Source organism: Aquarana catesbeiana, linkage group LG05, assembly GCF_042186555.1.
Source record: "Aquarana catesbeiana isolate 2022-GZ linkage group LG05, ASM4218655v1, whole genome shotgun sequence".
Classification (NCBI taxonomy): Eukaryota; Metazoa; Chordata; class Amphibia; order Anura; family Ranidae; genus Aquarana; species Aquarana catesbeiana.
The window spans coordinates 646411645-646483733 of record NC_133328.1 but is presented as its reverse complement, the minus strand read 5'-3'; the positions used below and the strand labels follow the sequence as shown (position 1 = coordinate 646483733).

Here is a 72089-nt window from a genome sequence, read left to right as displayed (position 1 = left end):
CCACTGGCGGCTGATGTTTTTTTTTTTTGGGGTGGGTGACAAACCACCACCCAACCCCCAGGGAGGCCAGTGGCACAGCACTAAACCCCCCTGTCTGCCAGTTGGTCCGGCACTTACCCCATCTAGGTGGCGGGTAGCAGCTCCGGTGTCCTCTGCGTGGTGGCGGGCTGGGAGCAGCGGCACCAGTGTCCTTTCCCCCAAAGCTTCTGCCATGCGTGTCCTCTCTCCTCCTCCTTGGCGTCCAATAGGATCACCTGATGTTTTGGCCAATAGGGTAACAGGTCTCAGATCCGTTTCCTGATTGGTGGGGAGGAGATTTAGTGTGAAAATAGCGAATATTCATTCGCTACCGTTACACAACTGGCTCTGCACCCTGAGCCCACCCTTTTTTGAAGCCTATTAGAGACACTGGCTCTAATCACGTGCATCAAAAAAACACCCACCCCCCCACTGGAATCCATGCATCCGGCGTCCTGTATGTAGATCAGGGTGCCAGACGCATGTATAGGGGGGCCGGCACCCCTAATGGACAGGCCGCCAGTGTGGTTAGCTATCTGCTTATAGCAGTCAAATTGCAGGTTTCTACTGAAAGCTATGAAGATTTCTATTTGTTTTGTATGGGCTGATGCCTGATACACAAGTGGATATCAGATGTAGCACTCTCTTCCATAGGTAGGTGCTAAAGGTGTAGTGTTTGAGGTTCTGTCAGCGCAGGTAAATTTAAGCAGGCCTAATGCTGTGAGTTAGGCCTGTTTGTTTTTGATCTGGGGGCAGGGAGTGGTTAGTGTAGCAGTGAGTGTGACTGACATGTGCTTCAGCTCTTGGGCACCTCCCCTGCTTTCAGTGAGAATGTTCTGGAAGAGAGGCAGGGCTGAGAGTTGGAGTGGCATGGAGTGCATGTGAGGAGACCTGACCAATCCCCAACTAGGATTGGCAGGGGGCAGGCCTCCTACTTCTACTCACAGTCAGCCTGCTGGGGAGGAGCTGTCGGCTGGGTGAAGTGAAGAATGGAGTGTTATGCCCTGTACACACGGTCAGATTTTCCGATGGTATATGTTCGATGGGAGCTTGTTGTCGGAAATTCCGACCGTGTGTAGGTTCCATCGGACATTTTCCATCAGAATTTCCGTCACACGAAATTTGAGATCTGGATCTTAAATTTTCCGACAACAAAATCTGATCTCGTAAATTCCAATTGTGTGCACACAATTCCGATGCACAAAGTTCGACGCATGCTCTCAATCAAGTATGAGACGAAAACGCTCGCTCTGGTACAACTAGCGTTTGTAATGGAGATAGCACATTTGTCACGCTGCAAATTTTGAAATCTTTTAATGCAGCGCATTCTCTTCTTCTTTATAATGCTAGAATAATAAAGTTGTTTTGCTGCTGATATTCACACAGAGTTCTGACAAACTGATTTCTTTATTATTTTTCGTGATCTCATGAATTATTTTTTTTATTTATTTTTTTATCCAGATCTCCTATTTTTTTTTTTTATAGTGATCTCCATAATTTTTTCTTTCGTTTTGGGTCAAGTTACCACAACACCATTATTATCTTGTATTTTTTTAACCTCAAGGAGGTTGGTGTTGGTGTCCCTTGTTAATTTGACATTGTATTTTTGAAATGTAAAACACATAGGCAAGTATTTGTGAAAAATAAATAGCAATTTATTATGGGTCATAACAAAATAAAGAAGAAGGCAACGCTGGAGAAACTGGTGAAATTTGCGAAGCCTTTGTACCCCAGGGCACACATGAATAATTTTACAGTCAAAATTGGTGGCCTGAGGAGTCCTTATAATAGTGAGCACAATCCGGTCCAGGACTATAAGAGATCAGGAACAGCAGCAGATGACATATCTGTCCCCAGGCTGTGGTCATACAACAGCCTGCATCTTTTGTCAGACCAGACTGAACCCAGGCCATCACTTTCTTGTCTTCCTTCCACGCTTTCTTCCACGCATGCTTCCAGGCTGTGGCTCTGGTGTTGTAGTTGTGGCAAGAGGAGAAGGAGGACCATGGTTGAACTCACAAACGTGGGTTTGACTTGTGAGTTCACCCCTCAACCCCTTATTTAGGGCTTGTAACATAACTTCCTCACATAAGAGGCGTTGGCCCTCCTCCATTTCCTTCATTTTTCAGGCTGCCATGTAGGCAAAGTCCTCTTGAATATTGGGGGGGTTCTACGTAAGACGCATGCCCCTGACATTCTTTCTAGTCTATTCCCCGCCCCTTGTCTTTCGGCGCAGTGGGAGAGCACATGGCGGAGAAAGAGCAAGTGCATGCAGAGGAGATGTCAGGGTTCTTACCGTGGCAGGCGGGGCGCCCGCGGTGGTGTGCGTCAGGGTGCGTCGGCGCGCGCGCGCTTCTGCGGACCTCGCCGTGCGGGCTCCTCGCGGCGCCGGTGTGTGTGTCCGGGATCGTTCCACTGTGCACGCCGGCGTGCGGGGGCGCGCGCGCGGGCGTTGGCGGGCGCGCGTGCCTGTGTGGGTCGGGGCGCGCGCGTGCACGTCGTTTGGCGCCAAAAGCCCTATTTAAGCCAGTGAGTTCTGGTGACCAGTGCTGCCTAATCAACAGCTAGTCGTCCCAGTGCCTTACCTTGTTCCTTGTCTGTTCCTGTGATACCTTCTGACCCGGCTTTGATCCCGACCTCTCTCTGAACTCTGCCTGAACCTGACCTCTGCCTGTTTGACCATCCGCTTGCCTGCTCCACTGTACCTTTGCCGCCCGCCTGTTACCAAACCCGGCCTGTCTCCTGACCATCCGTCTGCCTGCTCCTTTGGGTCTGTCTGCCTGTCTGCAGCCGTCCAGCCTGCTGACAATACAAGCCTGCTCTACCTTGTGTCTGTGCTCCAGCCAGTTCCAGCCTTCTCTCCGGTTAACCCTGCAATATCTGGACTACTATACCTGGACTGCAATACAGGCCCTCATACCACTCCGTACTCTCGTGCCTCCTGTCTACTCTACCAGGGGCCGACAGTCGGAGGGTAAGGGAGCCTACCCTCTGCCCAACTGGACTCGCCGGTCTGGTAAGTAGGAGCCTGATAGTATTAGGCAGCCATGACCGAGTCCGGGCAGGGGGCTTCCCCCATGGACGAACTTTGCCGACATCTGGCGGGTCTAACCCAGGCGGTGAAGAGCCTGCAAGAGGGATACTCCAGTCTGGAGGAGCGAGTACAGGCCTTGTCCGCACCTTCCGGTCCGCAAGGGTCCACATCAGCCACCTCAGCACCCTCCGTGGTCATGTTACCCCCAGAGCCAAAAGTACCAGTACCTGAAAGATTTCTTGGAGACCGAAGTAGGTATCGTGCTTTCCGGAATGCCTGTAATCTCTACTTCGCCCTGCAGCCACGCACGTTCTCCCTTGAGGCCACGAAGGTGGGTTTTGTTATCTCCTTACTTTCCGGTCAGCCACAAACATGGGCCCACCGACTTTTGGAGCAGAAATCAGTTGCCTTGGATAGTCTGGATGCCTTCTTTGATGCTATGTCCCAACTATACGAAGACCCCCAGCTTACCGCCACTGCAGAAGCCACCTTACAGGCCCTACGCCAGGGTCGTCAAGCAGCAGAAGATTATGCCGTCGAGTTCAGACGCTGGAGCTCTGACACGGCATGGAATGACGCCGCGTTGTGCCATCAGTTCAGGATGGGGTTGTCAGATCCCCTCAAGGATGAGTTGGCACGGGTAGGGGTACCACAAACCCTGGAAGAGCTTATCAACTTGTCCATCCAAATAGACCGCAGGTTGCGAGAGCGACGCACTGAAAGGACCACCAGTACCTTTCGTCCCACCTGGATGATGCCACAAGTACCCAGTCCTCCCAGCAGATCTCCCACTCCTACACCTGCCTCGGCCTATGATGCGCCAGAACCCATGCAACTCGGTCTATTCCGCCCTTCCTTGACCCCAGAGGAAAAAGCACGCAGACGTACACACAACCTCTGCCTCTACTGTGGAGAACCCGGGCACTACGCCAGTGGTTGCCCCAACAAGATGCGTAAGTGTCGTTCTGCTGATCGTACCTGTGCTATTATTGTACCTACTATTGGCACACACCTAACCATCTCTATCACTTTACAGCTTCCCGGAAAGGCCATCCAAGTCCCAGCTATCATTGATTCCGGAGCCTGCAGCTGCTTTATCGACCGGACCTTCGCCTCCAAACATGACATCCCTCTCCAATCCAAAACTCAAAGCCTAGCTGTACATCTTGCAGACGGTTCTGCTCTCCGCTCCGGTCCGGTCACTCAAGAAACCGTCCCCTTAAAAGCCATCATGGGCCAGTGTCACCGTGAACATCTTTGTTTGGACGCCATCTCTTCCCCTCTTTTTCCAGTCATTCTTGGAATACCTTGGCTGCAGGCGCACAACCCTCGAATCGACTGGGCTTCAGGTAGTGTCGAGTTCCTCTCTGGATACTGCCTTCAACACTGTCTGCAAGGGACAGGCCATGAGGCTACCCAACTCCTCTGTCTACATCCAGATGTAGATCTGCTCCAAGCTATTCCTGAGCCTTACCAAGATTTTGCGGATGTGTTTAACAAAAAGGGGGCAGAATTACTACCACCACACAGGCCCTACGACTGCCCAATTGAACTGCTTCCTGGAACCGAGGTACCTTTTGGCCGGATCTTCCCACTAACCGAGCAGGAGCTGGGCACCCTGAAACAGTATTTAGACGAAAATCTGAAGAAGAAATTTATCCGCCCGTCCACCTCCCCAGCTGGTGCGGGCTTATTCTTTGTTGAAAAGAAAGACCATTCTTTGCGGCCATGTATTGACTACCGTGAATTAAACAAAATAACTATTAAAAACCGTTACCCACTTCCTCTGGTACCTGAGCTATTCCAAAGACTGGGCACCGCCCGAATCTTTACTAAATTGGATCTTCGGGGTGCTTACAATTTAGTCCGCATCCGAGAGGGGGACGAGTGGAAGACTGCGTTCCGCACTCGTTTCGGGCATTTCGAGTACCAGGTCATGCCCTTCGGCCTCTGTAATGCTCCAGCTACGTTCCAGCACTTTGTGAACGACATCTTTAGAGAAGTCCTGGACCTCTACGTCATTGTCTACCTGGACGACATACTCATCTTCTCCTCTTCTTTGGCTGATCACCGCAGGCACGTCAGGAATGTTCTTGCCCGGCTCAGGCAACATGGCTTATACGCTAAACTTGACAAGTGTGAGTTCGAACGTCAGAGTATCCAGTTTTTGGGACTCATCATTTCTGTAGAAGGAATTAAGATGGATCCACAAAAAGTGTCGGCCATCCTGGACTGGCCTGCCCCTACTGACAAGAAAGGGGTCCAACGTTTTGTAGGATTCTCTAACTTCTACAGGAAATTCATTAAAGACTTCTCTAAAATCATTTCGCCTATAACGGAACTTACTAAACAGGGGACACGATTCTGTTGGTCACCCCGAGCACAGGCAGCTTTTGAGAAATTAAAGGGACTATTTACTTCTGCTTCTATCCTCAAACACCCGGACCCTGCGCTACCATTTGTATTGGAGGTGGATGCTTCGGAGATCGCAGTGGGGGCGGTACTTTCTCAACGCCAGGGCCCCAAGGCCCTCCTGTTTCCTGTAGCCTTCTTTTCCCGTAAGCTCTCATCCTCGGAGAGAAATTATGACGTGGAAGACCGGGAACTGTTGGCCATCAAAGCGGCTTTGGAAGAATGGCGCTATCTACTAGAGGGTGCGGTACATCCGGTTCTTATCTTTACCGACCACAAGAACTTAGAATACTTAAGAGCAGCCAAGCGACTCAGACCACGACAGGCTAGATGGGCATTTTTTTTTTCCCGCTTCTCCTTTCACATCACGTACAGGCCCGGATCCAAGAATGGAAAACCTGATGCCCTATCACGGATGTTCCATGACTCCAAGGAAAGAACTTCTCCTGATACTATTCTGCCTGCAGGTAGTTTCTTACTTCTCCAGGGAGATTTAATCTCCAGGATTAAACAGGCCTCCTCTGAAATTCCTCTACCTACTGGAACCAGTTTAAACGATGGGTTGCTCTGGCATGAAGGCAAGATTTTCGTTCCTGAAAGATGTAGGGTACTGGTACTGGAACTATGTCATGACCACAAGCTGGCGGGTCACTTCGGAGCCCGGAAAACCTCAGAATTGGTGCTACGCACCTTTTGGTGGCCATGTCTTCTGGAGGACTGTAAGAGGTACGTGGGTTCTTGCCGCACCTGTGCCCGGAATAAATATAACCACTCAAAGGCCTGGGGTTTATTGAGACCCTTACCGATTCCTGAAAGGCCTTGGAGAATGCTATCGATGGATTTCATTGTGGAGTTACCCCCCTCTGAAGGTTTCTCAACCATCTTTGTGGTGATTGATAGGCTATCCAAGATGGCACACTTCATCCCTATGAAGGGTACTCCCACAGCCACGGAAACGGCGAAGATATTCGTCAAGGAAGTAGTAAGGTTACATGGGGTGCCCGCGAATATCGTATCCGACCGAGGTGTTCAATTTACCTCCCGGTTTTGGAGAGCACTGTGTGCCGCTTTGGAAATTGAATTGGCGTTCTCCTAGGCCTACCACCCTCAGACGAACGGCCAGACGGAAAGAACTAACCAGACGCTGGAGCAATACCTCCGTTGTTTTTCTGTGTTTACTCAAGACGACTGGGTGTCCTTGCTACCACTCGCCGAATTCTCATATAACAACTCCTTACACTCTGCCATCAACCAGACTCCTTTCTTTGCGAATTATGGATTCAATCCTTCTTTCCTCCCCAGTTCTATCCCGGAATGTTCTCTACCCGCAGTAACGGAAGCAATGGAGTTCTTCTCTAGTAACTGTAAGATCCTGCAGGAAACCATGGCCCAATCCCAGGCTTCCTTCAAGAGGATGTTCGATAAGAAAAGGCGAGGAGAACTCGTCCTTGAACCTGGTAACCAAGTATGGCTCTCTACAACTAATCTAAAGTTGGCTTGTCCCTCCAAGAAGTTGGGACCTAAGTTTCTGGGCCCGTTTCGTGTGAAGAGAAAGGTGAATGATGTTGCCTTTGAGCTTAGTCTGCCAGAGTCCCTTAGAATCCACCCGGTCTTCCACGTTTCTTTACTGAAACCAGTTATCCACGATCCTTTTCCTGACCGTAAGGCCAAGCCACCGGAGGCTGTTTTGGTCAACAATGAGGAGGAGTTCGAGGTCGAGGCAATCTTGGATTGCAGGAAAAGGCAGAATCAGCTCCAGTACCTCATTAAATGGAAGGGGTATGGCCCCGAGGATAATTCTTGGGAACCCGAAGGTAACCTGCATGCCAACGAATTGCTACAAACTTTCAAGAACTCCCATGCTCCCAGGCTGGCCCAGCTGGGCATCCGGAGGCTGCCCTTGAGGAGGGGGCACTGTCAGGGTTCTTACCGTGGCAGGCGGGGCGCCCGCGGTGGTATGCGTCAGGGTGCGTCGGCGCGCGTTGGCGCGCGCGCTTCTGCGGACCTCGCCGTGCGGGCTCCTCGCGGCGCCGGTGTGTGTGTCCGGGATCGTTCCACTGTGCACGCCGGCGTGCGGGGGCGCGCGCGCGGGCGTTGGCGGGCGCGCATGCCTGTGTGGGCCGGGGCGCGCGCGTGCACGTCGTTTGGCGCCAAAAGCCCTATTTAAGCCAGTGAGTTCTGGTGACCAGTGCTGCCTAATCAACAGCTAGTCGTCCCAGTGCCTTACCTTGTTCCTTGTCTGTTCCTGTGATACCTTCTGACCCGGCTTTGATCCCGACCTCTCTCTGAACTCTGCCTGAACCTGACCTCTGCCTGTTTGACCATCCGCTTGCCTGCTCCACTGTACCTTTGCCGCCCGCCTGTTACCAAACCCGGCCTGTCTCCTGACCATCCGTCTGCCTGCTCCTTTGGGTCTGTCTGCCTGTCTGCAGCCGTCCAGCCTGCTGACAATACAAGCCTGCTCTACCTTGTGTCTGTGCTCCAGCCAGTTCCAGCCTTCTCTCCGGTTAACCCTGCAATATCTGGACTACTATACCTGGACTGCAATACAGGCCCTCATACCACTCCGTACTCTCGTGCCTCCTGTCTACTCTACCAGGGGCCGACAGTCGGAGGGTAAGGGAGCCTACCCTCTGCCCAACTGGACTCGCCGGTCTGGTAAGTAGGAGCCTGATAGGAGAGCAGCAAAGACGAAAGCCTGGAGCCACGAATGTAGCGATCCCGGAGGAGATTTAAGGCCTCAAATATGTCCTTTATAGAGATGGTGGAGATGGTGGACATCTTGGAAGAGGGCCGACTATGATGGGAAGCATGGACCTTACCCAAACCCAAATGTGAGAAAGGCCAAGATCATGACTAAAGTTATGAAAAGTCTGCACAGGAATTTTGGGGTATGACGATCCAAGGATCAATTGAGACGATAGTCAGACCTGAAATTGAGGGAGAAGGATCAGTACAGAAAGATCAAGAGAGTTCTTCAAAAAAGTAAGTAGTTGTTGTGTGTTCCTATTATTATTATTACTTGCATGCTGCTCCATGTGCTTTTCTTTAATGTTTGTACAGTTTAAAATGGCAACTTTCAGGTTTGTGGGCACAGTAATCGTTTGTAGTAAACATCGTTTGTTCACCCACTAATATGATGTTTTTGGCAGATACAGGTTAACTACATTTGTTCAGGCCTATTTGTATTAAAAGAAGTTTATGACATTGTTGTCTAGATGGGTTGGTAACTAGAATGAAATGCAAACTTGATTCAGTGTAAGGAGAGGACACTCAGCAGCTGTTTACACAACTGGACGCAGGAGCACTAGTGTGGGACACCAGAAGAAACTTTTTAGGGTGTCCCACACAGGTGCTCCAGTGGATACTAGGGGTGACTCCATGTGTGAAAATTGTACAAAAAAAGGTAAGTATTCCAGCTTTAGAAAGGGAAAAAAAATGTCTTCAGCTTGGAACTCTGCCAAAAAAGACAATTGTACGACACTTCCAAGCAGTGATTCATATTACTATTTCTGGCCTCAAATATCTGTGTGCTAGGTATACCTTTTTTTATTCACATAGGGGAGCAAAGACTCGGGACATCTGAGGACACCAGGGACCCCCCACCTCCGAAAGAAAAGCAAATCCCCACACCACAACCAGAAGATGTGGAGGAAGGAGAGGTTTATGAAGTGGGCGAAAGAGTGACCCCAACAGGTGAGTGTCTGAGACCACAGCTTCAGGTAATACATAGATGCCTGCATATTTATAATACATGGTGTGTTTTTTTTATTTTAGGTGATGTGGATGTTATGGAAGAAGATTTGCATTGCACAAGTGCAAGTGCACACGTCCTCATCGGGGAGATCATGGTGTGCAATCGTGATTTACAAAAGGAAGACATCAATGATATTGAAAAAAGACTCAAAAACATCATTGATGTTTTAGGCCGAATCTAAAAAACACCTAAAGTCTTCATTTTTTTGATATTTTTCACCAATTTTTTTAAGTATCTTGAAAGCCAAATTTTGAAGATGCACACAGTGTGTCAACATGTGCTATCTGCCATCATGGGATATCAATGTACGTGTTTGGTGGGTGCAACCCCTTCCTCGCAACTAAAGTAGCTGAGAGGAAGGGTTTTCACCCCCAAAACACGTCCATTGATCCCCCATGATGGAAGATAGCACATGTTGACATTAGGCATGGGATCAGGAGGGAAATCCCCATTTTGACTCTCAATTGGTGTGCATCTTCAAAATTTGGCTTTTACAGGGGTGACATCACCCCATCTGATGAAGGCAAGATCAACACAGTTTGGACATACTAATGTCTGATATTGCTTTCACTTTGTCAAAGTTGAACTTTGTAATTTCCTGAGTTGTGTATTGTTTTATGGTTTTAAACATGCCTGCTTTAACACAAAAAAGGCCATTTGTACTGTCAAAAACAAAAATGTTATTACTAAAATATGTTGGTTTGTTCAAAAACCCTTTTCTAACGTACATGTGAATGTGCACAGAGTAAAAAGTTTTCTACTCAACAATGTGTGGCTTTTTATTTCAATGCTCAATATCATTTTTTGGACTAAGTTTGTGTTTACACTGAAATGGGGGTTATTTGCTGAAGGCAAATCCAATTTGCACTACAAGTGCACTTTCAGTGCAGTTTCAACTGCAGTGCACTTGTAGTGCAAAGTGGATTTTTCTTTAGTAAATAACTCCCACAGTGCTTTATAATTTGCCACAATCACGCCATTTTCATGACTCTGCAAAATTAATTCATGGTGGTGAAAATGATGTATATTTTTAACAGTAATGCATTACATACAATAACAAGGTGTGTGTGTAGCAGACCCACAACATAATAATAGTTTGCTGAAGAAGAGATTGTCACCTCATGTATCAAATAAATTACGTTTGTACTATTGAAGAAAATGTCAAAAAAAAAAAAAGCCCATTGGAGAACCTAGGAGACAGCTAAAAGAAACACAAGCAGTAAATCAAAGGAAATATTATTTCTGTTTAAATAAAAAAATTTATTTTGAAAATGTTTATTAAACATTTTATGGCATATCAATGGCCCCCCTACCCGCAAAGTACTCCATATATTTTATACTGACCTCGCGTGCACTTTATGGGGGCAAGCACTGAAAACCAGATACGAACCCACAAGCACAAACTGAAGAGCAGTAACGATCGGAAAAGCACGAGGCTGAAAAGCGCGAATCGTCTCTCACCAAACTTCTACTAACACGAGATTAGCAGAAGGAGCCCAAAGGGTGGCGCACTTGGTATTGAACTTCCCTTTTCTAGTGCTGTCGTACGTGTTGTACGTCACCGCGTTCCTGACGTTTGGAATTTCTGACAAGATTTGTGTTACCGTCTGTATGCAAGACAAGTTTGAGCCATGGATTTTGTTGTCGGAATGTCCGATCGTGTGTACGCGGCATAATTCTTCTTCAAGACTCTCGATGTAATTACGAAAAAACTCACAATTTGGATAACTAAGAGAACCTTGGGACACATTTTCATGTATTCCTGTGTACATTGTTAGTCTCTGTCTGATTTAGTATACACACATTTTTGCAGGTAAAATATTATTAAGCATCTTATTAAATATTCTTACTAATTTTAATACATTATTTATCTTTTTCTGTAATTTGTGTACAGTAAACCTGGATTTGTCGATCTGTGTATTGGCTTGTAAACATTCATTGTACATATATAGGGATGAGCTTTATGTTCACGTCGAACATGAGTTCGACTCGAACTTTGGCTGTTCACCTGTTCGCAGAATAGCTAACAATTTGGGGTGTTCACGGCAAATTCGAAAGCCGTGGAACTTCCTTTAAAAGTCTTTAAAAGTTTCCCTGTGGTGTCAGAGGGGGGCGGGGTCAACCGTTATGTAAGCCAATTCACACGAGGGTCCGGGATCTGGGGGTCCCCTTGTTAAAGGGGGCTTCCAGATTCCGCCGATAATCCCCCCGCCCGCAGACCCCCACAACCACCTGGCAAGGGTTGTGTGGATAAGGCCCTTGTCCCCATCAACATGGGGACAACCTCCCCATGTTGATGGGGACAAGGGCCTTATCCCTCCGTCCCCCCCTCTTTTCCTGCGGCCTGCCAGGTTGCGTGCTCAGATAAGAGTCTGGTATGGATTTTGAGGGGGAAACATTTAAAAAAAAAAATTTGGTGTGGGGTTCACCTTGATATCAATACCAGACCTGAAGGGCCTTGTATCGAATTTGGGGGACCCCCACGCATTTTTTTTATTTTGGTTCAGGGTTCCCCTTAATATTCATACCAGACCCAAAGGGCCTGGTAATGGACTGTGTGGGAATCCCATGCCGTTTTTTTCGAAGACTTTTATGTGTATTGCAGACACCCAACAATTCATTAATAGTCGCGGGTAGTTTTAAATGACTTTTTTTCCTTTAGAAATGTCATTTTGCTCTCGGACTGTTCTAAACAGGGGAAACATGCGTCCCTTTACAGGCATACTATAGACAACCCCCAGGTACGAAATTTAAAGGAATATTTCACTTTTATTGTTTCACTTTAAGCATTAATAAAATCACTGCTCCCGAAAAAATGGCCATTTTTAAAACTTTTTTTTGCATTGATCCATGTCCCCTGGGGCAGGACCCGGGTCCCCAAACACTTTTTATGACAATAACTTGCATATAAGCCTTTAAAATGAGCACTTTTGATTATTCATGTTCGTGTCCCATAGACTTTAATGGTGTTCGCGTGTTTGAACAAATTTTTTGCCTGATCGCATGTTCTGCTGCGAATCGAACAGGGGGGTGTTCGGCTCATCCCTACACATATATACCCATAGGTGACTGTCATTTGGAAAAAAAGACGCATCTTTAAACTCTAGCTTGCTTTCTCTAGCTATTTCATCAATAAATTCCATAACTTTTACTCACCGTATTTAGAAGAATTTCTTGTCTTTAACCATCTGTTACTGGACTGTCAGGGGCGTAGATCATTTTTTTCCTGGGGGGGGTGTTCAGGTCTTTGAAACTTAAATTTACACTTTTATGTTGGGGGAGGTATGGTAAAAACATGTGACAGCAGAGTGGGGCCATGAGGCTTTGCAATGCAGTGCAGCAAAAATGATCCCCTTTCAACTGAAGAGAACGCAATGCAGGCAGTTGTGGGGCGGTAGTGTACTCATTAGTACAGCGAGCTCCTCCTAAGCGCCCTAGTTTTTTTCTTCCTTCAGTCCGCTGGGTTGAACTAAAAAATAAACTCACCGTGTGAACCAGGCTTTAGCTCTCATTCACCGGGTTCTAAATGGCCATGAAATGGCAAATATACCATAAATACCTACAGCCAGGATCCCAGATGTTCCAATTTTTGTCAGCTGCTCAGCCTGTTCACCTGAGAGATGGGCTGAAAAGAGCCACTGCTGTTATCATGTATCTGTACATCCAGGGGTCCCCCATGTTTAAGCTCCAGGGGACAAAGCAAAACACATTGGGGTGTGGCCTGGCGTTAACCCGGGCTGAGGTCTCTCCCAACACTACTACATTACTATAGAACTCCGTGTGGCAACAGGGATTTTCTTTCTCTCTTCCCTTCAGTGACTACAGGAGGTGGGATGAGCTCCATCCCTCGCCGGCACTCCTGTAGCACATTCGGTATCATATACATTACTCCCCACATCGATTGTGCCTGAGCGACACACTAACAAACCCTGGGTCACAGTGGTCACCGGCTGTTAGAGACAAATTTCTGACCCTGGATGCAGAGAGATTTTATCCAAAGGCAAAATTGTATCCCTACCTGCAGGTCACCACTGGATGTGAAGATACAGGTGGATACATATTTACAGCCGCAGACAGCCTTGGCTTTTTTCAGCCCATCACTCAGGTGTACAGGCTGTGCAGAGATTGGAACATCTGAGATCCCGGGTGCAGGTACTTGCAGTATACTTGCTGCACCATGGTCTTGTAGGATATATGAATGAGACCCAGGACTGGATTTTAGCTAACCTTACTGTGCAAGTTGAGCAGGTGCAAAGGGGCAACATATTGTGTCCTAAGAAATTTTATGAAATGTTTTAAGAGATGAAAAAATAAAAAATATTGTGCACTGCCTACCACAGCATGGTGCCCTTTGCATCTGGTCAATATGGTTGGCTTTTATTAAAGTGGTTGTAAAACCTTTTAAGTGACTTTTACCTATAGGTAAGCCTAGAATAAGGCTTACCTATAGGTAGTGGAAATATCTCCTAAACGCGCGCCGTCTAGGAGATATTTCACTTGTAGTGCGCCGATGTCGTCATCGGCGCATGAGCTGTGAAGAAATGACCACCGCGCCGTTTCTTCCCCCAGCGTGTGCCGTGGCTGACGGCTCCCGCGTGCATGCGCAGGAGTGATGTCACTTGACTCCGGCCAGCCACAGAGCCGGAGTCTGTGGCCCCGGAAGGAAGGGGGGCGAAAATGGATGCAGCCTGCACAGGGGACAGCGCGGGCTTCGTTTGCAGGTAAGTGTCACATAATGGGCTAGTATGTGATGCATACTAGCCCTTTATGCTTTTAATTTGCAGGCCTTGCAGGGAGCAAAAGAAGAAGTAAAACCCATCGGGGGTTTACTTCCTCATTAAACTGTAGCAAACTCAGCTTCTGAACTTGTACCTACAAGTAAGCCCAGGCCCGGACTGGGACAAAAAATAGGCCCGGGCATTTTGGATTGAGCAGCCCATGACATGTTAACCGGCCCCTTCCCCACTCTCCACCCTGACAGATCCCCTGAGAGGGGAGGGGGGAACCCAGCAGAGGTGTGGAGGGGGGGGGTGCGACCAGGAAAGAGCATGGGGGTTGGAGAGCACAGGGAAGAACCTTGAGAACATGGGGTGGGGCGAGAGCACAGGGGAGAGGCAGAGAACACAGGGGGGCAGCGGAGAGCATGGGGGGAGGTGGAGAGCCCAGGGAGGACAACGGAGAGCATGGGGGATGTGGACAGCACAGGAGGGCTGGCGGAGAGCATGGGGTGATGGGAAGACCGGAAGAGCACAGGGGGGAGTGGCGGAGAGCATAGGGGGAGGTGGAGAGCATGGGGGGAGCAACGGAGAGCATGGGGAATGTGAAGAGCACAGGGGGAAGCGGAGAGCGTGGGGGTAATGTGGAGAGCACGGGGGGGGGTGGCAGAGAGCACGGGGGGTGGCAGAGAGCATTGGGGAGGTGGAGAGCATGGGGGGAGGTGGAGAGCATGGGGGGGGGAGGTGGAGAGTATGGGGGGAGGTGGAGAGTTTGAGGGGGTGGCAGAGAGCATGGGGGGAGGTGGAGCGTATGGGGGGAAGGTGGAGAGTATGGGGGGGTGGCAGAGAGCATGGAGGGAGGTGGAGAGCATTGGGGGGAGGTGGAGAGTATGGGGGGGTGGCAGAGAGCATGGGGGGAGGTGGAGACTATGAGGGGGTGGCAGAGAGCATGGGGGGGAGGTGGAGCGTATTGGGGGAGGTGGAGAGTATGGGGGGAGGTGGAGAGTATGGGGGGAGGTGGAGAGTATGGGGGAAGGTGGAGAGCATGGGGGGTGGCAGAGAGCATGGGGGGTGGCAGAGAGCATAGGGGGGAGGTGGAGAGCATGTGGGGTGGCAAAGAGCATGGGGGGAGGTGGAGAGTATGAGAGGGGGGGAGGTGGAGAGTATGAGAGGGTGGCAGAGAGCATGGGGGGAGGTGGAGAGTATGAGGAGGTGGCAGAGAGCATGGGGGAGGCGGAGAGTATGGGGGTGGCAGAGAGTATGGGGGTGGCAGAGATTATGGGGGTGGCAGAGAGTATGGGGGTAGCAGAGAGTATGGGGGTGGCAGAGAGTATGGGGGTGGCAGAGAGCATAGGGGGTGGCAGAGAGCATGGAGGGTGGCAGAGAGCATGCGGGGTGGCAGAGAGCATGGGGGGGTGGCAGAGAGCATGGGGGGAGGTGGAGACTATGAGGGGTTGGCAGAGAGCATGGGGGGGAGGTGGAGCGTATGGGGGGAGGTGGAGAGTATGGGGGGAGGCGGAGAGTATGGGGGGTGGCAGAGAGCATGGGGGAAGGTGGAGAGCATGGGGGAAGGTGGAGACTATGAGGGGGTGGCAGAGAGCATGGGGGGGAGGTGGAGCGTATGGGGGGAGGTGGAGCGTATGGGGGGTGGCAGAGAGCATGGGGGGAAGGTGGAGAGCATGGGGGGGTGGCGGAGAGCATGGGGGGGTAGCGGAGAGCATGGGGGGTGGCAGAGAGCATGGGGGGTGGCAGAGAGCATGGGGGGTGGCAGAGAGCATGGGGGGTGGTAGAGAGCATGGGGGGAGGTGGAGAGCATGTGGGGTGGCAGAGAGTATGAGGGGGTGGCAGAGAGCATGGGGGGTGGAGGAGAGCATGGGGGGTGGCGGAGAGCATGGGGGGAGGCGGAGAGTATGGGTGGCAGAGAGCATGGGGGAGGTGGAGAGTATGGGGGGGGTGGAGAGTATGGGGGGTGGCAGAGAGCATGGGGCGAGGCGGAGAGCATGGGGGAGGCGGAGAGCATGGGGGGTGGCAGACAGCATGGGGGGTGGCAGACAGCATGGGGGGTGGCAGACAGCATGGGGGGTGGCAGAGTGCATGGGGGGTGGCAGAGTGCATGGGGGTGACAGAGAGCATGGGGGGTGGCAGACAGCATGGGGGGTGGCAGAGTGCATGGGGGGTGGCAGAGAGCATGGGGGGTGGCAGAGAGCATGGGGGGTGGCAGAGAGCATGGGGGGAGGTGGAGCGTATGGGGGGAAGGTGGAGAGTATGGGGGGGTGGCAGAGAGCATGGAGGGAGGTGGAGAGCATCGGGGGGAGGTGGAGAGTATGGGGGGGTGGCAGAGAGCATGGGGGGAGGTGGAGACTATGAGGGGGTGGCAGAGAGCATGGGGGGGAGGTGGAGTGTATGGGGGGAGGTGGAGAGTATGGGGGGAGGTGGAGAGTATGGGGGGAGGTGGAGAGTATGGGGGAAGGTGGAGAGCATGGGGGGTGGCAGAGAGCATGGGGGGTGGCAGAGAGCATGGGGGGGAGGTGGAGAGCATGTGGGGTGGCAAAGAGCATGGGGGGAGGTGGAGAGTATGAGAGGGGGGGAGGTGGAGAGTATGAGAGGGTGGCAGAGAGCATGGGGGGAGGTGGAGAGTATGAGGGGGTGGCAGAGAGCATGGGGGGAGGCGAAGAGTATGGGGGTGGCAGAGAGTATGGGGGTGGCAGAGAGTATGGGGGTGGCAGAGAGCATAGGGGGTGGCAGAGAGCATAGGGGGTGGCAGAGAGCATGGGGGGTGGCAGAGAGCATGCGGGGTGGCAGAGAGCATGGGGGGTGGCAGAGAGCATGGGGGGAGGTGGAGACTATGAGGGGTTGGCAGAGAGCATGGGGGGAGGTGGAGCGTATGGGGGGAGGTGGAGAGTATGGGGGGAGGCGGAGAGTATGGGGGGTGGCAGAGAGCATGGGGGAAGGTGGAGAGCATGGGGGAAGGTGGAGACTATGAGGGGGTGGCAGAGAGCATGGGGGGGAGGTGGAGCGTATGGGGGGAGGTGGAGCGTATGGGGGGTGGCAGAGAGCATGGGGGGAAGGTGGAGAGCATGGGGGGGTGGCGGAGAGCATGGGGGGGTAGCGGAGAGCATGGGGGGTGGCGGAGAGCATGGGGGGTGGCAGAGAGCATGGGGGGTGGCAGAGAGCATGGGGGGTGGCAGAGAGCATGGGGGGTGGTAGAGAGCATGGGGGGGAGGTGGAGAGCATGTGGGGTGGCAGAGAGTATGAGGGGGTGGCAGAGAGCATGGGGGGTGGAGGAGAGCATGGGGGGTGGCGGAGAGCATGGGGGGAGGCGGAGAGTATGGGTGGCAGAGAGCATGGGGGAGGTGGAGAGTATGGGGGGGGTGGAGAGTATGGGGGGTGGCAGAGAGCATGGGGGGAGGCGGAGAGCATGGGGGAGGCGGAGAGTATGGGGGAGGCGGAGAGTATGGGGGTGGCGGAGAGCATGGGGGGTGGCGGAGAGCATGGGGGGTGGCAGACAGCATGGGGGGTGGCAGACACCATGGGGGGTGGCAGACAGCATGGGGGGTGGCAGAGTGCATGGGGGGTGGCAGAGTGCATGGGGGGTGGCAGAGTGCATGGGGGGTGACAGAGAGCATGGGGGGTGGCAGACAGCATGGGGGGTGGCAGAGTGCATGGGGGGTGGCAGAGAGCATGGGGGGTGGCAGAGAGCATGGGGGGTGGCAGAGAGCATGGGGGGAGGCAGAGAGCATGGGGGGAGGCAGACAGCATGGGGGGTGGCAGAGAGTATGGGGGGGAGGTGGAGAGTATGGGGGGGGTGGAGAGTATGGGGGGTGGCAGAGAGCATGGGGGTGATGTGGAGAGCACGGGGTTGGCAGAGAGTATGGGTGCGGTGGAGAGCCCTGCGGGAGCAGCAGAAAGAAGCTGGATAGGAGGATCGGTGGGGGGCGGCTGCATATAGAAGAATCATTTTCTCCATCTTCCTCCTGCAGTCTCGGAATGCCTGCTTCTCCTCTACCTCTCACAGGCATTCCGATACTGCAGGAGGAAGATGGAGAAAATAATTGTTCTATATGCAGCCACCCCCACCGATCCTCCTATCTAGTTCACAGGGGAGGCTGAACTTACGTTTCCTGTTCCGGCACCTCTCGACATAACACCGGCTCCAAGGTGTCTGCTCTGGCTCCTCCCCCCGGCACTGACGGCTGACCTATAGGTGCGGCCGTGCAGCCGTGGTGAGGCCGAAGGCGTCTCATTTAGCTCCTCCCCCCGGCGCCGATGGCTGAGCTCCGGGCGGCCGCGGAGAGGCTGGATGAGCGGCACAAGCTCAAGCCTTGGGCCATGCAAGGACTTGCAGCCTGGCGGCCCCAGCGGCCGCGGCCCACCGGGCAAATGCCCGGTTTACCCTATGGCCAATCCGGGCCTGACCCCCACCGATCCTCCTATCTAGTTCACAGGGGAGGCTGAACTTACGTTTCCTGTTCCGGCACCTCTCGACATAACACCGGCTCCAAGGTGTCTGCTCTGGCTCCTCCCCCCGGCACTGACGGCTGACCTATAGGTGCGGCCGTGCAGCCGTGGTGAGGCCGAAGGCGTCTCATTTAGCTCCTCCCCCCGGCGCCGATGGCTGAGCTCCAGGCGGCCGCGGAGAGGCTGGATGAGCGGCACAAGCTCAAGCCTTGGGCCATGCAAGGACTTGCAGCCTGGCGGCCCCAGCGGCCGCGGCCCACCGGGCAAATGTCCGGTTTGCCCTATGGCCAATCCGGGCCTGAGTAAGCCTATAATAACGCTTATCTGTGGGTATAGTGAATATCTCCTAAACTTGTGGTGTTTAGGAGATATTCACATGGAAAGCAGCTGGTGATGTCACCGGTGCATGCGCTCTGAAGGAACGGCATACCGCTTGGTTGTACTTCTCCTGGGGAGGAGCGCAGTTCATTCTGCACTTTTGTGACCCATTTTTAGCCGACAGCCAGCTATAGCCCGCTGTCGGCTGACATCGCTCAGCAGGTCCAGGCTGTGGAAAGATCCTAACTTTAAAGTCAGGATTCACCCAGATGCCTGGACTAGCAGGTCGCTCAGCCTCTCAGTGAGCCGCAGAGACCCTGAGCCAGCCACTCCTGCCCCCTCCACAGCCTGGCATTTTAGTGAGCTTGGGGGAGAGGGAGGCAGAGCCAGGGACTGACAGTCACCACTCTTTGCTCACTGAAGGCTGAGAACTGTGTAATCAGCAGTCTTTGATCGCTCTGTTAATGGGCTTAGAAGCAGCTGGGGACATATCCAACATTAGATCATTGCTCCATCCACCTAGGTAAGTATAATAAAAAAAAATCTCTTTTAATGGAAAAAAATCCCCTCTCCCTCCTAAGAATCCTCCCTCCCCCAAGCAAAGATTCCCTCTGTAAAATATCTCCCTCCCTCAAATATCCCCCCAAAAATAAAACCCCCCTGTCTCTAAACCGACCCACCAAAGCAAAAATATCTCCCTCAGTCAATACCCTCTCCCCCAGAAAAGATTTCTAATTATGAAGAAAATCTCCCTTCATCCAATCAAACTCCCTCCCAGAAGCAAATCCCTACCATTAACCACCCCCTGTAAACTTCTCTACAAGAAACTCCCCCTTCTCCAAAAGATAACCCCCCTTTCCTTAAACCCCCACCAATATAAACTCCCCCAGGCTGGAATTCTCACTTCCTCCTTCCTAAAACAGAAAATTGATGCCTCCCCACTTACCAGACCTCAGATTCAGCACGGCACAGAAATAGGAAAACTTCTGCATCCCCAGTCTCACTTCGGCTGTGTCATATGATACCTCGAGGAGGAGTCTAGGAGTTCCCTCAACCGTTTACTGTCAATTGCTGCCATCCGAGACCCTGCAGTAATTTCATGCTTTTCAGGGAGACCCCTTATTAAACTGAGGGGATGGGGAACAATAGAAGGGGGGGCTGCTGCACTACGAAACTCTGATTGCTTCTACTGTGCAGATGCTGAGGCTAAACAGCGGGGACACTGTCTGGGCATTTTGCCAGGATGCTTCGGGGGGGGGGGGGGTGGGTTTGAACACCCCTGACTCCCTCTTTATCTACGCCCCTGTGGCTGTTGTCCACATCTTACGCAACGGAAACGCCTCTTTTTTCTCGAGACTTGAATATTCGTGAAGCTGCGCTAATCTCTCCCCCCTCAGCAAAGATAGAGATTTCCATAAAAATTGAGAAACTACAGCAGTGTTTGGCTCACCAAATTGAAGAATGAAATAATATCTAGTATTCTTGTATCTCAAGGGTGTTTCTGGATGAATAGCATTGATCGTCAGACTGACTTAAAACAAAGTGTGAGTTTATTGTCACACAGTTGGCATCATAAATACAATGTAAAAAGTATAATAATTCAGCTCAGTGTAGGTAAAAATATATGAAATAGAATAAATAGTTATAAAGCTGTAATAAGCTTATAAACGCATGTGTGCTTCATGGCTGCTGCCTTCTGTCTCAGTGCTGTCTTGTGTAATCAAAAAGAAGCAGGAAATGACGTTCTTATGCCCCGTACACACGGTCGGACATTGATCGGACATTCCGACAACAAAATCCATGGATTTTTTCCGACGGATGTTGGCTCAAACTTGTTTTGCGTACACACGGTCTAACAAAGTTGTCGTAATTTACGATCGCCAAGAACGCGGTGACGTACACCACGTACGACGAGACTATAAAAGGCCATTTCAGAACCAAGGGCGGCACCCTTTGGGCTCCTTTTGCTAATCTCGTGTTAGTAAAAGTTCGGTGAGAGACGATTCGCGCTTTTTCAGACTCGTGGTTTTCAGATCGGTTTCTGCTGTTCAGTTTGTGCTTGTGGGTTTGTATCTGCTCTTCAGTGCGTGCAGCGAGTACAATTGACTTGTCGTTGTGTTCGTGTTCGTTCGTTACTGATTTTCAGGTCGCTCTTTACAGGCCTTGCTGTTCTTCAGTTCGTTCTGTTACTTCGTTCTGAGCAGCCGACCGTTTTCTAGCCATGTTGCGTATATGTACTCCTCGTAGAGTTCGTGTGGGGGCTTGGTGTTGGGGTCCTGACCTTGACACAAGTCCAGTCCATGAACAGGGTGGGGAGGAGTTCATGGACCAAGAATTGGTTGCTCCAGTGTGACCAGTTCTCTCATATGCCTTTGCTGCGTGAGATCCGTGAGAATAATCCTGATGATTTCAGGAACTTTCTCAGGATGACGGACCCCGTATTTCACCGTTTGTTGGCTGTGCTGACCCCCTATATCAGCAGGCAGGATACCTGCATGAGGCAAGCCATCACTCCGGAGCAGAGGCTCGTCGCCACCCTGCGGTACTTGGCGACGGGGAGAAGCCTGCAGGACTTGAAGTTCTCGACAGGCATCTCCCCCCAAGCTCTGGGGATCATTATCCCAGAGACCTGTTCTGCCATCATCCAGGTCCTGCAGAAGGAGTATATTAAGGCAAGATTTTTATCCTTTAATATCACATTTTATTGTATTTAATGTTTGATAATATATTGTATTTCTTTCCTCATTCCCTAATTACCATGATTGTAATATGCTGTGAATGTCCCCTTTGTCCTCATGCATGCCGGAATTTTATGTAATTTTTTTTGTCCTTCATACATATTTGCCTTCACTTACCTCCCCAGCATGGTCTCCTGGCCCTATATTTGCCTCATGTAGTCACTTAACAATGTATTTTGTCAGCTCCATAGTAGTGCTTTACCCCAAACACCCCCTAAAATGTGGAAAATTGTGATGTGTGCTTGAAATTCAGGCAGAGTGCCAGAGGCTTTTTTTGGTGTCCCAAAATCATTTGAAACCCTCCCTCCCCCTGCTAACTCTGCTGCTACCAATCATCTATCTGCTGACTTTGCCAAACCCATACACACTATACCCACCTCTTTAGTGGTCATATTTATGGATGAATTCCCCAAAGAATGTAGTGCAAGGGCCTGCCTGAATACTTTCAAATGGTACTGTTTAAAGATTTTGTATCCTATTATTATCTTGATAGGTAATAGCAGAAAGTAAAAATGTGCTAAAATGTGTACAGTGTGTATTTATATCTTTGTATTATGACACTTCTTACCTGTCCAGTGGGCTGCCAATAGTGTAAGTAAGGAGGGGTTGGCCAAAGTAATACACAATATTTAGACATTCATCTCTCAATGAAGTGGAGAGGGTTACCTGTCCAAAACATCTCCCCCCCCCCCATAAAATTTTACAAATGGCCCATGAGAGGGGGAGGAGGAGGAATCTGATAGGTTGAACTTATACCTTGGTCTTTAAATACTCCCTAAAATAAATGTTATACTGATGTTGGCCAAGAATGTTTGTGTCTAATCTGCTTTCCATGTTTATGTGCAAAATGATTAATTTATTTTTCTTGTTTGACTCCACAGTTTCCTTCCAACCCACAGGAATGGCAGACTGTGGCCTCCCACTTTGCCCAGCGGTGGGACTTTCCTAACTGCGGAGGGACAATTGATGGGAAACGCGTCCACATCGTCCCACCACCCAACTCGGGGTCATACTATTACAACTATAAGGGGTTCAATAGTCTTGTGATGTTGGCGGTGGTGTCGGCTACTTATGAGTTCCTGTATGTGGACGTGGGGAAGAATGGCCGGATGTCCGATGGTGGAGTCATCGCCCAGACGGAGTTCTACAGGCGTCTCCAGAATGGCAGCTTGGACTTGCCACCTCCAGAAGACAATGTGGAAGGACTCCTATTCGTCTTCGTTGCGGATGAAGCGTTTGCGCTGGGGGACCATCTTATGCGGCCATTCCCTATGAGGACCCTCACCCCGGACCAAAGGGTTTTTAATTACCGGCTGGCCAGAGCCAGAAGAGTGGTGGAGGACACGTTTGGAATCATGGCCAGCCAGTTCCGCCTATTTCTTACACCCATACACATGGTGGAGTATAAACTGAATTACATCATCCTGGCTTGCTGTGTTCTCCACAACTTTTTAAGGAGAAATTCTGCCAACTATGCTGCCTCAGTTGGGCCTGAGGCCGGAATTCATGTAAATGTACCAACCCTGACGGCGCTTGAAAGTGGCCATCCTGGCTTGCCCCCCCTGAGTGCCCGCGAGGTCCGTCTTAGATACCTTGAATACTTTGTGGGTAGGGGGGCCATCAATATGCCAGACAATGTCTGAGACATTTTTAAAATAAAAAAATAATTTTAACTACTAAAATCTTTGGTGACATTTACTGTTTGTGTTTCTTTTAGCTGACCCTGACAGAAATGTGGGGAGTCCTGAAAATGGTGTGATTGTGTAACATTAGAAAGTTGTTGGGTGTTATTTACTAAAGGCAAAGACACTTTGCACTACAAGTGCAGTTGAAACTGCGCTTGTAGTGCAAAGTGGATTTGCCCTTAGGAAATAACCCCCATTGTCACTGAAAACACCAATTTTACCACAACAAAATTTTTGGAGCATTGAAGCAATAATCCACACATTCTTGAGTATCAATCTTTTTAATACCAGCACAATCACATGTGCATTTATAAAAGGTTTTTAAAACAAACCAACATGTTTGATGTACAACAATTTTTTGGGTCACATTAATAAAAATTGAAATGTCCATTTAAGGTAAAACAGGCATGTTTAAAACCAACAAGAAATACACAAATCGGGAACTTACAAAGTTCAACTTTTGTAGAAATTAGAGGCAATATCAGACATGAGTATTTATAAACTGTGTTTGATATTGCGTTCAGATGGGGTGAAGTCACATTTTGAAGATGCACACAAATTGCCGAATGTCAACATGTGCTAGCTGCCATCACGGGGGATCAAGGGACGTGTTTTGGGAAGCGTTTTGGGGGTGCAACCCCTTCCTCTCAGCTACTTTATTATTGAGGAAGGGGTTGCACCCCCAAAACGCCTACATTGATCTCCCGTGATGGCAGATAGCACATGTCGACACACTGTGTGCATCTTCAAAATGTATCTTTTCTATAAAATGTAAAAAAATGTGAAAAATTTTTAGATTCAAAATACCACAAAAAAGGAAGGGATTTGGAGGTGTTTTAAACTCTCCCTAAAACATCAATGATGTTCTTCATTTTGTTTTTAACACCATTGATGTTTTTCTGGATGTTTTCCAAGTCCCTATTACACCCCATGATCTCCCCGATCAGGATCTGTGCACTTTCACTGGTGAAATGACCTGGATCCACAACATAACGATCACCTAAAAATAGGGAAACAAAAATACACCATGTATTATAAATATGCCGGCATCCATCTCTTACCTGAGCCTGTGGTCGCAGACACTCACCTGTTGTGGTGTCAATTTCCACCACATCTTCTTTCTCCTCCTCCTGTTGGCTTTGTGGGATTTCCCCTTCTTCCTGAGGTGGGGGGTCCCTGGTCTCCTCGGATGAGTGGTGTCCTCCGAGTCTTTTCTCCCCTATGCAAAAAAAAATAGGTATACTTAGCACACAGATATATGATTGCAGAAATAGGAATATGAAACATTACTTGGAAGTGGGGTACAATTGTCTATTTCGGCAGAGTTCCAAGATGAAGAATTATTTTGGTCCTTTGTCAAGCTTGAATACTTACCTATTTTGTACAAGCTTCACAGATGGAGACACCCCTATAGTATACACTGGAGCACCTGTGTGGGGCCCCCTAATAAAAAAGGTGTTCTGGTGTCCCACACTAGTGTTCCAGCGTCCAGATGTGTAAACAGCTGCTGAGTGTCCTCTCCTTACACAGAATCTAGTTTGCATTACATTCTAGTTGCATGCATATGGCCAAAAGAATGGTGTTTTCTAGGCCGAACGAACAATGTTTCATACGAACGAACAATGTGCCCATGAACATGAAAGTTGCCATTTTAAACTGTACAACAGTAAAGAAAAGCACATACCCCAAAATTCCTGTGCAGACTTTTGACCACTTTCGCCATTATCTTGGCCTTTCTGACTAGGGATGAGCTTCGTGTTCGAATCGAACGCATGTTCGACTCGAACATCGGCTGTTCGACCGTCCGTCGAATTGCGAACGTTATGGGCCGTTCGCGCCAAATTCGTGTGGCGCGTCACGGCCCATAATTCACTGCGGCATCGCAGCGCATTGCTGGCTGATGATTGGCCAAGCATGCACTATGACCCGCATGCTTGGCCAATCAAAGCGCCGTCAGTAGAGAGAGCTGTAATTGGCCAAAGCCAGGGTGGCTTTGGCCAATTATGGCTCAGGGGATTTAGTACACGCCCCACACTATATAAGGCCGCCTGCACGGCGGCCCTGTGTAGTGTGTTCCGGTGTGCTGATAAAGAGAGAGACAGACAGTGTCATTTGATTTGAGTTAGCTAGATTAGGCTAGATCTGTTCCTGCTATTTACATTTAGTGCAGTGCGTCCTGCTCACAGTGTTCAGCTAGATCCGTTCCTGCTATTTACATTTAGTGCAGTCAGTGCGTCCTGCTCACAGTGTTCAGCTAAATCCGTTCCTGCTATTTACGATTAGTGCAGTGCGTCCTGCTCACAGTGTTCAGCTAGATCTGTTCCTGCTATTTACATTTAGTGCAGTCAGTGCGTCCTGCTCACAGTGTTCAGCTAGATCCGTTCCTGCTATTTACATTGAGTGCAGTGCGTCCTGCTCACAGTGTTCAGCTAGATCTGTTCCTGCTATTTACATTTAGTGCAGTCAGTGCGTCCTGCTCACAGTGTTCAGCTAGTGCTGTTCCTGCTATTTACATTTAGTGCAGTGCGTCCTGCTCACAGTGTTCAGCTAGATCTGTTCCTGCTATTTACATTTAGTGCAGTCAGTGCGTCCTGCTCACAGTGTTCAGCTAGATCTGTTCCTGCTATTTACATTTAGTGCAGTGCGTCCTGCTCACAGTGTTCAGCTAGATCTGTTCCTGCTATTTACATTTAGTGCAGTGCGTCCTGCTCACAGTGTTCAGCTAGATCCGTTCCTGCTATTTACATTTAGTGCAGTCAGTGCGTCCTGCTCCCAGTGTTCAGCTAGATCCGTTCCTGCTATTTACATTTAGTGCAGTCAGTGCGTCCTGCTCACAGTGTTCAGCTAGATCTGTTCCTGCTATTTACATTTAGTGCAGTCAGTGCGTCCTGCTCACAGTGTTCAGCTAGATCCGTTCCTGCTATTTACATTTAGTGCAGTCAGTGCGTCCTGCTCACAGTGTTCAGCTAGATCTGTTCCTGCTATTTACATTTAGTGCAGTCAGTGCGTCCTGCTCACAGTTTTCAGCTAGATCTGTTCCTGCTATTTACATTTAGTGCAGTGCGTCCTGCTCACAGTGTTCAGCTAGATCTGTTCCTGCTATTTACATTTAGTGCAGTCAGTGCGTCCTGCTCACAGTGTTCAGCTAGATCCGTTCCTGCTATTTACATTTAGTGCAGTCAGTGCGTCCTGCTCACAGTGTTCAGCTAGATCTGTTCCTGCTATTTACATTTAGTGCAGTCAGTGCGTCCTGCTCACAGTGTTCAGCTAGATCCGTTCCTGCTATTTACATTTAGTGCAGTGCGTCCTGCTCACAGTGTTCAGCTAGATCCGTTCCTGCTATTTACATTTAGTGCAGTGCGTCCTGCTCACAGTGTTCAGCTAGATCCGTTCCTGCTATTTACATTTAGTGCAGTCAGTGCGTCCTGCTCACAGTGTTCAGCTAGATCCGTTCCTGCTATTTACATTTAGTGCAGTGCGTCCTGCTCACAGTGTTCAGCTAGATCCGTTCCTGCTATTTACATTTAGTGCAGTGCGTCCTGCTCACAGTGTTCAGCTAGATCCGTTCCTGCTATTTACATTTAGTGCAGTGCGTCCTGCTCACAGTGTTCAGCTAGATCCGTTCCTGCCATTTACATTTAGTGCAGTGCGTCCTGCTCACAGTGTTCAGCTAGATCCGTTCCTGCTATTTACATTGAGTGCAGTGCGTCCTGCTCACAGTGTTCAGCTAGATCTGTTCCTGCTATTTACATTTAGTGCAGTGCGTCCTGCTCACAGTGTTCAGCTAGATCCGTTCCTGCTATTTACATTGAGTGCAGTGCGTCCTGCTCACAGTGTTCAGCTAGATCCGTTCCTGCCATTTACATTTAGTGCAGTGCGTCCTGCTCACAGTGTTCAGCTAGATCCGTTCCTGCTATTTACATTGAGTGCAGTGCGTCCTGCTCACAGTGTTCAGCTAGATCTGTTCCTGCTATTTACATTTAGTGCAGTGCGTCCTGCTCACAGTGTTCAGCTAGATCCGTTCCTGCTATTTACATTTAGTGCAGTCAGTGCGTCCTGCTCACAGTGTTCAGCTAGATCCGTTCCTGCTATTTACATTTAGTGCAGTCAGTGCGTCCTGCTCACAGTGTTCAGCTAGATCCGTTCCTGCTATTTACATTTAGTGCAGTCAGTGCGTCCTGCTCACAGTGTTCAGCTAGATCCGTTCCTGCTATTTAAATTTAGTGCAGTCAGTGCGTCCTGCTCACAGTGTTCAGCTAGATCCGTTCCTGTTATCTTCCTACTGACAGGCAGGCTTGTCTGGTTACAGTATATAAAGCTACCTGAAGAAAATTACAGGTGTTCTATCCCAGCTTAGTGCAGCTACAGGCCATTAGTATGTCTGGAAGGCCAAGAAGGAGAGGCAGACAGTCACAAGCCAATAAGAGAGGGCAAGCAGGCTCTGTGTCTAGTGCTGGTCGTGGAGACGGTGCATCCTCATCAGCCCGTGGCCATGGGACACGCTTGGCCTTTTTTTCGGCAGCTGGCCGTGTTGAGCCGCAACATGCAGAAAACTTGGTCGAGTGGATGACCAAGCCGTCCTCATCCTCCTCATCCTCTCTCACCCATGCCCAGGGTGCTTTGTCTGGCAAAGCAGCGGCCTCTTCCCTCAGCTCAATGTCATCAGTGACTCCTTCCCTAGCTCCACCATGTCCTCCTGAGGATTCCCTCGAACTGTTTGACCACAGTGTTGGGTACATGCTCCAGGAGGATGCCCAGCGTTTGGAAGGCTCTGATGATGATACTGAGCTCGATGAAGGCAGTAACATGAGCACGGACAGAGGGGGTGCCCAAGAAGGACAGCAATCTGGCAGTCAGGCTCCCCCTGCTGCAGCATACTGCCAGGTTTGCTCCAGTGATGAGGAGGGAGGGGATGATGAGGTCACTGACTCAACGTGGGTGCCTGATAGGAGAGAGGAGGAGGAGGAGGAGGAGGAGGAGGAGGAGGCGGCACATCACCAACGAGGCAGGATGCCCTCCAGGGGCGAGCCTAAGGGCAGCACATTGACTGCATCACACCCCAAAGCTCCACATGTGCAGGGCGCTGCAGTCTCTGCGCGTTATTCAAAAAGTTCTTTGGTGTGGGCCTTTTTTGAGACGAGTGCATCAGATCGCACCGTTGCTATTTGCAACATATGTCTCAAGCGTATCTCGCGTGGCCAAAACATCTCCCGCTTGGGTACCACATGCTTGACCAGACATATGTTGACCTGCCATGCAGTTCGTTGGCAAGCATATCTAAAAGACCCACACCAAAGAACAAAGAGGATCTCTCCTTGCTCCTCATCAGCTGAGATTTCCAACCCCACTAGACCTTCAGTCCTCTCTGAGACCTGCAGTGAGAGGAATGAAGGTGTAGAATTAGGTGTGTCACAGCCAAGTACTTGTGGGCAATCTGCTTTTGGTACACCAACGTCAGATTGTACCAGGCAAATTTCCCTGCCCCAGCTGCTGCACCGCCGAAAGAAGTTTGCTCCCAGCCATCCACATGCCCAGCGGTTGAATGCTAGCTTGGCAAAATTGCTAGCACTTCAACTGCTGCCTTTTCAGTTGGTAGACTCTGCCCCCTTCCGTGAGTTTGTGGAATGTGCGGTTCCTCAGTGGCAGGTACCCAAACGCCACTTTTTCTCACGGAAGGCGATTCCGGCTCTCTACCGGCATGTGGAAGGCAATGTCCATGCCTCGCTGGACAGGGCGGTCAGCGGTAAGGTGCATATTACCGCTGACTCATGGTCCAGCAGGCATGGACAGGGACGTTACTTAAGTTTCACGGCGCATTGGGTGACTCTGCTGGCAGCTGGGAAGGATGCAGGACAAGGTGCAGTAGTGTTGGAGGTTGTTCCGCCACCACGGCTCCAAAATGCTGATTGTGACACACCTCTCTCCTCCACCCCCTCCTCTTCTTCTTCCTCCATGGCCTCTTCCTCGGAACCAGCGGTGCTCCGTAGGCGTTCAAGGGGCTACGCAAGTACGCAGGCCAAAAGATGCCATGCGGTGCTTGAGCTGGTGTGCTTGGGGGACAGGAGCCACACTGGGGCAAAGGTTCTGTCAGCTCTGCAGGGGCAGGTTCAGAGGTGGTTGACGCCACGCCAACTTAAGGCAGGAATGGTGGTTTGCGACAATGGCACCAACCTCCTCTCTGCCCTCCGACAGGGACAACTGACCCATGTGCCCTGTTTGGCTCACGTCCTTAACTTGGTGGTGCAGCGGTTCTTGGGCAGGTACCCGGGCTTACAGGATGTCCTGAGGCAGGCCAGGAAAGTCTGTGTGCATTTCCGCCGGTCATATAATGCCAGTGCTCGGCTGACGGACCTCCAAAAGGAGTTTAACCTGCCCAAGAACCGCCTAATCTGTGACATGCCCACCAGGTGGAACTCAACATTGGCCATGCTGCAGCGGCTGCACACGCAGCAGAGGGCCATCAATGAGTACCTGTGCGACTATGGCACCAGGACAGGGTCAGGGGACCTTGGTTTTTTTTCCCCACGCCAGTGGGCCATGATCAGGGATGCATGCACTGTCCTGTCACCATTCGAGGAGGCCACGAGGATGGTGAGCACTGACAGTGCATGCATCAGTGACACTGTCCCCCTTGTCCACCTGTTGGAGCACACGCTGCGTGGAATAATGGACAGGGCACTTGAGGCAGAACAGAGGCAGGAAGAGGAGGACTTCCTTAGCTCTCAAGGCCCCCTTTATCCAGACAGTGTTCCTGCGTGCCCGCCGATCACACAGGAAGAGGACGAGGAGGAGGAGGAGGAGGAGGAGGAAGATTGTGTCAGTATGGAGGTGGAGCCTGGCACTCAGCATCAGCAGTCTTTAAGGGATCAGTCCCAAGGAACACATGGACTTGTACGTGGCTGGGAGGAGGTGGCTGCGGACGTTGTTGTCCTTAGTGACCCAGAGGACTCCGGACCGAATGCCTCAGCAAACCTACGCTGCATGGCCTCCCTGATCCTGCAAAGCCTGCGTAAGGATCCTCGTATTCGTGGTATCAAGGAGAAGGACCAATACTGGCTGGCAACCCTCCTTGATCCACGTTACAAGGGTAAGGTTGCGGACCTTATCTTGCCATCGCAGAGGGAGCAGAGGATGAAACATCTTCGGGAGGCCTTGCAGAAAGGTCTGTGCAACGCGTTCCCAGAGACTGGGAGGTTACAAACTCCTGTTTCTGGACAACGTGTTGCTGAGGCTTCGGTCAGTCAAAGAAGGAGCGGTGGAGAAGGTGGCCGTCTGACCGATGCGTTCAGACAATTTTTTGGTCCGCAGCCCCAAGGTATGATCGGTTCCAGCAACCATCGCCAGCGTCTGTTTTACATGGTGCAGGAATACCTAGGGGCAAGATCAGACTTGGACACCTTTCCCACCAAAAATCCTCTGGGTTACTGGGTCTTGAGGATGGATCACTGGCCAGAGCTTGCACAGTATGCAATTGAGCTACTGGCCTGTCCTGCATCCAGCGTTCTTTCGGAACGCACATTCAGTGCTGCTGGAGGCGTGGTAACCGATCACAGGGTGCGTCTGTCCATTTACTCGGTCGATCGGCTGACCTTCATAAAAATGAATCAGTCTTGGATCACCACCAGCTACCAAGCACCTGATGCTGATGTAACTGAATAATTTTTTTCAGATCCCTTCAAAGACTGCCTATGCTGATGCTGAGTGACTATCCCTGAGTAATTATCCTCTTCCTCCTCAATCATCACGCTGATAGCTTGTAAGAACATTTTTGGTTCTGGGCGCCACCACCAGTGCCTAAGGCACAATTTTTCAGCCCCTGTCTAACAGGGGCGTGTAATTACAATTTTTGATGCAATACTTTGCAGCAGGGCTTGTTCCTGCGTTCCAACTAGAGTGTCTGTGAGGGATTGCAGTGTTGTGGCACCAGCACCAGTGCCTAAGGCCTAATTTTTCAGCTCCTGTTCAACAGGGGCATGTAATTACAATTCTTGATCTAATATTTCACAGCAGGGCCCTGTGAGGGCTTACAGTGTTTTGGCCACAGCAACACCTAAGGCCCAAATTTCTGCTGAGTATATAGGGCAGGGCCCTACTTTCAAACATCTAACTTACAAACGACTCCTACTTGCAAACGGAAGGAGACAACAGGAAGTGAGATGAAATCTACCCCTAGGAAGGGAAATTCTCTCCTGTAAGAGTTAATATGGGAAAACAATTTCTCCTTTCCACTGATGCTTTCCAATCCTTGTTCCACAAAAAAACCCAAATTTTCAAAAAACATTTTTCATTGGGACAAAAAAGTGAGGTGAAATCTTCTGAAGAGGAGGAAAGACGCAAAACAAATGTCACAGGGGTGATAACCCTTCCCTATGTTTTCCAAAAAGCTTAGAAAAGATTTTTTGGCTGGAGCTAAACACGTTAAAAATGTTCAAAATTACAAACAGATTCTACTTAACAACAAACCTACAGTCCCTGTCTTGTTTGCACCGCCTGTATACTGCTGTTCAGAGTATATAGGGACCTTTCCTTATTTTAATTTGGGTGCGGGGTTCCCCTTAATATCCATACAAGACCCAAAGGGCCTGGTAATGGACTGGGGGGTGCCCATGCCGTTTGTCTCACTGATTTTCATCCATATTGCCATGACCCGACATGACATTAAACCCGCAAGCAGTTTTAAATGAGATTTTTTCCTTTAAAAATGACATTTGGTGCAGGGACTGTTCTAAACATGGGAAACACGCGTCACTTTACAGGCATACTATAGACACCCCCCAGGTACGATATTTAAAGGAATATTTCACTTTTTTTTTTTTTACTTTAAGCATCATTAAAATCACTGCTCCCGAAAAAACGGCCGTTTTTAAAAGTTTTTTTTGCATTGATACATGTCCCCTGGGGTAGGACCCGGGTCCCCACACCCTTTTTAGGACAATACCATGCAAATTAGCCTTTAAAATGAGCACTTTTGATTTCGAACGTTCGAGTCCCATAGACGTCAATGGGGTTCTAACGTTCGTGCGAACTTGCGGTCCGTTCGCGGGTTCTGGTGCGAACCGAACCGGGGGGTGTTCGGCTCATCCCTATTTCTGACATTGGGGTTGGGGTAAGGTTCATACTTCCCGTCATAGTCGGCCCTCTTCAGGATGTCGACCATCTCCAACATCTCCCCAAAGGACATATGATGCCTTAAATTGTCTCCTCCGGGATCTGGACGTTTCAGGGTCCGGGCTTTCCTCCTCCTCGTTAATTATCGTGTAATTATCAGACACCTGCTCTGTCTCCGCCATGTGCTCTTCCCCACTGAGCCGAACGAGAAGGAGCGGGAATAAACTAGAAAGAACGTCAGGGGCGGACGGAGTTTCACGCATGCGCAGTGTCTATAAAGCGTAACACGCGTGCGTAGTACGTACAATCTGTGAGCGGAGGAAGGAGTATCGGAGGCGCCGATCGTGATAACGAAGGTAAGATTTAAATTTGGGCCTATATTGCTTCTAGATTGAGGCCTGTATTTGGACAAGTTTAGAAGACTTTAGGCTGACATTAGGGTTTGTCTGGGGTTGTGTCTTGCAGTGAAAATGGATCTAGTCAATGATCAGGACTTTATGCCAATCTTCACAGATATGTTCAGGGAGCTGCCCTGTCTGTGGCAGGTAAACCACCCCGATTATAAGAACCAAACAAAGAGGAAGGCAGCGCTGGATAAATTGCTGCAATTTGTGAAGCTGGTGAACCCCACGGCAGACATCATCTATTTGAAGATCCTAATTGGTGGCATGAGGAACACTTATCTAAGGGAGCACAAGAAGGTCCAGGATTCCCAGAGATCAGCAGCAGCAGATGACATCTATGTCCCTAGGCTGTGGTACTATGACAGGCTGCATTTTCTGGAGGGTCAGACTGAACCCAGGCCAGCACTCTCCAGTCTTCCTTCCACGCCCCCCCCCCCAGCTGAGGCTTCTGACGCCCAACCTGGGCCTTCCAGGCAGCAACATGTGGAGGAGCCCAGATTGAGCCAGGTATAGCATTCTTCTAAATATTGCTGGTTGTCCAATCAATGATGTTAAATAGATGTTAGTTTGGAGTACTAATTTATGATTGTGATTTAGGAACCAAAAACTAAAATGATGTCCCTTTTTCATCCACAAGGAAGTCTCAGCCAGGAGGTGGCCGGGCCAAGCAGGCTGCCCAATACACAGGTCCCTCCCCGTTCAAAGACAAAGTGGCAGGAAGAGGAGTAACCTGGAGGAGGCTGCAATTGGGCTATTTTGGAAGGCTACTGAGGCCCTCAGAACCCCCCACAGTGTGGAAGAGGATTTTGCAGAGTTAATTGCCTGCAAAATGATGCAGATGGAGGAGGGCCAACGCCTCTTATGTGAGTTTGTCATTTTGGAAGCTCTAAATAAGGGGTTGAGGGGCCAATTCACATGTGAAACCCACATTTGTCAGCTCACCCATGGTCCTCCTCCTCCTCCAGGTCCTCCAGGTCCTCCTTCTCCTCCAGGTCCTACTCCTCCTCCTGCCTGGAAATAATTGATGTGTGCCCTGGGGGTCAAAGGCTTCGCCAATTTATGATGTTTATCCAGCGTTGCCTTCCTCTTTGTTTGGTTCTGAGCCCTTAATAAAGGAATTTTTGATTCAATTATACTCGCCTATGTGTGTTTTCATTCAAAAGGGACAGTTTTTTGTTAGGAGGAAGGTACATTTCAAATATCCAATATGAAATTAACAAGAGGCACCAACACCAAGCAAGATTAAATAATACAAGATAATAATGGCGTTTTGGTAACTTGACACACAAAACACACCCAAAAATATTCTGGAGTAAAAAAAAAAAAAAAAAAACCAAACAAAAAAAATATATATATCTTTTTTGTCAGATGTGACAAATCAAAATATATTGATGAAATCACGATAAATAATAAAGAAAGAAGTTTGTGAGAAGTGTGTGTAAATATCAGCAGCAAACGACTTCATTCTTCTCACATTATAAAGAAGAACAGAGTGCGCTGCATTAAACAATTTTAAACATTGCAGCCTGACGAAAGTGCTGTATCCATTCCGAACGCTAATTTTACCAGACCGAGCTGTTCCGTCTCAAAATTTATTCTGAGCATGCGTGGCACTTTGTGCGTCGGAATTGGCCACACACGTTCGGAATTGACGTGATCGGATTTTGTTGTCGGAAAATTTTATAGCCTGCTCTCGAACTTTGTGTGTCGGAAAATCCGATGGAAAATCTCCGATGGAGCCTACACACGGTCGGAATTTCCGACAACACGCTCCGATCGCACATTTTCTGTCGGAAAGTCCCACCGTGTGTACAGGGCATTAGACTTCTGGGAGAATTCAGCTGTTCCAACTTGTCAAAGTCTTTGTGTAAATATGTCCGTGTCATCTCTCCTAGTGGGTGGGTGTGTGTCTGTGTGCCCTTCATAATGGAAGTGTTGGCTTTATATGTTACATGTGAACGTCATAACCTCACAAATACTTGGAACCTTGTATGTCACACATTCATTTCTGTTAACTTCAGCAATATGCTATACAAAAGGAGATACTAACTCAGAGAGTCATGTGGAGTTTGATTGACAAGCCCACATGTAACAATCTATACTTATACATATATATACACATATAACCAAACATCTACTAATATGAACACATATTATCAACTTTAACTACATAAAGTAACTATATACTAATGCCGCGTACACACGGTCGGACTTTTCAGCTACAAAAGTCCGACAGACTTTCGACTGACTTTTGGCGGACTTTTGGCGGACTTGCGGCAGGACTTTCTAACAAATGGACTTGCCTACATACGATCACACAAAAGTCTGACGGATTCGTACGTGATGACGTACACCGGACTAAAATAAGGAAGTTGATAGCCACTAGCCAATAGCTGCCCTAGCGTGGGTTTTTGTCCGTCGGACTAGCATACAGACAAGCGGATTTCTGGGTCCGGCGTAGTTACGACGTAAAGATTCGAAGCATGTTTCAAATCTAAAGTCCGTCAGATTTGCGGCTGGAAAAGTCCGCTGAAAGTCCGGGGAAGCCCACACACGATCGGATTGTCAGCCGTATTTTGTCCGTCGGCGTCCGTCGGACTTTTGGAGACGAAAAGTCCGATCGTGTGTACGCGGCATTATACTTTTTAATATGACTAATGCCCCGTACACACAGTCGGACATTGATCGGACAATCCGACAACAAAATCCCTGGATTTTTTCCGACGGATGTTGGCTCAAACTTGTCTTGCATACACACGGTCGCACAATGTTGTCGGAAAATCCGTTCGTTCTGAATGCGGTGACGTAAAACACGTACGTCAGGTCTATAAACGGGGCAGTAGCCAATAGCTTTCGTCTCTTAATTTATTCTGAGCATGCGTGGCACTCTGTGCGTCGGATTTGTGTACACATGATCGGAATTTCCGACATCGGATTTTGTTGTGGGAAAATTTTATAGCCTGCTCTCAAACTTTGTGTGTCGGAAATTCCGATGGAAAATGTGTGATGGAGCCCACACACGGTCGGAATTTCCGACAACAAGGTCCTATCACACATTTTCCATCGGAAATTCCGACCGCGTGTACGGGGCATTAGACTACACTAAACTAACTTAACAGGTTATAAACAAATATGTATTATTCCTCTGGCTATGTAGATACGTGTCTATTTTTGTCTTCTCATGACATTCTATACCAAGATACCTTATATGTAGTTGTCATACACCAGAAACTTCTAGCAATACTATTATGACTAATCATAAAAACCAAATATTATGACTAATCATAAAAACCAAATATGTTTTGCAAGCTTGCCATGAATATAATATAACACCTATAAGTGCAGAATTATGAATTTGGAATAATATTCTAACAGCCACCTCCAGCTTGCAGCACAGCTTGTTGATCCTTGAGCCGACTGAGTAAAATCAGGGTAGAGTATGACACTGGTGGTTTTTCTTTTTGCCTTACCCTGCACCCTCTGTTTTATACTGTCATTATTTTTTTTAGATTACATGGTTTATACATTTTCTGTAGATACACATGCATCTGCTCCTGAAGAAGTGCAGCAAAGTCCACAAAACGCGTTGATGTTAATGCAAATTTATCATATAACACATAAAACACTTAATCGGTGACATCGGCATCAGGGGCTTGATAGCTGCTGCTAATCCAGGAATGATTAATTTTGATAAATGTCAGCCAGTCAACAGAGTCTGTGGACAGACGCGCTCTTCTGTCACAAAACCTCCGGCAGCACTGAATGCCCATTTGGAAACCACGCTGGATGCAGGGTAGCCCAGCAGCTCAATTGCATTTTTTGTTATCTACTTGTTGTAATTGGGTCTCAATATCAATAGTGTCAATTGATCCCTAGAATCACTTTCTTCTAACAAAGTTACAAAATTTTGCGAAGCCTGACGTTCACTCGGGGTCTGAGGTTCCTCAGGACCTGGAGTGTTTTAATCATACATGCTTCTTAGTAGGAGCTTGTGTGTATAGAGGTGCAGATCTTTGATTTATCCAGTTTGTGGTTGGGGCAAAAAGTGAGTCCCTTTGACAATACGCTTATTCCATCTGGTGTAAGAGAGATGACAAGTTAACTACATTAAATTGAGGTATATGTGAATCGTGTTTACTTGTATAGTTGTTTACTTCGGAAGGGGAACAGAATTCCCTGATTTTTGGTAAAAAAATGGTAGGAATTTTTTGTGTTGGAAAAAGTGATGAAACATTGGACCCAACACCCATAGATGTGATGGGTCCAATGCAGGGCTACATGCAGGACACCGGACGCATGGATTCAAATGTTTTTTTTTTTTTTGGAAGCACATAATTAGAGCCTGAGACTCTAATTGGCTTCAAAAAAAGGGTGGGCTCAGGGGGGAAGAGCCCACCCAGTTGTGTGACAATAGCAAATATTCGCTATTGTCTTCCTGATTCTCCTAATCACGAAGCAGGTCTTGAGACCCAATTGGCAGACATGGGGGTAAGTCACACATGTGCAAGTCACAAGCAAGTCTCAAGTCTTAACCTTCAAGTCATAAGCAAGTCCAAAGTTACTGTGGCGAAAAGCAAGCAAGTCAAGTCGAGTCCCTGCTAGAAGTCAAGCAAGTCAAGTCAAGTCATTTATTTTGGTCAAGTCACAAATTAAGTCAAAATACTGATCTACCCCATTTCCATCCTTAAAATTAGTTAAAAGTCAGTTTTTAGGAAAGGTTTTGTTTCATTTTCAACATTAACAAAACTGCTTAGTGCTTTTTTCTTGGCATATTTTGCCTAGGCCAAGACACAGCACTGGTGGTGCCAAGTCATTGCAAGTCATTGCAAGTCAAATAGCCCAAGTCAAAGTCAAGTCGCAAGTCATTAGTGGCAAGTCAAAGTCAAGTCGAGTCATTTATTTAATTTTGTCAAGCAAGTCGCAAGTCCTCAAACAGGTGACTCGAGTCCGACTCGAGTCAAGTCATGTGACTTGAGTCCCCCACCTCTGCCAATTGGCCATGGAGTCTTAGAACCCACTTCCTGTTTGGCTGGGAGGAGAAGCCCCAGAGCTTGGAAGAGTCAGGAAGCAGCCCGGCCAGCGGTCCTCTCCAGCCGCGTCTTGGCTCCCTCTTCCAGGGACGGCTCACTCGCAACCACATCCAGCACTCCCCGGCTCGGACAGTGGAGGGAGGAGGAGGGGAGGTCAGAGTGTCATCCTGGGACTCGTCATCTGCCCCTTAAGATAAGGAGGCCTCTGATCGCCGCCCGTTCATCTGTCCGTCTACCACGGAGGGTGGTATTGGTTTGCTCCCCCCCCAAAGTGTTGAGCACCAGCCGCCACTGCTGATAGTGATTGCAGTGTTTGTATTGTACTCTTTGCATTTACTATTCATGGAGAGAAAAGTACAAGTTTAGTGTTATTTGTAAGAACAGATGCTGAATTTTCTGCTCACAGATGTCTGAACAAACAGAAAGTGAAAGAGGGTGAAGAGTATATAAGAGAGAGGAGTCAGGACTCTGGAGAAAACAGACACTACACAGAGACCATGGCTGGTGCTCCAGGGACAGGTATGACTACATGTTATTATAACCAGGGGGGATTGTAGGGGGAAATTATGGGAGAGTCTTTATTAGTCACATTGTTGGTGGGAAGAGGGGTTTCCTCTTTATTTGGGTCCAATAAGAAATTTGTAACATTTTATATCCTGAGTAACGAAATAATGTTTTGATGTTCGTGTTCAACAATTCAGCTTTCTTAGCCTCCACTCACATGGGGAATTTACTGATACATGCTGCTGGGTTTGGTAGTTGTGAGCGGATGGCTGCAGCCGTTTATCCCGTACAATGTAATGACAGGCTGTCAGTGCCGCCGCCTGCAGTGATCGCAGGTGAATGTACACAAAGTGGCAAAACAGCCGTGTGATTGAAGCCTAATTCCTTGTTTAATAATTACACCTGAATTCAATAACAATGACACAAATCACTGCAAATCATTACTAAATGACACATGTTCTAATAGATATAATTTTATGCAGATTTCTCATATACGTTCTACAGTCAGTCAGTTTATCATTCTTCTCTTTTTGTATTTTTTTTTGTTTTGACAGAGGGGCAGTGGGGTAGTGGGGTGGACAGAGGGGTCCTGGGATGCACAGGGGGTGATGGGATTTACAGAGGTGCAGGGGCAGTGGGGTGTACAGGCAAGTAGTGTGGTGTGCAAGGGGGCAGTGGGGTTTACACGCAAGTAGTGTGGTGTGAAGGGGGGCAGTGGGATGTACAAGGAAATAGTGTGGTGTGCAGGGAGCATTGGGGTGTACAGGGGGCAGTGGGGTGTACACGGAATTAGTGTGGTGTGCAGGGAGCAGTGGGGTTTACAGGGGGCAGTGGGGTCTACAGAGAAGTAGTGTGGTGTGCAGGGGGGGCAGTGAGGTGTACAGGGAAGTAGTGTGGTGTGCAGGGGGGCAGTGGGGTGTACAGGGGGCAGTGGGGTGTACAGAGAAGTAGTGGGGTGTGCAGGGGGGCAGTGGGGTGTACAGGCAAGTAATGTGGTGTGTAGGGGCAGTGGGGTGTACAGGGAAGTAGTGTGGTGTGCAGGGGGGCAGTGGGGTGTACAGGGAAGTAGTGTGGTGTGCAGAGGGGCAGTGGGGTGTACAGGGTGGGTAGTGGGGTGTACAGAGGTGGTAGGGGGTGTACAGGGAGGTAGTGTGGTGTGCGGGGGGGAGTGGGGTGGGGTTAACAGGGGGGCAGTGGAGTGGTAGTGGGGTTAACAGGGGACAGTGGGGTGGATAGATGAATAGTGGGGTTAGGTAGTGGGGGATGCTAAGAGTGGTGATTTAGGGGGATTTGTGTAGAGAGAGGGAATGATGGGAAGAAGGTTTGTGCTCAAAGAGGGGATTTGGAGCGATTTTGCTGGGAAGTGGGGATTTGAAGGGGGAGGATGTGTACTAGGAGGGGAAATTTTAGGGGGTAGAGGATTTATGCTAGGAGGGGTGATTTTTTTGGGGGGGGGGCATTTGAGCTGGGGGATTTGGGGAATGGGGGGGCAAAAATGTGTGCTGAGAGAGGGGATTTCAGTAGGGGGTGGATTTGTACTGGGAAGCAAGCAGATTAGTGCTCAGTGTTTTTGTGGGGGGATTTTTTCCGATACATAATGCTCAGACATAATCTGGGGGGGGTGAAGTTTGGCATGTTTTGTCTTGGGCTCTAGATGACCTTGTCCCCGCACTGTGGAGGAGGGATAGGCTTCCCTGAACAGATGAATTTTCCGGGATCACCTAAAGGTGGGAAGAGTAGGAGATAGCCGGATAGATTGGGGTAGGGAGTTCCAGAGGATAGGAGAGGCTCTGGAAAAGTCCTAGAGGCAAGCAAGGCAGAAGGTGAGGAGGGATATACAGAGCAGGAGGTCTTGGGTAGAACAGTGAGAACGGTTTGGGTGATATTTTGAAATGAGTTTGTGATGTGGCTAGGGGCAGAGTTTTGGAGGGCTTTGCGAGTTGTTGTTAGTTTTTAGAATTTTATTGGTTGGGCAAACAGAAGCCAGCGGAGGGATTGGCAGAGAGTGGTGGAGGACACTGAGTGGTTGGTAAGGTTGATGAGTCTGGCAACAGCATTTATGATGGACTGAAGGGGGGATAGTCTGTTCAGAGGTCAGCAAACAAGGAGGGAGTTGCAATGATCAAGTTGAGAGTTAACAAGGGAGTGAATTTGCCTTTTGGGGTCATTGGTTGGGAAAGGGCAAGGGGGTAAGGGTCCTGTATTGGGGGGGAGGCTGGGAAACTCTACTGAGGGGATGGTCTGCCCTGGGTGTCTGTACTGGGAAGGTTCTGTATTGAAGGAATGGCCTAAGAGGGGGAGTCTGTACTGAGAGGGTGGGCTGGGAAGCGGGGGTCTGTACTGAGAGGGTGGGCTGGGAAGCGGGGGTCTGTACTGAGAGGGTGGGCTGAGAGGAGGAGTCTGTACTGAGAGGGTGGGCTGGGAAGTGGGGGTCTGTACTAAAACAGGTGGGCTGGGAAGCGGGGGTCTGTACTGAGATGGTGGGCTGGGAAGAGGGGGTCTGTACTGAGTGGGTTGGCTGGGAAGTGGGGGTCTGTAATGAGAGGGTGGGCTGGGAAGCGGGGGTCTGTACTGAGAGGGTGGTCTGGGAAGAGGGGGTCTGTACTGAGAGGTTGGGCTGGGAAGCAGGGGTCTGTACTGAGAGGGTGGGCTGGGAAGCGGGGGTCTGTACTGAGAGGGTGGGCTGGGAAGGGGGGATCTGTACTGAGAGGGTGGGCTGGGAAGCGGGGGTCTGTACTGAGAGGGTGGGCTGGGAAGCGAGGGTCTGTACTGAGGGGGTGGTCTGGGAAGCGGGGGTCTGTACTGAGAAGGTGGGTTTGAAGGGGGGGTCTGTACTGAGAGGGTGGGCTGAGAGGAGGAGTCTGTACTGAGAGGATGGGCTTGGAAGTGGGGGTCTGTACTAAAACGGGTGGGCTGGGAAGCGGGGGTCTGTACTGAGAGGGTGGGCTGGGAAGAGGGGGTCTGTACTGAGTGGTTGGCTGGGAAGAGGGGGTCTGTACTGAGAGGGTGGGCTGGGAAGGGGGGTCTGTACTGAGAGGGTGGTCTGGGAAGAGGGGGTCTGTACTGAGAGGGTGGGCTGGGAAGCGGGGGTCTGTACTGAGAGGGTGGGCTGGGAAGCGGGGGTCTGTACTGAGAGGGTGGGCTGGGAAGCGAGGGTCTGTACTGAGAGGGTGGGTTGGGAAGCGGGGGTCTGTACTGAGGGGGTGGGCTGGGAAGCGGGGGTCTGTACTGAGAAGGTGGGTTTGAAGGGGGTATGCGCTGAGAGGAGTTTTGGGCTGTGGGGTAAAAATCTGTACTGGGTGGGGAATTAGGGCAGTTGGGGGAGATCTGTGCATTAGGCGATATGGGCTTGGGGTTTTATTTTCCCCACAAATAATGCTTTCTTTTGGTGGTATTTGATCAAATCTGCGTTTTTTATTTTGTGCGCTATAAACAAAAAAGAGAGACAATTTTGAAGAAAAAAACAATATTTTTTACTTTCTGAACATCAAATAAAAAAATGTAAAAAATCTAATTTCTTCATCAGTTTAGGCCAGTATGTATTCTGCTACATGTTTTTGGTAAAAAAAGATCACAATAAGTTTATATTGATTGGTTTGCGCAAAAAATTTATCACGTCTACAAACTATGGGATATAGTTATGGAATTCTGTATTTATTTTTTTTACTACTAATGGTGGCGATCTGCGACTTATAGTGGGACTTCGATATTGCGGACAGATCGGACACTCCCTGACACCTCTGACCCTTTTTGGGGACCAGTGACACTAATACAGTGATCGGTGCTAAAAATATGCACTGTCACTGTACTAATGAAACTGTCTGGGAAGAGGGTTAACATCAGGGGCGAGCAAAGAGTTAAATGTGTTCCTAACCAGTGCTTTACTAAACTGTGGGAGAGGTGCTTTTACTAAGGGAAGGCAGAGATCCGTGTTCCTGCCTATCAGGATCAATGTCTTCCCTGCTGACAGAACGGAAATCTGCCTGGTTTACATAGGCAGACTGTCGTTCTGCCTGTATAACGAATAATCAGTGGGTGACGGCTGACATCGAGTCCACGGTACCCGCTGATTGGATCCCACCAGGGCTGCTGTTAGAAATTATGGGGCCCCGTACAACCTACCAAACAGGGCCCCCCCTCCCATCTGGGAAATATCAAATTGCTAAAATGCCATGGTTGCAATGGTATACTTTGCGAATAGCAATTTTAGATTGTGAAGACCGCACTGCAACTGTGAGCCAAGTGTTTGAACACAATGGGGGGTTTGATAGGTGGTGCTGCCCGTCCAACTCTGCAGCCGGCATTAAGTAAAGCATTGCAGCCATGGCATGTATACAGCCCTGTCAGACTATATTAGGATTTGGGTGGGCAGACAGGGATGGCAGTCAATCCACGGCTCAGCTGCCCATGTGCAAGAACTGAACAAAAAAGATCCGAACGGCCGCACTCCAATGAACAGCGATTCTTTACTAGTGGGAATGCTTTAGCAGTCCCACTATTGTTATTCGATTTTATTTATTTTTAATTTTAATTTTAATTTTATTCCGTACGTTTTTTGGTTCTGCGTAACTTCTGCATACTTTCAGCTATTAAAACCATTCAACTATCAAAATGTTCGTCTCTTTTAGCTGAGGTGTGCTCTTTTTCAACTTTTTTTCTACCATTTATACTTTTTAAAATATTAAGCTTTTTATTACTCTTTTTTAACATTGAAGTCAATGGGAGCATGCTTCAGAAACTTAAAATCTTCTTCCGCTCCCAAAAGTTTCAGCTCCTTCATACTTTCACCTACAGACCCCAAAAAAACTTTAAAATGTTCACAAACTATTCAGCTATCTGGCTATATCTTTTCAGTTTGATATCTTTTACAGTTTTTGAGAAAAAGCTTTTTGTTTAGAGGTCATTTCAGGAAATTTTAGCCATTAATCAGAGTGTACTGTGTTTGTTTTGTTGCCATGGTTACCAAAGCTTCTGTTATACACAGGGGGGAGGTGGCTGGAGCATCTCAGCTCTGATTACAGAGCCCGGGGGAGGGGACAGACACACCATATACTGATTTATAATAGAGGAAAATGATGGGGCAGTTTTGATGGGGCAGTTTTGATGGTGACAATATGATGGGGCAGTTTTGATGGGACAATTCTGATGGGGCAGTTTTGATGGTGGCAATATGATGGGGCAGTTTTGATGGGGCAATTCTAATGGGACAGTTTTGATGGGGCAATTCTGATTGGGCAGTTTTGATGGCAATATGATGGAGGCAGTTTTGATGGTGGCAACATGATGGGGCAGTTTTGATGGTGGCAATATGATGGGGCAGTTTTGATGGGGCAGTTTTGATGGTGTCAATATGAAGGGGCAGTTTTGATGGGGACAATTTTGATGGGGCAATTCTGATGGGGCAGTTTTGATGGTGGCAATATGATGGGGCAGTTTTGATGGTGGCAATATGATGGGGCAGTTTTGATGGGGACAATTTTTATGGAGCAGTTTTAAAGGTGGCAATATGATGGGGCAGTTTTGCTGGGGGCAGTTTTGATGGTGGCAATATGATGGGGCAGTTTTGATAGGGCAATTCTGATGGGGCAGTTTTCATGGTGGCAATATGATGGGGCAGTTTTGATGGGGACAATTTTTATAGAGCAGTTTTAAAGGTGGCAATATGATGGGGCAGTTTTGATGGGACAATTCTGATGGGGCAGTTTTGATGGTGGCAATATGATGGGGCAGTTTTGATGGGGCAATTCTGATGGGACAGTTTTGATGGGGTAATTCTGATGGGACAGTTTTGATGGGGCAATTCTGATGGGGCAGTTTTGATGGCAATATGATGGAGGCAGTTTTGATGGTGGCAACATGATGGGGCAGTTTTGATGGTGGCAATATGATGGGGCAGTTTTGATGGTGTCAAAAAGAAGGGGCAGTTTTGATGGGGACAATTTTGATGGGGCAATTCTGATGGGGCAGTTTTGATGGTGGCAATATGATGGGGCAGTTTTGATGGTGGCAATATGATGGGGCAGTTTTGATGGGGACAATTTTTATGGAGCAGTTTTAAAGGTGGCAATATGATGGGGCAGTTTTGCTGGGGGCAGTTTTGATGGTGGCAATATGATGGGGCAGTTTTGATAGGGCAATTCTGATGGGGCAGTTTTGATAGGGCAATTCTGATGGGGCAGTTTTCATGGTGGCAATATGATGGGGCAGTTTTGATGGGGACAATTTTAATGGAGCAGTTTTAAAGGTGGCAATATGATGGGGCAGTTTTCATGGTGGCAATATGATGGGGCAGTTTTGATGGGGCAATTCTGATGGGGCAGTTTTGATGGTGGCAATATGATGGGGCAGTTTTATTGGGGACAATTTTGATGGGGTAATTCTAATGGGCCAGTTTTGATGGCAGTATGATGGGGCAGTTTTGATGGCGGCCATTTTAGCAATTTAGCTATTCAGCATTCCCACGCATTTTCCCCAGGAAATGCATTTTCTAGTTTATTTTTAATTTTATTCCGTACGTTTTTTGGTTCTGCGTAACTTCTGCATACTTTCAACTATTAAAACCATTCAACTATTAAAATGTTCGTCTCTTTTAGCTGAGGTGTGCTCATTTTCAACTTTTTTTCTACCATTTATACTTTTTAAAATATTAAGCTTTTTAACACTTTTTTTAACATTGAAGTCAATGGGAGCATGCTTGAAATCCTTAAATTCTTCTTCCGCTCCCAAAAGTTTCAGCTCCTTCATACTTTCACCTAGAGACACCAAACAAACTTTAAAATGTTCACAAAATATTCAGCTATCTGGCTATATCTTTTCAGTTTGATATCTTTTACAGTTTTTGAGAAAAAGCTTTTTGTTTAGAGGTAATTTCAGGAAATTTTAGCCATTAATCAGAGTGTACTGTGTTTGTTTTGTTGCCATGGTTACCAAAGCTTCTGTTATACACAGGGGGGGAGGTGGCTGGAGCATCTCAGCTCTGATTACAGAGCCCGGGGGAGGGGACAGACACACCATGTACTGATTTATAATAGAGGAATATGATGGGGAAGTTTTGATGGGGTAATTCTGATGGGGCAGTTTTGATGGTGGCAATATGATGGGGCAGTTTTGATGGGGCAATTCTGATGGGGCAGTTTAGTTTTGATGGTGGCAATATGATGGAGCAGTTTTGATAGGGCAATTCTGATGGGGCAGTTTTGATGGGGCAATTTTGATGGGGCAATTCTGATGGGGCCAGTTTTGATGGGGCAATTTTGATGGGGCAATTCTGATGGGGCAGTTTTGATGGGGGCAGTTTTGATGGGGCAATTCTGATGGGTCAGTTTTGATGGTGGCAATATGATGGGGCAGTTTTGATGGGGACAATTTTTATGGGGCAGTTTTGATGGCAATATGATGGGGGCAGTTTTGTTTGGGGCCGTTTTAGAAATTCAGCTATTCAGCATTCCCACGCATTTTTTCCAGGAAATGCATTTTCTAGTTTTAATCTTAATTTTATTCCGTACGTTTTTTGGCTCTGCGTAACTTCTGCATACTTTCAGCTATTAAAACCATTCAACTATCAAAATGTTCGTCTCTTTTAGCTGATGTGTGCTCTTTTTCAACTTTTTTTCTACCATTTATACTTTTTAAAATATTAAGCTTTTTATCACTTTTTTTTAACATTGAAGTCAATGGGAGCATGCTTGAAATCCTTAAATTCTTCTTCCGTTCCCAAAAGTTTCAGCTCCTTCATACTTTCACCTAGAGACACCAAACAAACTTTAAAATGTTCACAAAATATTCAGCTATCTGGCTATATCTTTTCAGTTTGATATCTTTTACAGTTTTTGAGAAAAAGCTTTCTGTTTAGAGGTCATTTCAAGAAATTTTAGCCAATAATCAGAGTGTACTGTGTTTGTTTTGTTGCCATGGTTACCAAAGCTTCTGTTATACACAGGGGGGAGGTGGCTGGAGCATCTCAGCTCTGAATACAGAGCCCGGGGGAGGGGACAGACACACCATGTACTGATTTATAATAGAGGAATATGATGGGGCAGTTTTGATAGGGCAATTCTGATGGGGCAGTTTTGATGGGGCAATTATGATGGGGCAGTTTTATTGGTGGCAATTATGATGGGTCACTTTTGATGGTGGCAATATGATGGGGCAGTTTTGATGGGGACAATATGATGGGCAGTTTTGATAGGGCAATTCTGATGGGGCAGTTTTGATGGTGGCAATATGATGGGGCAGTTTTGATGGGGGCAGTTTTGATGGTGGCAATATGATGGGGCAGTTTTGATGGGGCAATTCCGATGGGGCAGTTTTGATGGTGGCAATATGATGGGGCAGTTTTAATGGGGACAATTTTGATGGGGCAATTCTGATGGGGCAGTTTTGATGGCAGTATGATGGGGCAGTTTTGATGGCGGCCATTTTAGCAATTTAGCTATTCAGCATTCCCACGCATTTTCCCCAGGAAATGCATTTTCTAGACAATTCTGATGGGGCAGTTTTGATGGTGGCAATATGATGGGCAGTTTTGATAGGGCAATTCTGATGGGGCAGTTTTCATGGTGGCAATATGATGGGGCAGTTTTGATGGGGCAATTCTGATGGGGCAGTTTTGATGGTGGCAATATGTTGGGGCATTTTTAATGGGGACAATTTTAATGGAGCAGTTTTAAAGGTGGCAATATGATGGGGCAGTTTTGATGGGGGCAGTTTTGATGGGGCAATTCTGATGGGGCAGTTTTGATGGTGGCAATATGATGGGGCAGTTTTAATGGGGACAATTTTGATGGGGCAATTCTGATGGGGCAGTTTTGATGGCAGTATGATGGGGCAGTTTTGATGGCAGTATGATGGGGCAGTTTTGATGGCGGCCATTTTAGCAATTTAGCTATTCAGCATTCCCACGCATTTTCCCCAGGAAATGCATTTTCTAGTTTTAATTAGTGGGACTGCTTTAGCAGTCCCACTATTGTTATTTGTTTTTTTATTAGTGGGACTGCTTTAGCAGTTTTGATGGGGCAATTCTGATGGGGCAGTTTTGATGGTGGCAATATGATGGGGCAGTTTTGATGGGACAATTCTGATGGGGCAGTTTTGATGGTGGCAATATGATGGGGCAGTTTTGATAGGGCAATTCTGATGGGGCAGTTTTGATGGGGCAATTCTGATGGGGCAGTTTTGATGGGGGCAGTTTTGATGGTGGCAATATGATGGGGCAGTTCTGATGGGGCAATTCTGATGGGGCAGTTTTGATGGTGGCAATATGATGGGGCAGTTTTGATGAGGTCAATTTTGATGGGGCAATTCTAATGGGGCAGTTTTGATGGCAATATGATGGGGGCAGTTTTGATGGTGGCAATATGATGGGGCAGTTTTGATGGTGGTAATATGATGGGGCAATTCTGATGGGGCAGTTTTGATGGTGGCAATTTGATGGGGCAGTTTTGATGGGGCAATTCTGATAGTGGCAATATGATGGGACAGTTTTGATGGAGCAATTCTGATGGGGCAGTTTTGATGGTGGCAATATGATGGGGCAGTTTTAATGGGGACAATTTTGATGGGGCAATTCTGATGGGGCAGTTTTGATGGCTGTATGATGGGGCAGTTTTGATTGCGGCCGTTTTAGCAATTTAGCTATTCAGCATTCCCACGCATTTTCCCCAGGAAATGCATTTTCTAGTTTATTTTTCTTCTTCTTATTCTTCTTACTCCGTACGTTTTTTGGCTCTGCGTAACTTCTGCATACTTTCAGCTATTAAAACCATTCAACTATTAAAATGTTCGTCTCTTTTAGCTGATGTGTGCTCTTTTTCAACTTTTTTTCTACCATTTATACTTTTTAAAATATTAAGGTTTTTAACACTTTTTTTTAACATTGAAGTCAATGGGAGCATGCTTGAAATCCTTAAATTCTTCTTCCGCTCCCAAAAGTTTCAGCTCCTTCATACTTTCACCTACAGACCCCAAAAAAACTTTAAAATGTTCACAAAATATTCAGCTATCTGGCTATATCTTTTCAGTTTGATATCTTTTACAGTTTTTGAGAAAAAGCTTTTTGTTTAGAGGTCATTTCAGGAAATTTTAGCCATTAATCAGAGTGTACTGTGTTTGTTTTGTTGCCATGGTTACCAAAGCTTCTGTTATACACAGGGGGGAGGTGGCTGGAGCATCTCAGCTCTGAATACAGAGCCCGGGGGAGGGGACAGACACACCATGTACTGATTTATAATAGAGGAATATGATGGGGCAGTTTTGATAGGGCAATTCTGATGGGGCAGTTTTGATGGGGCAATTATGATGGGGCAGTTTTATTGGTGGCAATTATGATGGGTCACTTTTGATGGTGGCAATATGATGGGGCAGTTTTGATGGGGGCAATATGATGGGCAGTTTTGATAGGGCAATTCTGATGGGGCAGTTTTGATGGTGGCAATATGATGGGGCAGTTTTGATGGGGGCAGTTTTGATGGTGGCAATATGATGGGGCAGTTTTGATGGGGCAATTCCGATGGGGCAGTTTTGATGGTGGCAATATGATGGGGCAGTTTTAATGGGGACAATTTTGATGGGGCAATTCTGATGGGGCAGTTTTGATGGCAGTATGATGGGGCAGTTTTGATGGCGGCCATTTTAGCAATTTAGCTATTCAGCATTCCCACGCATTTTCCCCAGGAAATGCATTTTCTAGACAATTCTGATGGGGCAGTTTTGATGGTGGCAATATGATGGGCAGTTTTGATAGGGCAATTCTGATGGGGCAGTTTTCATGGTGGCAATATGATGGGGCAGTTTTGATAGGGCAATTCTGATGGGGCAGTTTTGATGGTGGCAATATGTTGGGGCATTTTTAATGGGGACAATTTTAATGGAGCAGTTTTAAAGGTGGTAATATGATGGGGCAGTTTTGATGGGGGCAGTTTTGATGGGGCAATTCTGATGGGGCAGTTTTGATGGTGGCAATATGATGGGGCAGTTTTAATGGGGACAATTTTGATGGGGCAATTCTGATGGGGCAGTTTTGATGGCAGTATGATGGGGCAGTTTTGATGGCAGTATGATGGGGCAGTTTTGATGGCGGCCATTTTAGCAATTTAGCTATTCAGCATTCCCACGCATTTTCCCCAGGAAATGCATTTTCTAGTTTTAATTAGTGGGAATGCTTTAGCAGTCCCACTATTGTTATTTGTTTTTTTATTAGTGGGACTGCTTTAGCAGTTTTGATGGGGCAATTCTGATGGGGCAGTTTTGATGGTGGCAATATGATGGGGCAGTTTTGATGGGACAATTCTGATGGGGCAGTTTTGATGGTGGCAATATGATGGGGCAGTTTTGATAGGGCAATTCTGATGGGGCAGTTTTGATGGGGCAATTCTGATGGGGCAGTTTTGATGGGGGCAGTTTTGATGGTGGCAATATGATGGGGCAGTTCTGATGGGGCAATTCTGATGGGGCAGTTTTGATGGTGGCAATATGATGGGGCAGTTTTGATGAGGTCAATTTTGATGGGGCAATTCTAATGGGGCAGTTTTGATGGCAATATGATGGGGGCAGTTTTGATGGTGGCAATATGATGGGGCAGTTTTGATGGTGGTAATATGATGGGGCAATTCTGATGGGGCAGTTTTGATGGTGGCAATTTGATGGGGCAGTTTTGATGGGGCAATTCTGATAGTGGCAATATGATGGGACAGTTTTGATGGAGCAATTCTGATGGGGCAGTTTTGATGGTGGCAATATGATGGGGCAGTTTTAATGGGGACAATTTTGATGGGGCAATTCTGATGGGGCAGTTTTGATGGCTGTATGATGGGGCAGTTTTGATTGCGGCCGTTTTAGCAATTTAGCTATTCAGCATTCCCACGCATTTTCCCTAGAAAATGCATTTTCTAGTTTATTTTTCTTCTTCTTATTCTTCTTATTCCGTACGTTTTTTGGCTCTGCGTAACTTCTGCATACTTTCAGCTATTAAAACCATTCAACTATTAAAATGTTCATCTCTTTTAGCTGATGTGTGCTCTTTTTCAACTTTTTTTCTACCATTTATACTTTTTAAAATATTAAGGTTTTTAACACTTTTTTTTAACATTGAAGTCAATGGGAGCATGCTTGAAATCCTTAAATTCTTCTTCCGCTCCCAAAAGTTTCAGCTCCTTCATACTTTCACCTACAGACCCCAAAAAAACTTTAAAATGTTCACAAAATATTCAGCTATCTGGCTATATCTTTTCAGTTTGATATCTTTTACAGTTTTTGAGAAAACGCTTTTTGTTTAGAGGTCATTTCAGGAAATTTTAGCCATTAATCAGAGTGTACTGTGTTTGTTTTGTTGCCATGGTTACCAAAGCTTCTGTTATACACAGGGGGGAGGTGGCTGGAGCATCTCAGCTCTGATTACAGAGCCCGGGGAGGGGACAGACACACCATGTACTGATTTATAATAGAGGAATATGATGGGGCAGTTTTGATGGGACAATTCTGATGGGGCAGTTTTGATGGGACAATTATGATGGGGCAGTTTTGATGGTGGCAATATGATGGGGCAGTTTTGATGGGACAATTCTGATGGGGCAGTTTTGATGGTGGCAATATGATGGGGCAGTTTTGATAGGGCAATTCTGATGGGGCAGTTTTGATGGTGGCAATATGATGGGGCAGTTTTGATGGAGCAGTTTTAAAGGTGGCAATATGATGGGGCAGTTTTGATGGGGGCAGTTTTGATGGTGGCAATTCTGATGGGGCAGTTTTGATGGTGGCAATATGATGGGGCAGTTTTAATGGGGACAAGTTTGATGGGGCAATTCTGATGGGGCAGTTTTGATGGCGGCCGTTTTAGCAATTTAGCTATTCAGCATTCCCACGCAATTTCCCCAGGAAATGCATTTTCTAGTTTTAATTTTATTCCGTACGTTTTTTGGTTCTGCGTAACTTCTGCATACTTTCAGCTATTAAAACCATTCAACTATCAAAATGTTCGTCTCTTTTAGCTGATGTGTGCTCTTTTTCAACTTTTTTTCTACCATTTATACTTTTTAAAATATTAAGCTTTTTATCACTTTTTTTTAACATTGAAGTCAATGGGAGCATGCTTGAAATCCTTAAATTCTTCTTCCGCTCCCAAAAGTTTCAGCTCCTTCATACTTTCACCTACAGACGCCAAACAAACTTTAAAATGTTCACAAAATATTCAGCTATCTGGCTATATCTTTTCAGTTTGATATCTTTTACAGTTTTTGAGAAAAAGCTTTTTGTTTAGAGGTAATTTCAGGAAATTTTAGCCATTAATCAGAGTGTACTGTTAGTGTTTGTTTTGTTGCCATGGTTACCAAAGCTTCTGTTATACACAGGGGGGAGGTGGCTGGAGCATCTCAGCTCTGATTACAGAGCCCGGGGGAGGGGACAGACACACCATGTACTAATTTATAATAGAGGAATATGATGGGGCATTTTTGATAGGGCAATTCTGATGGGGCAGTTTTGATGGTGGCAATATGATGGGGCAGTTTTGGTAGGGCAATTCTGATGGGGCAGTTTTGATGGGGCAATTCTGATGGGGCAATTCTGATGGGGCAGTTTTGATGGTGGCAATATGATGGGGCAGTTTTGATGGGGACAATTTTGATGGGGCAATTCTAATGGGGCAGTTTTGATGGCAATTCTAATGGGGCAGTTTTGATGGCAATATGATGGGGGCAGTTTTGATGGTGGCAATATGATGGGGCAGTTTTGATGGTGGTAATATGATGGGGCAATTCTGATGGGGCAGATTTGATGGTGGCAATATGATGGGGCAGTTTTGATGGGGCAATTCTGATGGTGGCAATATGATGGGACAATTTTGATGGGGCAGTTTTGATGGTGGCAATATGATGGGGCAGTTTTAATGGAGACAATTTTGATGGGGCAATTCTGATGGGGCAGTTTTGATGGCAGTATGATTTGGCAGTTTTGATGGCGGCCGTTTTAGCAATTTAGCTATTCAGCATTCCCACGCATTTTCCCCAGGAAATGCATTTTCTAGTTTTTCTTATTATTATTCCGTACGTTTTTTGGTTCTGCGTAACTTCTGCATACTTTCAGCTATTAAAACCATTCAACTATTAAAATGTTCGTCTCTTTTAGCTGATGTGTGCTCTTTTTCAACTTTTTTTCTACCATTTATACTTTTTAAAATAATAAGCTTTTTAACACTTTTTTTAACATTGAAGTCAATGGGAACATGCTTAAATTCTTCTTCCGCTCCCAAAAGTTTCAGCTCCTTCATACTTTCACCTAGAGACACCAAACAAACTTTAAAATGTTCACAAAATATTCAGCTATCTGGCTATATCTTTTCAGTTTGATATCTTTTACAGTTTTTGAGAAAAAGCTTTTTGTTTAGAGGTCATTTCAAGAAATTTTAGCCAATAATCAGTGTACTGTGTTTGTTTTGTTGCCATGGTTACGAAAGCTTCTGTTATACACAGGGGGGGAGGTGGCTGGAGCATCTCAGCTTTGATTACAGAGCCCGGGGGAGGGGACAGACACACCATGTACTGATTTATAATAGAGGAATATGATGGGGCAGTTTTGATAGGGCAATTCTGATGGGGCAGTTTTGATGGGGCAATTATGATGGGGCAGTTTTGATGGTGGCAATATGATGGGGCAGTTTTGATGGGGCAATTATGATGGGGCAGTTTTGATGGTGGCAATATGATGGGGCAGTTTTGATGGTGGCAATATGATGGGGCAGTTTTGATGGGACAATTCTGATGGGGCAATTTTGATGGTGGCAATATGGTGGGGTAGTTTTGATAGGGCAATTCTGGTGGGGCAGTTTCATGGTGGCAATATGATGGGGCAGTTTTGATGGGGCAATTCTGATGGGACAGTTTTGATGGTGGCAATATGATGGGGCAGTTTTGATGGGGCAATTCTGATGGGGCAGTTTTGATGGGGCAATTCTGATGGGGCAGTTTTCATGGTGGCAATATAATGGGGCAGTTTTGATGGGGCAATTCTGATGGGGCAGTTTTCATGGTGGCAATATAATGGGGCAGTTTTGATGGTGGCAATATGATGGGGCAGTTTTGATGGGGCAATTCTGATGGGGCAGTTTTGATGGTGGCAATATGATGGGGCAGATTTGATGGCAATATGATGGGGGCAGTTTTGCTGGGGGCCATTTTAGCAATTCAGCATTCCCACGCATTTTCCCCAGGAAATGCATTTTCTAGATTTTAATAATTTTAATAATTTTATTCCGTACGTTTTTTGGTTCTGCGTAACTTCTGCATACTTTCAGCTATTAAAACCATTCAACTATTAAAATGTTCGTCTCTTTTAGCTGAGGTGTGTTCTTTTTCAACTTTTTTTCTACCATTTATACTTTTTAAAATATTAAGCATTTTAACACTTTTTTTTAACATTGAAGTCAATGGGAGCATGCTTGAAATCCTTAAATTCTTCTTCCGCTCCCAAAAGTTTCAGCTCCTTCATACTTTCACCTAGAGACACCAAACAAACTTTAAAATGTTCACAAAATATTCAGCTATCTGGCTATATATTTTCAGTTTGATATCTTTTACAGTTTTTGAGAAAAAGCTTTTTGTTTAGAGGTCATTTCAGGAAATTTCAGCCATTAATCAGAGTGTACTGTGTTTGTTTTGTTGCCATGGTTACCAAAGCTTCTGTTATACACAGGGGGGGAGGTGGCTGGAGCATCTCAGCTCTGATTACAGAGCCCGGGGGAGGGGACAGACACACCATATACTGATTTATAATAGAGGAATATGATGGGGCAGTTTTGATGGGGCAATTCTGATGGGGCAGTTTTGATGGTGGCAATATGATGGGGCAGTTTTGATGGGGACAATTTTTATGGAGCAGTTTTAAAGGTGGCAATATGATGGGGCAGTTTTGATGGGGGCAGTTTTGATGGGGCAATTCTGATGGGGCAGTTTTGATGGTGGCAATATGATGGGGCAGTTTTGATAGGGCAATTCTGATGGGGCAGTTTTGATGGGGCAATTCTGATGAGGCAGTTTTGATGGGGGCAGTTTTGATGGTGGCAATATGATGGGGCAGTTTTGATGGGGCAGTTTTGATGGGGCAATTCTGATGGGGCAGTTTTGATGGTGGCAATATGATGGGGCAGTTTTGATGGGGAAATTTTTGATGGTGGCAATATGATGGGGCAGTTTTGATGTGGCAATTCTGATGGGGCAGTTTTGATGGTGGCAATATGATGGGGCAGTTTTGATGGGGACAATTCTGATGGGGCAGTTTTGATGGCAATATGATGGTGGCAGTTTTGATGGTGGCAATATGATGGGGCAGTTTTGATGGTGGTAATATGATGGGCCAATTCTGATGGGGCAGTTTTGATGGTGGCAATATGATGGGGCAGTTTTAATGGGGACAATTTTGATGGGGCAATTCTGATGGGGCAGTTTTGATGGCAGTATGATGGGGTAGTTTTGATGGCGGCTGTTTTAGCAATTTAGCTATTCAGCACGCATTTTCCCCAGGCAATGCATTTTCTAGTTGTAATGATAAATCCATACAGCAAGGATAAATGATGGCCTAGGCCAGTGTTTCTCAACTCCAGTCCTCAAGGCGCCCCAACAGGTCATGGTTTCAGGATTTCCCTCAGATGAAACAGCTGTGGTAATTACTAAGGCAGTGAAACTGATCAAATCACCTGTGCGAAATAATGGAAATCCTGAAAACATGACCTGTTGGGGCGCCTTGAGGACTGGAGTTGAGAAACCCTGGCCTAGGCTATAAGAAGATTGCCAAGACCCTGAAACTGAGCTGCAGCATGATGGCCAAGACTAGACAAGTGCATTGCGTTTCGTTCCGAATCGAAATTCGGACAAATTTTTCATTATTCGGAAATTCGGATGCATCCAAATTTCTGAATTACAAAAGTGATGAATTTAAAAACAAATCCTTAAACGAATCTAAAAAAAAGCGAACGAATTTGAATCGAATTCGAAAACATATTGGAATTCGAAAATAAATTTGAATCGAATTTGAAAACAATAGAAATCGATTTTCTAAAAAATACAATGAAATAGAATATAAAATCATAAAGCAATAGAATACATATACCGTATTTATCGGCGTATAACACGCACTTTTTTCCCCTTAAAATCAGGGGAAAGTCGCAGGTGCGTGTTATACGCCGATCCCCGCCGATCCCGAGCTGTCCAAATTTCAAAATCGCGGACCGCGATTTGAAAATGGCGCCGCCGGCGCCGAAGTACACAGAGCCGGTCCTCGGCTCTTTCCGGCGGCTCTCGTTTACTTTCGGCTCCACTCGTAGTCCCGAGCGGAGCTATCCGAACCTACTCGGATAGCTCCGCTCGGGACTACGAGTGGAGCCGAAAGTAAACGAGAGCCGCCGGAAAGAGCCGAGGACCGGCTCTGTGTACTTTGGCGCCGGCGGCGCCATTTTCAAACCGCGGACCACGATTTTGAAGCCCTGGAAGCAGGGACAGGGGATCCCAGGCTGCACTGGGGCAAGGCTGCACTGGGGAAGGCTGCACTGACAAGGCTGCACTGGGGAAGGCTGCACTGACAAGGCTGCACTGGGGAAGGCTGCACTGGGGAAGGCTGCACTGGGGAAGGCTGCACTGGGGAAGGCTGCACTGACAAGGCTGCACTGGGGAAGGCTGCACTGGGGAAGGCTGCACTGGGGAAGGCTGCACTGACAAGGCTGCACTGGGGAAGGCTGCACTGACAAGCCTGCACTGACAAGGCTGCAATGATGGGCATTTAAATGTAAGTTTTTTTCCCTTCAACTTCCCTCCTAAAAGTTTTTTTTTTCCTTAAAATTCCCTCCTAAATTGGGGTGCGTGTTATACGCCGATAAATATGGTATATATATGTATATATATATATATATGTATATATATATATATATATATATATATATATATATATATATATATATATATATATATATATATATATATATATATATATATATATATATATATATATATATTATTTTTTTTATTCTGTTTTATTGTTTTTCTATGCTTTTCTTTTCTTTTCTATTATTTTCTATTCTTTAATAGTCTTTTCTATTCAAATTCAAATTCAAATGAGGGAAGTTTAACCACATTAAACACTAAACCTTTTTCTGATATTTGTTGGTTTCAAGTTAAAATCTTTTTTTTTTTTTCTAGAAAATTACTTAGAATCCCCAAACATTATATATATATATATATATATATATATATATATATATATATATATATATATATATATATATATCCAGCGGTACACCTCTTGGTACTCCTCCGTCAGAAACGGTTGCACCAATTCAACCCAGGGACCTTTGGGCCATCCTCTGTAGGAAGCAGTTATCTCAAAATCACCCAAAAAGTCTTCCACATGTTCAAAAGGCAACATAGGCTGTATGAAGTCAGCAGCACAGATTTCTCCTTTGTTGCCACGGGCAACCACACCCATCTGCTCACTCTTTGCACTGAGTGATGGTTTCCCAGACACAGATGCAGACTTTGGTGGGCTCTCCATACTCATAGTCACCTGTGCACTCATTGCACCAGTGTTGCTAGGGACAACACCAGCCCTCTTTCTCCTTGGCAAACTCTGTTCAGGCATGTATGGGGCTCGTTCAGGTGGTAACAACCCCTCTAGCCACAGAGCTCTATCTATCATCTCAGCCATCCTTGCTTCTTTTAGGAGCTTTGACCGCCCCATACTCTCAGTCACTCCAGAATAACTTTGCACAGTTCAGCAAAAAATTGGAGCACTGTCTCTTTAAGGCTAGTCACCTTTCTCTTGCAGGTTCTCCTCACCTGCACACACAGATTATGCCGTCTCATGCATCAAAACACAGTTCATATAACAGATGAACTTACTTGATTGTAGGGATCTCAGACTGTGCCCGCATTCTCCACCACATGTAAAGGACTAGCATCAAATGTAGAGCTTTAAGGACACCTCCACTCGCAGGTTCTTCTTTTTAAGGGCTTTGTTTGCCCATTTTTATTAAAAAAAAAGTTCAACAAACACACCTAGGTTTCCCTTGCAGGGGTTTTCAGCATTCCTTTTCATCAACAAAATGACATTCAGCCTAGTTGGCTCTCACTTGCAGCTCTGCTGCTCTGGCCTTAAACTCCAGGCCCTTGTCTGTCCCGTACAGAGACTGTTTCACTGACCACCTTGGTGCATATAGCTAGCAGCCTCTTGCTGCACTGGCTCCCCCGTGGAGCCCTCCTGACCCCTAGTACTCAGACTTCCTATCAGACTTGTCTTTGATGACGCCCTGGAGGAGGGGCAAAACGCGTCGACGCAATATCTGGCTCACGTTCCTAACCAGTGACGCTGTTTCCTGCTGTCTGTGGAATGCACACTATCACAGCGGCGATCTCAGATATATTCTGAATGCCTGTCTGCAGCCTCCACTCTGTGAGTAGCGCTACCATGCGCACCTGATCTATTTGCCCACAGTATTATACTATGTCTTTTTCCCTATATCTTTTTGGGTGGAATATGATGTCCGCGGTTTCCAAGGCTACATCCCATTGATAGCAGTCCAGATCTTATCTTCTTGCAACAACTGTAGCATTGTTCAGGTGACTGTATGCAATCCTTTGGGCTGAGGAACTGGAAGCCTGCCATCACCAATTAGTGAGATTTATGTCAAGGAACGTTTACACTTATTTTGAATAATTCACCATGTGTGTTTAAATCAATATTGCTCTATGCTGAAGTCCATTTTCAACTGTCAGCGTTATTTGTTTCTAAACAGACGTATTTCACCATTTGTCACTTGATATATCCAGCACTCAGTGCAATTTTTGATCACATTTATATATATTTAGATCCAAATATCTTTTAGGAGATATATTTAAACCAATTTTCTGTGTCCTAGTTACTAGCGCTGTATCATTTTGTATAATCTATATCAAGTTGTAGCACTTGTATCCAGCAGCTGTAACATTTTTTTGCACTTATCTATATCATTTTTGCTAGCGCTGCTTCCATTTATATATTCTGTTTTCAAAATCAGGACCCAGGACTGAGGATTTCACCCCAACCAGATCTCTCAGAAATCCCCGAGCTCCAGGTCCCAAAGTGGACTTTTGTAAGTGGACTTTTCCAGTTTCCTCTTCATGTTACAAGATCTCTAGAGCCCTTCAACCCATCTGGTTGAGAATTCTGGGTCACAACCTCCTTCTAGACCCTGGCAGGGCAACACTCTGCCACAATATATATATGTTAGCAGGGCTTTTTTCAGCTGGAACTTGGTGGAACTCACTTCCACCACCTCTGGTTTAGGCCCTCTGCTCTCTGCTCTGCCATTAGTTGTAAACACAGACATACGGCTTGTCTCCCAATGGCTCTCACAGATCTGATCTCCTGAGCTGCTCCCACTGAGTACAGGGTGGGGAAAAGGGAGATGCAGATGTTCAGGGTGCAGTGCAGATGCCGACACCGTCAGGAAAGACTGGCTGGGAACAGTGGTCCCTCACCTGCTTGTGCGTGCCTGCGGGCGTCTGGGCGCATGCGCGTGCACGGGAGCGAGTGTTCGCGCTCACAGCTATTGGCGCCAGGCTATTTAAATACAGCTCTTCCCTCAGACAAGTGCTGCCCGATCTACAGCGTTCCTGTGCTTACTTGTTTGACCTGATCTGATCCAGTGTTTACCCAGCTTGACCTGTGATCTTCCCTGCCTGCTGCCTGCCTCTGACCCCCGGCTTGTCTACGACTCTGCTTCTGCCTTATCCTCCGGTCCATCCGTGCCTGCCTGTTACCAACCCGGCCTGCCCTGTGACTCCGTCTCTGCTGCATCTGTACCTGCACCGTCTGTCTGGTTTGACCCGGCTTGCCTGACTCCTCTGTGCACCGCCTCCAGTGCTACTTACCTGCTCCTGTGTGTTTCCTGGTTCCAGCTGGTTCATGTCTCCTGCTGTCAAGATCTGCTGATCCAGTTACAGTTCCTTGAAGGCTTCCTGATCCATCCACCAGCTGTTGATCTTGCCAGGCACTCGTGCTACCTTAGACTCCCGTGCTTTCTGTTCCCTTTATCAGGGAACGCGAGTAAGGGACGCAAGAGAGGTCTCCTGCATTCCGGACTCATCACTAGGTACGTGACAGTATCAGGAGGTAGTCATGTCTGAGCCTGGGCAGGGAGCCTCTCTGATGGATGAACTATGTCTACACCTGGCAGGCCTGACCCAGGCCGTTAAGAGTCTCCAAGAAAGCTACTTCCGTCTGGAGGAACGTCTTCAAACCCTCTCCCTGCCCGCTACGATCCAGGGGTCTCCACACGCTTTTGCCAGCATGCCTGCTCCACTAGCAGTAGTGATGTTACCCCCCGAACCATGAGTGCCAACGCCTGAGAGATTTTCAGGGGAACGAAGCAAGTTCAGGGCCTTCCGCAACTCCTGTGAGCTCTACTTTGCCCTTCAGCCATGGACATTCTCTTTGGAAGTCACAAAAGTGGGCTTTGTAATTTCCCTACTTCAGAATAAGCCACAGATTTGGGCTCACTGCCTCCTTGAACAAAAGGCTGCTGAACTAACTAACTTGACTACATTCTTTGTTGCCATGGCCCAAATCTATGAGGGCCCTCAGCTCTCAGCAACGGCAGAAGCCGCTCTCCATGCATTACAACAAGGCCGTAGGGCCGCAAGAGGACTGTGTTGCAGAGTTCAGGCGTTGGAGCACAGATACCAACTGGAACGATGCTGCCCTCCGCTGCCAGTTCCGGTTGGGTCTGTCTGATCCCCTTAAAGATGAACTTGCCCGAGTAGGGGTTCCTCAGACCTTGGATGGACTTATTAACTTAGCCATACAGATTGATAGACGCTTACGTGAACGCAGATCTGAGAAAACCACAGGTCAGACATGTCCAACCTGGATGTTGCCAAGAGTGCCCAGCTTCTCTAACACCGCACCACCAGTTCAGCCTGCTTCCACCCCAGATGTATCAGGACAGTTGGGAGCTATAATAGTGGCAGGGGAGGGCTGGCAGCCTTAGGCCTGGGGGGCAAGTCCAGTCAAGTGGCCCATTGAACCACCGAATCAGCTCACCATCCATCTACACCACATTCCCCGTACAGAGAGAGAGGGAGGGAGACCATTCCACATTGCCCCAGAGAGAGACTGCTTGACACTGCCTGCACAGACAGAGACTGCTTCACATTGCCGGCAGGGTGAAGCGGTCACTCTCTGTGCAGGCAGTGTGAAGCGGTCACTCTCTGTGCAGGCAGTGTGAAGCGGTCACTCTCTGTGCAGGCAGGGTGAAGCCATCACTCTCTGTGCAGGCAGGGTGAAGCGGTCACTCTCTGTGCAGGCAGGGTGAAGCGGTCACTCTCTGTGCAGGCAGGGTGAAGCGGTCACTCTCTGTGCAGGCAGTGTGAAGCGGTCACTCTCTGTGCAGGCAGGGTGAAGCGGTCACTCTCTGTGCAGGCAGGGTGAAGCGGTCACTCTCTGTGCAGGCAGGGTGAAGCGGTCACTCTCTGTGCAGGCAGGGTGAAGCGGTCACTCTCTGTGCAGGCAGGGTGAAGCGGTCACTCTCTGTGCAGGCAGTGTGAAGCGGTCACTCTCTGTGCAGGCAGGGTGAAGCGGTCACTTTCTGTGGGGGCAGTCATTGTGGAGCAGTCTCTCAGAGAGAGAAAAAGAGCTTGCCCCTTCCCCACACCCAGTACACAGACCAATGAGACTGCAGGAAGATGAAGACTAAAGACTGTGCTGTCACTGCCGCCACACTAGTGCCCTGTACACACGGTCGGACATTGATCGGACATTCCAACAACAAAATCCATGGAATTTTTCCGACAGATGTTTCCTCAAACTTGTCTTGCATATACACGGTCACGCAAAGTTGTCGGAAAATCTGATCGCTCTGAACCCTCCTGTGTTTCCAGGAGCCTGTGCCCAGACTTGGTCACAGCCCCACAGGTGTAATGCTAGGGAAGCCTGGCACTTGATTTACCAAGCTTCCGTAAGAGCCGCGTGTCGGTGTGTGCTCTGAGGTGAACAATTCCAAGCCATCAGAATACAGATAAAGAATAAAGAAAGAATAAATAAAGACACACTGGTTGTACTGAAGTCAGTTGATAGATCGAATTCTGTACAACCAGCCTGCACACAGATTGAAATTTCTGTTGTACCGGCAGAATTTCAATCTGTCTATGTGGCTTAAGTCCACCAGTCTCTGGGTTTAAAAATAAATCCTCAAATATTCTGAAAGGGGGGCTCCACTTAGGTGTAGAAATTCACTTTGAACTCCACCTTTTTTCCAGAACTCTTTTTAGGGTACTTTCACACTGAAGGCGCTTTACAGGCGTTTTAGTGCTAAAAATAGCGCCTGTAAAGCGCCTCTCAAGCCACCCCAGTGTGAAAGCCCCGAGTGCTCTCACACTGGGGCGGTGCGCTTGCGGGACATTCTGAAAAGTCCTGCAAGCAGCGTTATTGGGGTGGTGGGAGAGGTGCCCTGCCCATTGAAATGAATGCAACACAGGCAGTTTTAACCCTTTCTTCGGCCGCTAGCGTGGGTTAAAAGCGACCTGCTAGCGCCGATAAAACAATGGTAAAGTGTCACTAAAACAAGCAGCGCTTTTCCACTACCGCTCACACCACCCCAGTGTGAAAGTACCCTTAGGTATTAGATGTGCAAACAATAAGGTGAGAACACATCTAATACAGTTCAAAGTGAACCGTGCCATTACGTGCAGGGATTGGCATTTAGGGGGTTAAAACAGACAGGGATGAAATTTAATATCAACTCCTCACTGCCTGTCAAATGCCTCTGAAAAGTGAACTGAGCATGGATCACTTTTCAGAGGAGTGGCAGTGACTGCTGCAAGTGAATACAAGCCTTTGGGCTCACGCTGGTGTGCTGCGGGTGTTCTGGCGGGTTTCCTTAGCCGCAGCCCCTCAGGCTTTATTTGGGTTGCACATTTTTTGCTGCATTTTTCTGGAAGTGCACCAAAGATGCAGCATGCGGGACGTTTTGTACACTTTCAGAACATGCAGTAAAAATGTGCAGCCTCTATGGGACCGGGGGGGCAACATGCAGGAAGACTGCCAGCATTGCAGACAACCCGCAGCATGCCAGTGTGAGCCCACATCATACCACCTAGGAGGGCAAGGAACTGCACAGGCTGCTAGAAAAAGACTCTTTGGCTGCAGAGAGGGGGAGCAAGGAGAAGTTCACTTACTTGGATGGTCCCAGCCTCCCAGGAGACTCAGTGGATTCCAGCCGACTGCTCAGATTTAACTTTCCCCCCCCCACCCCCCCCTACACATCCTCGTCACAGACAACAGACAGGCTGCGCGGAGTGTGGGCGGGGCTGCCCGGAGTGTGGGCGGGGCTGCCTGGAGTGTGGGCGGGGAAAGAGAGCAGGTCCAGCGTCTGCCAGCAATTCGTGTGGAGGAGCGGGGCTGTGCTCTGTAACACAGACTGACCCTGACAAGAAGACATCGCTGACTCACAGTACTGGACTCGGCCAGCTCAAGATCTGCGCATGTCTGGTTTTGAGCTGAAGACACAGCAGCCTTTTCCACAGCATATCAGAGCGGCCCAGGGGGGCAATTGCATCCCTGCCCCCTGGCCCAGCCCGCCCCTGGGGGGGTTGGTTCACTAAAAATGGAGAGTGCAAAACCTGGTGCAGCTCTGCATAGAAACCAATCAGCTTCCAGGTTTTATTATCAAAGCTTAAAGCGTTTGTTACCCCAACACTTCATATTCCTGATATGTGGCGGCTGTACCATGTACTTGTATGAGAAAGTCTCCTGTTCTCTTTGTATTGCTTTCTTTGTGTGAAATCTCTGGTGATCCTGCCAGTCCCTTTGCTTTCCTATTAAAAACTGACCACACTAAGCAGGAGAGCACGCCATGGTCAGTCCTCTAGCTGTGCTGGGAACTCCTCCAATGATCAGACTTGTCCTGACAAGCCCACCCGCTGCACAGCCATTCATTGAGAAGACCAGTGTGCTGCTGCTTCTCCTCCCCCAGCTCTTATGCAGCTGAGAACAGAGGGGAATGTGATCACTTATAAAAAAAGGGAAAAAGGGTATTTATAATGTTTTTTTTATATCTATACACAAATGTTTTGCCTTTCTTTTCTATTTTAACCACTTGCCGACCGGCTCACGCACATATACCTTGGCAAAGTGATTTGTTCCTGCGAATCGCCGTACCCGTACATAGGCTCCTTTAAGAGCCATTGAAGGCACGCGTCCCTGCTGCTCGGGGAAGGGACAAAATGTACGTGGCCAGCGGGCGCGATCACTGCCGGCCACCATCGATCGCGGGCACGAAAGCCAGAACCATGTAGACACACAAATCCTCGTTCTGACAGGAGAGAAGAGACAGATCTGCTGTTCGTAGTAATTATGAACAGCGATATGTCTCCACCTCCAGTCAGTCCCACCCCCCCTACAGTTAGAAACACACATGATGGAACACATTTAACCCCTTGATCGCCCCCCTAGTGTAAACCCTGTCCCTACCAGTGACATTTATACAGTAATCAGTGAATTTTTATAGCACTGATCGCTGTATAAGTGTCAATGGTGCCAAAATTGTGTCAAAAGTGTCTGATCAGTCCGCCGCAATGTCGCAGTCCCGCTAAAATTGCAGATCACTGCTATTACTAGTAAAAAAATAATAATAATAATAAAAATGCCATAAATATATCCCCTATTTTGTAGACGCTATAACTTTTGCGCAAACCAATCAATATACGCGTATTTCAATTTTTTAACCAAAAATATGTAGAAAATTCCATATTGGCCTAAACTTGTATGATATTCAGTGTTTGGTGACTTGGTGACTTGTTACAGTGATCATATAAAGATATTAATAACTGTGTTTATGTGTATTTTGTAGGTACTGAACGCGGCCTTTCTATGGTAGAAGATCGTAAAAGGTCTCTACTGGAGAAACTGAACAAATACACGAGCAGCACAGAGAAGGTTGGATCTCTGACCATTTACAAGATGAAAATGGAGAATGTAAAGCTCAATAAGAAAAACAAAGTGATCATGATGGTTGGTGAAACCGGATCTGGTAAAACAACCCTGATTAATGCTATGATCAACTACATCTTTGGTGTGGAGTGGAAGGATGATCACCGGTTCCAGCTAATTGAGAAGAGTAGTGAGAAGAGTCAAGCCCACAGCCAAACATCGAGTGTCACTACGTACCAGATCAACCACGAAGATGGCTTCCGAATTCCGTACTCCATAACCATTATTGACACTCCGGGGTTTGGAGACACCAGAGGGATAGATCATGATGAGGAAATCATGCGGAAGATACGAGAATTTTTTTCTAAATGCGAATTCACAGAAATTGATGCGATTTGTTTTGTGGTTCAGTCATCTTTGGCTCGATTAACTCCAACACAGTTGTACATCTTTGACAACATTTTATCCATTTTTGGGAATGACATCAAGGATAATATAGTCTTCTTCACTACCTTCGCTGATGTCCAGGAACCGAGCGTTCTCTCAGCAATTACTGAGGCTGATGTTCCCTGTGCAAAATCTAAAGATGGAAAACCTGTGTATTTTATGGTCAATAACGGCATGCTGTACGCTAATAACCACCCTGATCAAGTTGGCAAATGTGTCTACAAGGCTCAAGAAATGCAGTGGGAATTGGGAATGGAAAGCATTGAGGAATTTTTTTTGCAATACTTGCCTGGATTAGCCAGTAAAGATTTAACTTTAACAAAGGAAGTTCTAGCAAAAAGAAAGGCTTTGGAGGTAATTTTGGATGGACTTGGCGAAAAATTTAAGTTTTTGATCTGGAAAAGGGATGAATTGGAGCAAACCGAGAAAACTCTGAATAAAAACAAGGAAAAGGTTAAAAAGAATGAGAATTTCAATTATGAAGTGACGGAAACTGTAAAAAGAAAGGTAAACTCATCCGCATACTCAATCAACTGCCAGGAGTGCAGATCTACATGTCACAAAGACTGCAACTTGTCTTCTGACTGGCTGCCGGTTTATTTATGTGATGTTTTTGATAAGTCTGGAATTTGTCGTGTGTGTAGACATGGCACCATCAGACACTTTGCAGAAAACTCTTACTGGGAAACTTTTTTTGAACCCAAAAAGATGACACATTTTCATATTAAAGAAAGATATAAAAAAAAGGTGATGGCTCTAGAAGATCTTCTCTTAAAATTGGAGGAAGACTGTAAGAAGGCAGAGGATGAGTTACTAGAAACAACTAAGGAGATTGCTGAGATCCTCAAACGTCTCCAGGAGATCGCCTTAAAACCAAACCCGATGTCTGCCACAGATTACATAAAGCTGCTCATCGAAAAAGAGAAGCAGGAAGGAAAGAGTGGATTTTTGGGGAGAATTAAAATAATGGAAGAAATCATAAAAAAATTTGAAAGTCTTGCTAAAGTTTATTCTGGCAAATGGTAAAACTGAAAAAACAAGGTGCCATTGTAAATTTGGATGGTCCCAGTTATTGTTTTGTTTGATTAAGCAGTTCTGAAATGCCTCCCATCTCACCCATTTTTATAAATATTAGAGAACAAAATGCCCGTGTGTGCCTCAGGCTATACTCACTGTTTTCCTTTTTCACCCATCCATCCATACCATATAGAGCATGTGATGATTAGTAAATACATAGACAGGCCCATTTGGAATTTCAGTACTTATAGTACTTCCAGCATGTTTTCTGCCATCGCAGTGTTGGAGCCAATGAAATGAATTCTGATGTTCTTCGGGCACTAAGGCCCGGTTCACACTTGTGCAATGCCAGACATCACATGTGATTCGCAGCACACTGCTGTTTACACCACATGCGATGTCTGTGCGGTGCGATTTCAGCCATACAGATAGTATGGCTGATATCTCACCGCATTCGGTCCAAACACGCACAGGACCCTTTTTTCTGTTCAGACCAGAATCGGATCGCATAGGCGCTCACACGTGTGTGATCCGATTCATGTCCAAACTATCAGTTCGCAGTGCGATATGCAAGCTGAACTGGGGGTGTCGTTAACCATGTATTGACACTCCCCAGCGGTTCACATATGGCAGTGTGAACTGCCATGCGAGTCGGTGCGATGTGGGAACCCGCAGTGGATTCGCATCACACAAGTGTGAACCGGGCCTCAAAAACTGTTTTATCCAAGTTTGAAAGGAAAGCATTGTTGTGTCTATAAGAGATCTTATTATCATTTGGATAATCCAAACATTCAGTCCATCATGAATGCTGCTGCCAGACTCATCCACCTTACCAACTGCTCAGTGTCCTCCATTCCTCTCCACCAATCCCTCCACTGGTCCCCATTCAGTATCTTTCATCCCTCTCCACCAATCCCTCCACTGGTCTCCATTCAGTATCTGCAACCCCTCTACGCCAATCCCTCCACTGGTCTCCATTCAGTATCTGCAACCCCTCTACGCCAATCCCTCCACTGGTCTCCATTCAGTATCTGCAACCCCTCTCCGCCAATCCCTCCACTGGTCTCCATTCAGTATCTTCCACCCCTCTCCACCAATCACTCCACTGGTCTCCATTCAGTATCTTCCACCCCTCTCCACCAATCCCTCCACTGGTCTCCATTCAGTATCTTCCATTCCTCTCCACCAATCCCTCCACTGGTCTCCATTCAGTATCTTCCATTCCTCTCCACCAATCCCTTCACTGGTCTCCATTCAGTATCTTCCACCCCTCTCCACCAATCCCTCCACTGGTCTCCATTCAGTATCTTCCACCCCTCTCCACCAATCCCTCCATTGGTCTCCATTCAGTATCTTCCACCCCTCTCCACCAATCCCTCCACTGGTCTCCATTCAGTATCTTCCACCCCTCTCCACCAATCCCTCCACTGGTCTCCATTCAGTATCTTCCACCCCTCTCTACCAATCCCTCCACTTGTCTCCATTCAGTATCTTCCACCCCTCTCCACCAATCCCTCCACTTGTCTCCATTCAGTATCTTCCACCCCTCTCCACCAATCCCTCCACTTGTCTCCATTCAGTATCTTCCACGCCTCTCCGCCAATCCCTCCATTGGCTTCCGCTCACCCAACAAATGAAATTCAAAATACGAACAATAACTTACAAAGCCATCCACAATGTGGCCCCCATCTTCATCACTAACCTAGTCTCAGAATATCAACCTAAACGTTCTCTTCGTTCCTCCCAAGATCTCCCGTTCTCTAGCGGTCTTATCGCCTGCTCCTATGCTCACCTCCAGGACTTCTCCAGAAGCCTCTCCCATCCTGTGGAACTCCCTACCCCAATCTGTCTGACTATCTCCTACTTTATCCACTTTTAGGAGATCTCTACCCAGCCCCCACCTAACAACTGTACATTTATTTTCTTCATCAGCCCATCCCCCACAGTTATTACCTTTTTTTATCACTAGACCCCTCCCCCCTCTTAGATTGTAAGCTCTCAGGATCAGGGCCCTCTGATTCCTCCTGTATTTAATTTTATGGTAGTTGTACTGTCTGCCCTCATGTTGTAAAACGCTGGGCAAACTGTTGGCGCCATAAAAATCCTGAATAATAATAATAATAGGGAATTCATAGATAATTTATTTAAACTGTTCTGGAAATATACATGTATACACGTTGCTCTTTTTTTTTGCATTTACCGTATATACTCGAGTATAAGTCGTTCCGAGTATAAGTCGAGGTCCTAATTTACCACAAAAAAAATGGGAAAAACTTATTGACCCGAGTATAAGACGAGGGTGAGAAATGCACAGCTACTGTAAGTGGAAAAGAGGATCAACAATGCCCATTTGCATGCCTCACTGTGCCCATTTGCAGCCATAGGTCCCCTGAACTTCAAACTCGGTAGTTAAGGGTTCCTAGATGCCCCCTAGCTGCAGCCATAATTTGGGGTCTCTGAACCCAAAGGGTCCCAAAATGACATTGCTGCAGATAGACACAGTTGACCGAATTTGGGGCCCCGTATCTAGGGGCCACTTAGTGCTAAGAACCCCAAATTTGGTGTGCAAACCCAGTGGAACTAGCACCATGAAATTTCCAAAGCTGGGGTTTCTAGCACCAAGTTGCCACGAGATACAGGGCCCCAAAAATCAGTTCAGAAAATGTCAAGCACTTTTCTGCAGCAGAGAATGACATTTTCCAAACCAGTTTTGGGGCCCCGTATCTCAGGGCCACTTGGTGCTAGGAACCCAAGCTTGGATATGTTATGGTACCAGGTCCACTGGGTTTGCACACCAAATTTGGGGTTCCTAGCACCAAGTGGCCCTGAGATATGGGGCCCCAAAGTCGGTTCAGAAAATGTCAAGCACTTTTCTGCAGCAGAGAATGACATTTTCCGAACCGATTTTGGGGCCCCGTATCTCGGGGCCACTTGGTGCTAGGAACTTCAGCTTTGGATATGTTGTGGTACTAGGTCCACTGGGTTTGCATACCAAATTTGGAGTTTCTAGCACTAAGTGGCCCTGAGATACGGGGCCCCAAAGTCGGTTCGGAAAATGAAATTTTTTGCTGCAGAAAAGTGCTTGACTCGAGTATAAGTCGAGGGGGGCACTTTCAGCACAAAAAAATGTGCTGAAAAATTCGACTTATACTCGAGTATATACGGTAGTTAAAGTTTAGACCTAGAACCACCGAGGAGATTTTTACTGATCAGTAATGATTTATTAGGAATAGCAATGGATGGAACACATGGCTCCCTATGGAGTAAGATACACAAGTTCCATGCAGAGGTGATCGATGTCACATGATCATAAATTGCTCCAATCACTTACCACCAACCACTGCAATATTCTGCTGCATGCTATCTGTATAACGTATTCCACATTTCATTTGTTTAGCAATCGGTTGCTTCTTCTAGTGATTTTAGCAGCACAGTTGAGGTGTTCCATCGGCCAGGTCATGGCCTTCCTTCTGCTGGGTGACGGCCTGACAGAGTTCACAGTGTAAAGAGCTGATGGGGATCACTTTCCCCCTGCAGGGCCGCAGGGTGACAGTAACAGCGGGCACAGTCTCTGCAGAGAGCTGCTACTGTACAGTGCTCACCCCAATAGACGGGCACAGAGCCTGTAGATAAAGAGTGCAGGAACACATACACTGACAGCAGGGGACAGTGATCCCCGCCAGCTACTGTCACACCGCAGAAAAGTGCGGGAAAACAATCGGTGTCGGGGTGTGGGGGGCAGGAGAGACAAGCTCAAGTTCCGGAGGAGAAACACTGCAACCTCTGTGTCACAAGTGTAAGGGGGCGCACTGACCAACAGGGTCAGGAAAGCATATCGACCACCAGGGCAAGGGGTCACATTGACCACCAAGTTAATGGGCACACTGACCACCAGGGTATGGGGCACACTGACCACCAGGCTATGGGGCACACTGACCACCAGGGTATGGGGCACACTGACCACAAAGGTATGGGGCACACTGACTACCAGGGTATGGGGGACACTGACCACCAGGGTATGGGGCACACTGACCATCAGTGTAAGGGGCACATTGACCACCAGGGTATGGGGCACACTGACCACCAGGGTATGGGACACACTGACCACCAGGGTATGGGACACACTGACCACCAGGGTATGGGACACACTGACCACCAGGGTATGGGGCACACTGACTACCAGGGTATGGGACACACTGACCACCAGGGTATGGGGCGCACTCACCACCAGGGTAAGGGGCGCACTTGACCATCAGTATAAGGGGCACACTGACCACCAGTGTAAGGGGCACACTGACCACCGAGGTATGGGAGCATACTGACCACCAGGGTAAGGGGCATACTGACCACCAGGGTATAGGGCACATCAACCATCAGTATAAGGGGCACACTGACCACCAGGCTAAGGGCCACACTTACCACCAGGGTATGGGGCACACTGACCACCAGGGTATGGGTTACACTGACCACCAGTGTATGGGGCACACTGACCACCAGGGTATGGGTTACACTGACCACCAGTGTATGGGGCACACTGACCACCAGGGTAAGGAGCACACTGACCACCAGGGTATGGGGCACACTGACCACCAGGCTATAGAGTCACACTGACCACTAGGCTAAGGGTCACACTGACCACCAGGCGAAGGGGCACACTGACCACCGGTGTATGGAGCACACTGACCACCAGGCTAAAGGTCACACTAACCACCAGTATAAGGGGCCCACCAGGGGCACAGTGATCACCAGGGTAAGGGGCACACTGACCATCAGTGTAAGGGGCACACTAACCACCAGGCTACGAGGCACACTGACCACCAGGGTATGGGGGCACACTGACCACCAGGGTATGGGGCACACTGACTACCAGGGTATGGGGCACACTGACCACCAGGGTATGGGGGCACACTGACCACCAGGGTATGGGGCACACTGACTACCAGGGTATGGGGCACACTGACCACCAGGCTAAGAGGCACACTGACCACCAGGGTAAGGGGCATACTGACCACCAGGGTATGGGGGCACACTGACCACAAGGGTATGGGGACACACTGACTACCAGGGTATGAGGGCACACTGACCACCAGGGTATGGGGGCACTATGGCCACCAGGGTATGGGGCACAGTGACCACCAGGGTATGGGGCAAACTGACCACCAGGGTATGGGGCACACTGACCACCAGGGTATGGGGCACACTGACCACCGGTGTATGGAGCACACTGACCACCAGGCTAAAGGTTACACTGACCACCAGTATAAGGGGCCCACCAGTGTATGGGGCACACTGACCACCAGGCTAAGGGGAACACTGACCACCAGGGTATGGGGCACACTGACTAGAAGGGTATGGGGTACACTGACCACAAGGCTAAGGGGCACACTGACCACCAGGGTAAGGGGCACACTGACCATCAGTGTAAGGGGCACACTGACCACCAGGGTATGGGGCACACTGACCATCAGTGTAAGGGGCACACTGACCATCAGTGTAAGGGGCACATTGACCACCAGGGTATGGGGCACATTGACCACCAGGGTATGGGGCACACTGACCACCAGGGTATGGGGCACACTGACTACCAGGGTATGGGGCACACTGACCAACAGGCTAAGGGGCACACTGACCGCCAGGGTATGGGGCATACTCACCATCAGGGTAAGGGGCACATTGACCATCAGTGTAAGGGGCACACTGACCACCTGGGTATGGGAGCACACTGACCAGCAGGGTAAGGGGCACACTGACCACTGGGGTATGGGAGCACATTGACCACCTGGGTAAGGGGCATACTGACCACCAGGGTATGGGGGCACACTGACCACCAAGGTAAGGGGCACACCAACCATCAGGGTAAGGGGACACACTGACCACCATGGTATGGGGGCACTATGACCACCAGGGTAAGGGGCACAGTGATCACCAGGGTGTGGGGCACAATGACCACCAGGGTATGGGGCACAGTGACCACCAGGGCAAGGGGACACACTGATCACCAGGATAAGGGGACACACTGATCACCAGGATAAGGGGGCACACTGACCACCAGGGCAAGGGGACACACTGATCACCAGGATAAGGGGGCACACTGACCACCAGGGTAAGGGGGCACACTGATCACCAGAGTAAGGGGGCACACTGACCACCAGGGTATGTGGGCACACTGACCACCAGGGTATGTGGGCACACTGACCACCAGGGTAGGAGGGCACACTGACCACCAGGGTGTGAGGGCACACTGACCACCAGGGTATGGGGGAACTATGACCACCAGGGTATGGACCATGCTGACCACCAGGGTAAGGGGACACACTGATCACCAGGGTAAGGGGACACACTGATCACCAGGGTATGAGGGCACACTGACCACCAGGGTAAGGGGGCACACTGACCACCAGAGTAAGGGGGCACACTGTCCACCAGGGTGAGGGGCACACCGACCATCAGGGTATGGGGGCACACTGACCACCAGGGTAAGGGGCACACTGACCACCAGGGTA

The 72089-nt window shown here is 47.9% G+C and overlaps 1 protein-coding gene and 1 long non-coding RNA gene across 2 annotated transcripts; one reads left to right on the top strand and one right to left on the bottom strand.

Annotated features, from left to right (window-relative positions):
- Positions 1 to 23844: 23844 nt before the first annotated feature.
- Positions 23845 to 57497, bottom strand: LOC141146194 (uncharacterized). Its single transcript, XR_012244757.1, has 3 exons — positions 57057 to 57497; positions 24223 to 24354; positions 23845 to 24135 (listed from the first exon to the last, which is right to left on the bottom strand). It is a non-coding gene; the product is annotated as an uncharacterized lncRNA (long non-coding RNA).
- Positions 38102 to 66560, top strand: LOC141146193 (uncharacterized). The gene is made up of 2 exons (XM_073632923.1): positions 38102 to 38196; positions 64043 to 66560. The coding sequence occupies exons 1-2, from the start codon at positions 38175 to 38177 to the stop codon at positions 65593 to 65595; spliced, it is 1575 nt and encodes a 524-aa protein (XP_073489024.1). The 5' UTR covers positions 38102 to 38174; the 3' UTR covers positions 65596 to 66560.
- Positions 66561 to 72089: the final 5529 nt, after the last annotated feature.

Coding starts and splice junctions, on each gene's coding strand:
- LOC141146193 (XM_073632923.1), top strand. CDS start 38,175: ATGGCTGGTGCTCCAGGGACAG. Junction 38,197..64,042: donor GGCTGGTGCTCCAGGGACAG/GTATGACTACAT, acceptor TGTATTTTGTAG/GTACTGAACGCGGCCTTTCT.